General features: G+C 36.0%; 1 protein-coding gene and 1 long non-coding RNA gene across 5 annotated transcripts; both read right to left on the reverse strand.

Annotated features, from left to right (window-relative positions):
• Window positions 1-22131: 22131 nt before the first annotated feature.
• LOC149229883 (transcription factor bHLH118-like) lies at window positions 22132-54998 on the reverse strand. Of its 4 annotated transcripts, XR_016247332.1 has the most exons (4): window positions 54498-54998; window positions 54035-54300; window positions 53623-53940; window positions 22132-22713 (listed from the first exon to the last, which is right to left on the reverse strand). XR_016247332.1 is itself a non-coding variant. In XM_089375939.1 (3 exons), exons 1-3 carry the CDS (start codon window positions 34089-34091, stop codon window positions 22621-22623), a joined length of 837 nt encoding a protein of 278 aa, XP_089232065.1. In that variant the 5' UTR covers window positions 34092-34548; the 3' UTR covers window positions 22134-22620. The 4 variants fall into 4 exon arrangements, 3 of the variants coding, with proteins under 3 accessions (XP_089232065.1, XP_089232064.1, XP_089232063.1); XM_089375939.1 differs by lacking the exons at window positions 53623-53940; window positions 54035-54300; window positions 54498-54998 and adding exons at window positions 33254-33613; window positions 33708-34548 and having other exon boundaries at window positions 22134-22713; XM_089375938.1 differs by lacking the exons at window positions 53623-53940; window positions 54035-54300; window positions 54498-54998 and adding exons at window positions 33254-33613; window positions 33708-34547 and having other exon boundaries at window positions 22135-22719.
• A 3730-nt stretch (window positions 54999-58728) lies between these two features.
• LOC149229884 (uncharacterized) lies at window positions 58729-60892 on the reverse strand. The gene is made up of 2 exons (XR_016247333.1): window positions 60759-60892; window positions 58729-59170 (listed from the first exon to the last, which is right to left on the reverse strand). It is a non-coding gene; the product is annotated as an uncharacterized LOC149229884 (long non-coding RNA).
• Window positions 60893-72089: the final 11197 nt, after the last annotated feature.

The raw sequence follows: 72089 nt of genomic DNA on the forward strand, positions 1-72089 counted from the left end.
TTTTTATTTTTTTGGATCATGGGATCAACTTGTAGACATTTTTATAAAACCATTAGGAAAAACTTTGTGAATTTTAGAGAGAACACTAGGGCATTGTAAGTTCCAATAATAGTAATAATTGAGATTAGGAGGGGGTGTTGAGAGCATTAATCCACTATCTCATCCTTGTTTGCTAGTTGTCATAGTTACTTTCATTTTAGTTCATTTAGTTGAGTTCTAGTTGATTTCTCGTTTAGCTAAGTTAAGTTATTTATTGTTGATACTTCCTTGTCTCCTATGTAATCAATTTGGATGTTACTGAATATTTGTAAGAGTTAATTCACTCCACTTCTATTTTGATTTTATTCTTGTCTCTATTTCTACCTCTCAATTCTTATCAATAATGATTATCAACTTCGATCTATGACTGATAGAAGCTTCATTACCTAGCTCATTGAAGCAAAGCATACTTCAGTACACAAAGTAAGAACTTTTATTCATTTTCAAATAGTTGTTTATCATCATAAAATTATAAAAAGGATCTATTAAGTATGGGACAAATTAAAAAAAGAAAAAACCATTTTGCAAAAACAATTGGAATTTAAATAAATTACATTTATTTCTTATAATATTATGGTAATTTTTTTTTGGTAAGTCCAAAATTTTCTATTAAGTCATAGTGAAGATACATCGTGAGAAGCTTGATTGAAAAAAACCTTCCAGCCTCATGCCTACTGCACTTGTTGGCCAGAAGGTAATGGAAAAAAATCATGAAAACAACAAAAGTAAACTTAAAAACCACAAACATTATGCCCAAACTAACCAAAAAAGCCTGAGAATCAAAATGCAACCAATAGTATTCCTTAATCAGATCAATTACATGGAGAAGGGTCATCCAGACCATTTCCAAGTGGTAGAGGAGGGAAAAATATTCTATATGCACCATTCTACCCTCCAGATAGTTCAACCTCTCCTGTATCATCTTTTATCCTTGAAGAAGTGAGAGCAATCGATCGATGATATACCACTGACTGTGTAGGAGGCTGTTGAAAAAGGGGATAAGTTCGTTATGATAAATATGCCTATATTAAGAAAATTCTCCACCAACACTATAAGTTGATTAATCTACATTTATAAATAATCAAAGGGAGAGGAAAAGTCTGCACACCCAGGCGATTTGGCAGATTGTTGGTCCACCTCTTCCTCATCATCTCAATGTCCCATTCGGTGACCTATACCTTGACCCTAAGGACCCGCACCTCTATGAACGAGTCCTCATTGAGGTTGCATACAAACTCAGATAACCTCCACACTATGCACAGATGAAGTCTTCTGTGCAATGAACCAGTCGCTCGATGATGTTGAAAAGGCAACAAGAAAAATCATGATTTAATTTTCCCTTGAATTAAATTAGGAATAAAATTGTATTTCCACATCACAAGATAACTTTTATGAGTTAACTAAGTTAATTTGACTTAGTTGGCTCATCTTATTCGAGTTAAGGGTCTAACTTGAGTCATGTAGAGTGTCTTCTACTTTAAAGGAGCCCTAGTTGAGTTTATTTTGAGTTGTAATTAATTAATTCAGTTTAACTGAGTTAAAGTTAGTTAAAGTAGTTCCAACTGATGGAGGAACTAGTAGGAAGTTAGACAATGGAGTGTTACTTCATGTGTTCAACCATTTAACCAATGATTCACTCATAAATAACTCATGCGTGTCAGATCTGAGAGTTACCCAGTTGAGATTGGAGTTCAAGGGCAGTGTACTATCAGTTGTATAATCATCCAAAATGTACAGGTGGTGCATGCAGTCAAAGGAAGGCCCATGAGGATTTCACAATTCTAATTGAGGAACTTCCCTAATTAATACGGGGCTAATTCCCAAAGAAACAACACAAGGAAATAGGGACTTGGGAAAGCCAAAATTTGGTTAAGTATTGGCCTAGGATTGTTTAGGAAGTTGTGAGATAGATATAGATAGTGTAGAGGTTGCTCGAGCTTGAGCAAGGCATTGTAATCTTCTCATATTCTCTAACTAATGCAATATACATATAGCAGGGGATTTTAGTTGTGACTTTCTAAAGAAATAATTGTGTAATGTGTTGATTTGATTGTATGTTTCATGATTTCTCAATCAATTAATTGTTTGTTGATGAGTAGAGTAGATTCAAGTCTATTGCTTTAGTAAATTACAATTAGCAGTTTGAATATATAAGGAATTTCTACATGGTATCTGAGAAAAAATCACACTAGAAGAGGACAATATGAGTTTGTCTTTGTAGGTGAAATCAAATTTGCAAGATCATTCTTTAGAGCCAACAGGATTTCATTCTACAGATTGAGACTTGAATATACCATTGAGGGTAGTTCGAATTATATTAATTAGAAAGATAAGATGGAGGTAGTGTTAGAAGGCAATGGGTTGAAGGAATTTCGAGACAAAGATGTTCCTAAGCCTCCAACAACATATGCTCAAGATCTGGCAAAGTGGAAGAAATATGTTGTAAAGGCGAGAAGGATCATACTAGAAGGAGTTTGAGATCATATGGCCTCAAACCTCCACAGGAAGGATACACCATATGAAATGTGGCAAGAATTGATTGACTTGTTTTAGAACAACAATGACCACAAGAAGCTGCCATTGAAGGACAAGCTTAGAAAGATCAAGATTGAGAAGGACCACACAATACCACAATACTTGAGCAGGTTCACCTAATGTCAGGATGAGCTTGGGAGAATTAGTATTATAGTTGTTGAAGATGATCTAGTCAGCCTAGAACTTTTATGCCTTCCCGCAAAACTACCAGGATTCGATAAATGTGAGGGAACATCTACCAAAGTGGGAGCGCTTTTGGTCTGACTTAGTGCAAGAAGAGATAAGGCGGAGCACCAAAGATGGAACCTCATCTAAGCATGATGATAGGAGAATTGTGCCTTACCTGGAAAGAAAAAGAAAGGGAAAGGAAAGAAATTCCAATCTAAAGGAGATTCTAGTTAAGGCGACAAGAAGAAGGACTTGTCAAATATTAAATGATTTCATTGTCATGAGTTGGGACACTATGCCACAAAGTGTTCGCACAAGAAGGCCGAAAAGAAGCCCTTAAGCGGACCGATAGGTGAAGCTCTTTATTCATAATTCGAGTTGGACTTCACCCTCATCGCATGCATGGTGACATCGGTGATGGGTAGTGTGTGGTATCTGGTTAGTGGAGCCTCATTCCATATGACTAGCAACAAAGAATTTTTTACTAACTTGGAGGAGAAGGGCCTACAGATGCACATCGAGATGGGAGATGATGGAAGTTATAGTGCGACTGACATCAGTACTATTAATTTTTAGAGCAATTATGGTTCTCCTATCAAATTAAAAGATTTCATCTATGTTTCGGGTCTAAAGAAGAATTTAGTTTCAGTTGCTATGTTGGAGGACCATGGCTATGATGTGATATTTAGCAAAGGAAAGGATTTCCTCCATCACATAGCCATAGGACAAGTGAAGTAGATCGGGGTTTAGGTGAAGAACCTTTACAAATTGAATGTAGAATATTGTGCTACTTTGAGCATAAAAGCAGAGAAGGTGCAGAGCAAAAAAATCAATGAATTATGGCATAGAAGATTGGGCCACTTGCACCATGGAGCTTTGAAGATCATGCAGAATATTTCTACATGACTTCCCAAGGGTGCACTAGACGAGAGAGATACATGCAAAGGGTTTACATTAGGGAAGTACAACAAAACCACATTTCATGGTAAGGACAGTCGAGTACAAGTGATCATTAAAAGAGTTCTTTTAGATGTATCTGGTTCGTTCTCGATAGCCTCTATGGAAAAGCACAAGTATTATGTAATATTTGTAGATAAGTTCTCACGTAAGTGCAGAATTTTCTTCATGCATAAGAAAGATCAGACGTTCTCTAAATTTTGTGAATTTAAAGCACTTGTTCAGAAAGACACTAGTAGGAAAGTGAAGGCTCTCAGGAGTGATAACAGTGGAGAATATGTTTCGAATGAATTCAAGAAATTATGTGCATCAGAAGAAATTCGACGGGAGTTAGTAGTACCCCTTAACCCACAACAAAATTGGGTTGCTGAAAGGAAGAACAAAAGTTGCGTGGGAGCTGCATGGGTGATGTTACATGATCAGGGCCTACCATTGCACTTGTGGGATGAAGCATGCAACACAACTGTATATGTGTAGAACAGGGGTCCTCATCAAATTCTCAGGATTTGTACACCAGAAGAAGCTTTTCCAAGTAAGAAACCAGATGTGGCACACTTTAGATCTTTGGTTCATCAATTTATTGTCATGTTACCAAGGATGCAAGGAAAAATCTAGAGCCTACAACTGAATTGGGCATATTTATGGGGTACACTGATACACCTCACAACTATCGAGTGTACCTTCCATCTCACAGGATGAAAATGGTTCGTAGAGATGTGAAGTTCGATGAAGAGAGGCCATGAGATGTTCCCTTTAGAGGATCTTCAGTTGCATGAAGATGAGGATCTCTTAGCTCCAAAGGAAGAACCTCGGGATGATTTGGAGTAACCACATGCAGAGGAGAAGAGATTGGAAGCACCCACTCATGCAAAGACTTCCAGAGATGGAAGGAAGTGAATCAAAGAAGTTGACAAATTGAGGCATGATGCTAGAGAGAATGTGGGAGCACCCTCATCATAACACAGGAAGAGGAGGTCACCAGATCAGTACACTGGCTACTGGCTTTGATGAGTGAGAGTGAAGGGATTTGAGCCATCCTCATTCGAGGAAGAAGTGCAGAAACCAGTATGGGTTGATGCCATGCTAGAGGATTATGACTCCATTATCAGAAACAATGTTCGGGAAGTGGTCCCAAGACCATAAAACATGTTAGTGGTGAATTCCAGATGGATTTGCAAGGTAAAGCAAGCAGCAAATGGGAGTGTTGAGAAACACAAGACCAAATTTGTGTCTAGAGGGTTCCCTCAGTTGGAGGGAATTTATTACAAGGAGGCATTTGTTCCAGTAGCAAGGTACTCTTCAATTAGATCTATTCTAGCACTTCAACTACATATGGGATGGAAGTTTCATCAAATGGATGTTAATAAAACATTCCTCAACGGAATGATTAAGGAAGAGGTTTACATTAAGCAACCAAAAGGATTTGTGACCTTCAATAGAGAGTCACATGTGTGCAGACTCAAGTGAGTGTTGTATGGATTGAAGTAAAAACCTCGTTCGTGGTACACTAGGATCGACAACTATTTCGCCAGGTTGGGCTTCACCAAAATTGAAGCAGAGGCAAACCTTTACCATATTGTGGTTGAAGGTAAATTATTGATTATAGTATTATATGTCGATGATTTAATTCTAACATGATAAGGATCTGGTCAAATCTTGCAAAGAGGATCTTGCTAGAGAATTCGACATCAAGGACCTAGGGCTCATGCATTATTTCCTTGGAATGGAAATATGGCAAGGAGATGACGAATAGTTTGTCTCTTACGGAAATTATGCCAATGATATACTGAAAAAGTTCCACATGGAGAGAAGCAAACCCATGGAGACTCCTCTAGCAAGGAATTGGGAGAAGGAAGATTCTACTTCATGTGAAGTAATGGAGGCTATTTATAGGTAACTTGTGGGTTTAGTTATGTATTTGGTGAACACATGACCGAACATACATTTTGCAGTTAACCAGCTATAGGAATATACAGGGTAAGTTCCTCAGACAGAACACCAAAGGACACCGCTCACAAACAGATCACAGATCATTACACCAGTATTTTGACGTGGTTAAAACCCTCAAAGAGGGAAACAGTCCACGGCCTGAGCCAACGCGGCCACTTCAGGCAATTTATTAATAAAAGAATGAAAATTTACATATGCTTCTCTCATAGACAGATTACCCTACAAATGACCGTCCATGCGCTTTAAATACAAATCATGGACCAATCAGGTGTTAAGCCACGGATCAAGTGTCGGTAATACCGAGGAGAGAATGAACCGTCGGATCACTACATATCGTGACTGTCGGATTGTAAGTTACAAAATGTACAAGGTAAAGAAACACACTTTACCTAACTCTATACTAGACCAAGTTGTACTTAACTATTTCCTATCTGTCGGAATATCCTAACATCCCCCCTTAAGAACAACTTGGGATAGGATTGAAGGATTTACAAATATGACACAATAGGACAAGGAAGGAGGCACTAGAGCCTATCCCCCCTTAGTGACAACTTCCTGAAATCCAACCATAAATCGAAGTTTAGTGAACTTCGCCTCTGTGAGAGCCTTTGTAAAGATGTCTGCAACTTGATCATCTGTTGAACAATATTGCACTTCAAGAATATGGTCGTGAATGAGCTTTCTGATGAAGTGCATGTGCAGTTCAATGTGTTTGCTGCGCTAATGTTGGACTGGATCTTTGCATAGCTGAATGGCACTTTGATTATCACACCAAAGTGTAGTCGGATGCTGCTGCTGAAAGCCAAACTCTGACAAGATCTGATGAAGCCACAAGGCTTCCTTACTAGCTTCTACGGCACCCCGATACTCTGCTTCTGCTGAAGAAAGAGAAATGGCACCTTGTTTCTTGCAAGCCCATATAATAGGTCCTGAACCAAGAGTGAACACATAACCTGCAGTAGACTTCTGATCATCAAGGTCACCAACCCAATCGGAATCAGTGAAACCAACCAATAGAGGAGATGCTTCGGCACTGTAATGAATCCCAAACTGAACTGTACCTCGAACATAACGAAGTATTCTTTTAGCCTCTTTCCAATGACTTTCACATGGGTTTTGCATAAACCGAGCAACAATGCCAACAACAAAGGAAAGTTCAGGACGAGTATGGGTTAGATACAAAAGTTTTCCTACAAGTTGACGGTATAAGGTAGCATCAACTTCAGGAGAAGTACAAGTGACTAAAAGTTTGACTCCAGACTGAAAGGGAGAAGGGGCAGGCTTACAGTCTTCCATGTGAAAGTGGCGTAGAATATCACAGGCATACTTGGACTGAGAAAGGGAAATACCTTCCTTGGATTGCAAGACTTGAAGACCGAGAAAATAATGTAAGTGTCCTAAGTCTGTCATTTCAAACTTCCTTTTAAGGCTAGACTTCACATGGTTTATAAGGTTGGGATCACTACCAGTCAGGATAAGATCATCAACATAAAGAACAAGAATGATAAGAGACTTGCCCACTTTCTTGGTGTAGACAGTATTGTCAAAATGACACCTAGAAAAGCCATTTTCTAAAAGAAAGTTATCCATTTTGGCATACCAAGCTCGAGGAGCTTGCTTGAGACCATAAAGGGATTTCTTAAGCCGACATACAAGGCTGGAGTCTGTTTGTATAAATCCAATAGGTTGTTCCATATAGATTTCTTCATGCAAGTCCCCATGCAAGAAGGCGGATTTAACATCCATCTGATGGACTTCCCATTTGAAAGAGGCAGCAAGGGAAAGAACAAGGTGGATAGAGTTCATTTTGGCAACAGGGGAGAAGGTTTCAGTATAGTCAATGCCTTCAACTTGTGAAAAACCCTTAGCAACAAGACGAGCTTTATGTTTATCAACTTTCCCATCTGGTCCATACTTGGTTTTGTAAACCCATTTGCATCTAACAAGTTTTCGTCCCTTTGGTAGAGGAACAAGATCCCATGTATCATTTGCCAATAATGAATGATATTCTTCATTCATAGCTGCTTCCCAATCTGGATGGCCTAAAGCTTCTGCAAAGGTGTCAGGATCATAATTCACTGAAGCTTGAGCGAGTAAAGAAGAGGCTCTCTCCAACTGAGAACATGTACGTCGCTGATCTGTAGGATCCCCGGCAAGATCACCTGCTACATCCCGAGTAGCACGGACCCATTTTGGAAGCTGAGGACCGAGGGAGGATCCTGAGAAGGTGGGGGAGGAGTTTCATCCTCGCTTTCATCATCTGAAGAAGAAATATTTTCAGAGGTAGAAGAGATAGGGAGAGGTGGCACATCCACCGAACTAGGCTCGCAGGCCGATATATTTTCAGCAAACTTTACATCTCTTCTAATGATAACATTTTTGGACTTAAGTGGAATAAGTCTATATCCTTTGACATCTTCAGAATATCCAAAAAAAATACATTTTTCACTCTTAGGTTCTAAAGCTTTATGTTTCTCATCTGGAATATGGGCCCATGCTTCACTTCCAAAAACACGAAAGTGACTTACATCTGGTTTGATTGAGCTCCATGCTTCTTCTAGAGTGATATTCTTTAAAACCTTAGGAGTGCGATTTATTATGTAATTTGCACAGTTAATTGCTTCTGCCCAATAATTAAGACTAAGTCCTTTAGATTGAAGCATACAATTAGCCATTTCCTTTAAGGTGCGATTCTTCCTTTCAGCTACACCATTTTGTTGTGGAGTATATGGAACAGTATGTTGCATTTGAATTCCATTCTCAGTGCAAAAGTTGATGAATGTGTTTTTAACATATTCTCCGCCATTATCAGATCTTAGCGTAAGAATTTGATGTCCAGATTGTTTTTCAACAAAGGCCTTAAAGGCCAAGAACATGTTAAATACTTCACTCTTGAGTTTTAAGAAGTATACCCAAGTGTGTCTGGAGAAATCATCAATGAAAGTTAAGAAATACTTGTAGCCAGAGAATGAAGCAACTAGAAGTGGACCACATAAATCACTATGCATGAGCTGTAAAGGGGCTGAGGCATGCCAAGAGGCTCGTTTTTCAAAACTGTCCCAATGATGTTTTCCGAGTACACATCCGGAACAAACGCCATCTCTGCAAGATACCATTGGAAGTCCTGTCACCATATTTTCTTTACATAGATTCTGAAGAGAGCGATAGTTTAAGTGACCAAATCGCTCATGCCAAAGTTTGCTCACTTCATCATTATGAGCAACAAATACCGAGGGAAGATTTGATGACCCAAAGTTGTGAAACTTATACAACCTTGTAGAATCATCAGTAATGCCAGTAGCTAAAATCTGTCTAGGATCTCTTAAGTCCTTAATTACAACATCATGAGGTGAAAATTCAACGATTTTACCTTCACCTGAATGGGTTATCTGATATACAGATAGAAGGTTGCAGGATAAGGTTGGAACACATAATACATCATTAAGCTGACCATTGTCTAGATGAACAGTTCCAGTCCCTACAACACTAAGAGATCTATCATCACCAACATATATATTTTTGGTGTTACAATCATTTAAAGAAGAAAACATGGCTTTGTTTTTGGCCATGTGATAAGAAGCTCCAGAATCAATGAGCCACTCATGAGAATGAGAAGAAGAAGATACATTTAGTGCATAGCCAAACTGAGATGCTTGACAACCACATGCAGAAAGTGTCATTCCTGAAGATGAAGTTGAAGTTGAAGATTGCTCCAAATGGATGTTATGTTTCTTCATTGCTGCTTCCAAGGCTTCCATCTTCTTAAAGCATTTGGATTCTAAGTGGCCATCTCAATTACAAAAGTTGCAATGTCTATCAGTCTTCTTCCCTTTGTTTATATTTGTCTTATCATTTTGTTGAAATGATTTTTCATTTTGAGGCTGAAATTTCTTAGGACCCTTGTTTGGTTTAGGACCATTCTTTTTAGGATACAACTTCTTAGGATTATTTGGATTTGGTTGCTGCTGGGCGGCTAACACTTTCTTAGAAAAGTTTCCAAGATGAAGAAGACCAAGGTGTAAGAGTTTTTCTTGTTCTCTTATTAAAGAATCACAAAAGGAATCAAAGGAAGGGGACTTGTAGGTTTGTCCTTGAGAAATGAAGGCTTCTCTTGTAGAATGGAAGGTGGAAACAAACACAAAATAGGCTGTTCCCAACTTAGTAAGAATGGAGTAGATAAGGCTACTATCTTCTTTCTTAACCTTAACACCTTCCAAGAGAAGTCTAAGGGTCTTGAACTTGGACAAAAAATTTTCAATGCAAGAAAAATTATTGGGGTCCAATGTAAGCAATTCATTTTCAAGTTGATGGGCTTTAAGTTCATTTTTAATTCCAAAGACTTTAGTAATTTGTTGCAGTGCTTCATCAGGAGTATCAAGTTCTGCAATATGGAATCTAAGATCTGGAGAAATAGACATCCCTATCAACCCACGTGCTTGGTCTTGCCTATTTTCCCATTTAGCTGCCTTATCTTCATCTTTCGGTTTGGTCTCTTGGCCTGTGGCTATTCTGTAAAGACCTTTACTTCTAAGTAAATCCACAATATAGGACCACCATTGGAAGTAGTTAGTGCTACCAAGAATGACTTGGCATGGACTTTCCATTTTTTAACAGAAACTGAAGCTGTAGATGCTGAAACTAAGTGTACCAATGGAAAGATCTCGAAAAATTAGGCCGTTTCAAAAAAAATGGTTCTGAAAACGGCTTCCGGATGAAGAAGTTATGGCTTTTTGAAAAAAATTGATGAAGTCGCCGACGAAGTGCGGGAATGTGCGGAAATGAAAAAATCCGCCCCCAAAAAATGGAGACTTGAACCCAAGACCTCTACTCTCATAAATTAGCTTTGCACCAAGTGAGCTATACAAAAAGTTTGAGAGAGAGAGAGAGAGGCGGGGGAGTTGATGCTTTGGGTTGCGTGCTTGCTTTGAGAAGGCTCTTTTTTCCCTGCAAAACAAAAAACACAAAACCCAACACGGACATACAAAAAAAAACGAACCTTGCGGCTCGAAGTTAGCTTTAGCCGAAAAACTAAATATTTTCAAAAATGAACCTTGCGGCTCAAAGTTAGCTTTAGCCAGAAACTAAATATTTTCCTCAATGTTTCTGATTTTCCGAGATCACACTAAGGCGCAGCGGAAAAGAGCATACGCATGAGAAAAATCCTTCCTTTCTGTTTCTGATTTGCCCAAATCGCACAGTCACAGGGCAAAGAGCATACACAGAAATGAAAGGTATAGATCCGGTAATAAAAAAAGCTAAATAAACCGAAACTGAAATAAACAGAGAGAAAATAATTGTAAACTGCAAATAAACACTGTATACCTCCAAATCTTAAAAATGATGCAGCTAGGGCTACCGGAAACCTTTTCGCGTGAAACAAAAGGGGTTCCTCACTAGAACAGATGCTCCCAACACAACAGAGCAGTCCTCTCGGCTCGAAAGCAGTCAAAAACAGTAGATCTAGGAAACGGCAGTCAGATGCAGTTCTACCGGCTTCATATTTGGATCACCAACGGACGCGGCCCTCAAATAGCTCTGATACCATGTAGGAATATACAGGGTAAGTTCCTCAGACAGAACACGAAAGGACACCGCTGACAAACAAATCACAGATCAATACACCAGTATTTTTGACGTGGTTAAAACCCTCAAAGAGGGAAACAGTCCACGGCCTGAGCCAACGCGGCCACTTTAGGCAATTTATTAATAAAAGAATGAAAATTTACATATGCTTCTCTCATAGACGGATTACCCTACAAATGACCCTCCATGCGCTTTAAATAAAAATCATGGACCAATCGGGTGTTAGGCCACGGATCAAGTGTTGGTAATAGCGAGGAGAGAATGAACCGTCGGATCACTACATATCGTGACCGTCGGATTGTAAGTTACAAAATGTACAAGGTAAAGAAACACACTTTACCTAACTCTATACCTAACTCTATACTAGACCAAGTTGTACTTAACTATTTCCTATGTGTCGGAATATCCTAACACCAGCTTAGTCAAGAAAGGGTTAAGCTGACCAAATTCTATTGGAAGGAAGCTAAACATGTGTTGAGATACCTCAGAGGCACCACTCAGTTTGGTCTTTGGTACAGACGGACAGAGGAAGTGAAGCTACAAGGCTTCATAGATGCAGATTAGTTAGGGAGTCCATCAAACAGGAAGAGCACATAAGGGGGAATATTCAATATAGGGTCAGCAACATTTTCTTGGTAAAGCAAGAAGCAAATATCAGTTGCACTCAATTCAACAGAAGCAAAGTACATGGCTTCTAGTCAAGCAACTTGTGAGGCTATCTAGATGAGAAAGATCCTTGTGGATCCTGTAGTGATTTACTATGACAATTAGAGTTGTATCAAACTCTCTGAGAATCCAGTTTTTCATGATCAATCTAAGCAGATCGATATTTGGTATCACCATCTACGAGATTATGTGCAGAGGAGAATCATGTTACTGGAGTACATTCCTATAGAGGAATACGATGCAGACATCTTGACTAAGTTACTGTCAAGAGGAAAATTTGAGTTCTATAGAGTTAGGATTGGGGTATATGATAATCTCTTTCTTGTTGAGAGGGAGTGTTAAAAATGCAACAAAAAAAATCTTGATTTAATTTTTCCTTGAATTAAATTAAGAATAAAATTGTAATTCCACATCACAAGACAACTTGTACGAGTTAACTAAGTTAATTTGACTTAGTTGGCTTAGTTAATTTGAGTTAAGGGCTAACTTCAATCATGTAGAGTGTATCCTACTTTATAGGAGCCTTGGTTGAGTTTATTTTGAGTTGTAATTAATTGATTCAGCTTAACTGAGTTAAAGTAAGTTAAACTAGTTCCAACTAATGGAGGAACTAATAGGAGGTCATATAATGGGTGTTGCTTCATGTGTTCAACTAATTAACTGATGATTCACTCATATATAATTCATGCATGTCAAATATGAGAGTTACCCAGTTGAGATTGGAGTTCAAGAGCAGTGTACTATCAATTGTATAATCATCCAAATTGTACAGGTGGTGCATGCAGTTAGAGGAAGGCCTATGAGGATTGTGCAATTCCAATTGAGGAATTTCCCTAATTAATATGGGGTTCATTCCCAATTAAAAAATGCAAGGAAATAGGGACTTGGGAAAGCCAAAATTTGGTTAAGTACTGGCCTAGGCTCATCTAGGAAGTTGTGAGATAGATAGAGATAGGGCAGAGGTTGTTCGGTCTTAAGCAAAACATTGTAATCTTCTAATATTTTCTGACTAATGAAACATACAAACAGCAAGGGTTTTTAGTTGTGGCTTTCCCTAGAAATTAATTGTATAATGTGTTAATTGAATTCTTTCTCTTGTATGCTCTGTGGTTTCTCAATCAACTAATTGTTTCCGCTAATGAGTAGAGTAGATTCAAGTCTATTGTTTTAGTAAATTACACTTAGTAGTTTGAATCTATAAGGAATTTCTACATATAAAACCCAAGTATCCTGTTTATATAAAAATTAAATGCAAATGATAAATATGTGAAAGAAAACCCATTGATGATCCTATAGCTACCTTTCAATCCCTTCTTAGGCAATACTAATGACCATCCTCTCCAGTCACCTGCCATGACGAGAGACACCAACTTCTCCAGGCCCTCAAAAATGTCAAATGGCACCAAGACCCCCATGGGAAACTGAGAACCCTGGGTCTACAGGCCCACCACCCCACTCACCTGCCAAAGACGAAATATGACATAGGTGCTAAACAATAGCTACTAATCAACCTCTTCTTCCACACTCAGCTACACCTGTAAGCACCAAGAACATTCCAGGCACCCTTGAATTGTCCATTCTAAACTTACCAAAGAACACTTCTTGAATAGAAAATAAAATTAGACATGCAACCTCTATCCACAAAGAGTTGAGAATGGGACCCTCGCAAGCAAACACAGAGGAAACTTGCCCAATGTGGAGGTCGGTGCGCCCTAACTCCATAGCTTGAACCTTCTGTGACAAACTAGAGTCCCAAAATATTATGCTTAAAGACACCTCCTCCCCTGAATTGAAGCCATTAGCATTTGCATTACTAGTCATATTTTTTTCTTAGAGTAGAGGGAAAGAGATGGTTGTAACATATAGTCACCCTATGATCCATGAAAGCAAGTTCCCACCAGCATCTGACAACCAAAAAATTGCGGTTCGATGGGTAAAAATCGCGGGGCTGGCGGACAGTGAGTTTATAATAGGAAAAAATGATTTTTTTTTATTCATTTCGACAGTCAGGGGCAGCGGTGGATTGGGAGTGACATAGGATAAAAAAAGTTATCGATTGGGAGCTGATTCGAGGAGAAAAACGAGTCAAAAACCCTGGTAGATTTAGAGTTGAGGAGGAGAGGATCAATTTTCTCCAGCAAACTAGTATGGGCACCAAATTTATGTGTTTTGTTTTGGTTTTCTTTATGTTTTTGGTTGGGTTTGGATAACCCATTGTTTATAAAATATTTTTGAATTGATTTGATGGGGTTTTTGTTTATTAAATTAATAAATTGTCAAAAACTCCATGTGTTTTTTCATGTTACTCATATATGTAATTTTTTTTAGTTTTTGTAACTTGCAATCATTATTTTGCCATAGGTTCACCATTCAACTTCAAAGTTCAAAGTTCAAACTTCATCTTACAAATTTAAAACTCAAGAGTCAAGAGTTCAACCAAGTTACAAACATGCTAAGGAAATTGGATCCTCTATGTGAATTTGGTGAACCTAATGGAGGGTTTGATAGAATGAATTTGAGTTGCAAGTTGTGTGGGCATCATATGTTAGGGGGGTTTATAGATTGAAGTATCACCTTGCACAAATCCCTAGATTTGATGTATGGCATTGCACAAATACAAATCTGGAAATCATCTGAAGTGCCATGAGATCATTGGAAGAATTAGAGCACGACAGAGAGGCCAAAATAGAAATGAAGAGGAAACTAGCAAAGAGGGTGTTAAGCTCAGGTGAAGGAAGTGGCAATGGTTCTACTTCAACATCAATATCTACAACCAACCTGGTAGCTTCCTCATCATTTTTTGTTCCTAGAACCACGCCTGGTTCACAACCATCTATCACTTCAATGCTTAAACAAACTGAGAAAGAACAAGCTGACAAGTTGTTGGCCAAATTTCTCCTTTGGAGTGATTCCTTTCAGCGTTGCAAGGAATAATCCATTTTTCTAGCCTGTTGTTGAGGCTATTGCAACTGTTGGCCCAGGGTACAAAATCCCTTCTTATGATGACTTTAGAGGCTGGATTCTTCAAAATGAAAAGGTTGGCTGCACCAAAATATTAGAGGAGTTTAGGGCGTCATGGGCACAAACAGGATGCACTGTGATGTCAGATGGTTGGACCGACCAAAAGGGGAGAACCCTTATAAAATTCTTGGTTAGTTGTCCCAAGGGGACAATGTTCATGAAATCTATTGATGCATCTTCACATATCAAAGATGCAAAAACTTTATGTGATTTACTAGATGTGTTTATTTTGGAGGTGGGTGCAGAACATGTTGTCCAAGTCATAATGGAAAATGGTACAAATTATGTTGTTGTCGGAAAGATGCTTATGGAGAGGCATCCTACTTTATTTTGGACACCTTGTGCTGCACATTGTATTGATTTGATGTTGGGGGGCATAGGAAAAATTCATTTGTCAAAGATATTGTTGAGTCATCAAAAAGCATTACAAAATGTATATATAATCATACATCTATGCTTAGCTTGATGAGAAAATTCACCAACAATAAAGAGTTGGTGCAGCCCGCCATTACACGGTTTGCCACTAGTTTCATATCTCTTCAATCCCTCTTGAATTCTATGTGGAATTTCAAGAGAATGTTTCTTTCAGAGGAGTGGCATGCTTTGACAATGAGCTACAAACCAGAGGGAGAGGCCATATGTAGATTAGTTTCATACCAGGAAGACTTCTAGGTGGGAGTGCGGGAGGTGTGCACCGTTACTGAACCTTTGGTAAAGGTACTTCGATTAGTTGATGGTGATAAGCCCGCAATGGGCTATTTGTACAAGGCCATGGACAGGGCCAAAGAATCCATTTGGGCCTACTATAATGATAATATAGATGAGGGGTTTCAGAAACAGCTCCTCCTATGGGAAGTGATTGATGAACGATGGAAAAACACACTCCATCGTCCCATTCATGCTACAGGGATCTACCTGAACCCCACATTTTCTTACCCATGTGGGTTCGTATTTGACGCTGAGATCATGGATGGATTCTTAACTTGTCTTCAGAGGATGGTGCGATCTCCAACAGAACGTACATAAATCTCCAAAGAAATGGAGACATACAGGATGGCTGGTGGCACATTTGGCTTTGACATGGCTATGACTGATAGGATGACTAAAATGCCAAGTATTTTTTAGTTTGTTTCAAATTTCATTGTCTCTTCAAGTTCATAACTTCATACTTTGCTTCAACTTTCAAATTTCATTTTTTTTTCTTATGTTTTTTTTAAATTTTATTTGTAATTTTGTTGTAGATGCATGGTGGAGAATGTATGGTGCCAAGGTACCCCATCTGCAAAAGCTTTCCATTCGAATCCTCAACCAAACATGTAACTCCTCAGGATACGAGCGCAACTAGAATGTATTTGAAAAAATACACAACAAGAAGCACAACAGGTTAAACTTAAAACTTAAAATATTGCAAATTTCCAAATAATTTTTTGAATTCATTAAACAATATTTTCTTTTATAATTATTATTTCATGATCTTTGTACAGGTTGGAGTCCCAATTACTTAATGACATGATTTATGTCTACTACAATCTTCGATTGTGGTTGAGGCAACTTGAGAGGACACCTGATATGGAGGCCATCTCATTGGATGGGATTGACACCACTGTTGCATGGAGGGTTGAAGCCGAGATGCCTCTCATGGAGTCTGTCAATGATTGGTTAGAGCAGGAGGTAGTGGAAGGCGTAGAGGGGGAGGAGGAAGAGGAGGAGGAGCAACAGGAGGAGGAGGTGACACCACCTACTCGGGCTACCCCTACCGCTAGTAGATGACGTGGTATACCTCCTATAGCTCCTAGTTCTTCAACTTCTAGAGCATAGAAAATTCCACTACCAACTCCACCTGCATCTACATCTAGAGGGAACGAGAAAGCTATTGCATTTTCTCGCAAGAGGGGCGGAGGAAATCAGTAGTATTAGACTTTAGTCTATTAGAATTTAATTATTTTGTTCATTTCATTGTATATGACATTATGACTCATGATATGAGATACATTAGTTTGTTTTTTGTTGATGTTTTGAAGCTGAGTTGAGACTCAGGAGTGAGGACTTACTATTCACGACATGATTCATTGTTATGTGTGATGTATCACTAGAAATGATATTACACATTTTATATATTAGTTCTTTTATCATATTTATGTGTCAATATATTTATTTTAGTTGTAGATGCTTTAAATATTAAAAAAATGAATATTTTTGTATTTTATGATTTTTTTCCCAATTATTTCCCAATTTTTATGATTTTTTCCCTTTTTTTCCTGAGCCGATATTATCCTCATAAGATTACTGCAACATTGTTAAAATAATATGGTAATTAATTGAAAGTAAATAAATCTTTTTAAGTTATAATTTTTTAAATAAAAGATTAAATTATTATAAAAGTTATATTTGATTTTAGGTATTGAATTAAAATTAAATATTATCACAAAGTATATGAATTATTAACAAGTTATTTCAAATAAAATGGTCATAAGTCCACACATATTTAGGGTAATAATCAATAAAATCTATCGTAATTGTCATTTAGTGATCCACATTTAATATATCAATTAATAAAAAAGATCATAATTCTCCAATAACAAGTTATTAATTATTATCCATAAACAAAATAATTATAATAATTAAGATATTAATTATTCTGAATAAACCAAATAACAGTATTAACTATTTTCAATAAACAAAAACTAATTATAATAATTAAGATATTAGTTATTATCAATGAACAAAATGACTATAGTAAGGTAAGGTAATTTAATTATTTAAGACACTTTCAAAAGTGAAACATAATAGTTATTGACCCAAAAATAACCTTACATTGGTATTGAAAGGTTAGAAGGAAACTTCTCCCATGATTTTTCAATATAAATTGAGAATCTGATAAACAAACGGAATGATATTCTAACAAACACTCGTTTTCTCTGTGGCAGAAAAGTGCATGCTATAACCATAAGTTTCTCATTTGCACCGTTCAAAAACAAGTTACAGTTTGTTTTTCTAAAAAGAAGCCCCTTATGGAAACATTGAGATTTTTCTCAAAAGACTGAAAATGGAAAATAAAACCACGGAAATAAACAACGAGAACTATTGGACAATTAACCTCTTTGCAGAAATTCCATGCTCTACTACAGTCGGAGGGAGGGAGAATACCTGCATTATATTAGTGTGTTTTCAATTTTATATTTTATTTGTGTCATATGTGTGTTTTAACTTGTGTTTTGTTTTTTTAGGTTATATATTAGGTTGGCTAAATTAGTATAGCCTAATTCTAAGGTTTGTTTTCAAAAAGGGTTGTTTTCAATTTTGGATAGTATTTGGGTTATTTTGTGTGTTTTTAATTTTATATGGTTTTTGCGTTTTGTTTTTTTAAGTTATACATTACGTTGGTTAAATTAGCAAAGCTTAATCCCAAGGTGTAGGGGAGAATTGGTTAAATTAGCTTAACCCTAAGTTGTGGAGGAGAAGTGAACCTGTGACCTCCTAACTAACCCCAAGTATGTCAAGGAGAATTGACCCTATGAAATCCCAATGGAAACTTGGTTTAGCAATGAGAACTCGACCAATTGAACTAACCCATGGCAACTTACTTTAACAATGAGAACTCACCAATTGAACTAACTCACCCTCAGAACTTTATTTATCCTCCATAAATACTAAACCAACATAGATCCATCTTTAAGTACGGATCTAACATGAGCTAAGAGGAATCAAATTTCTTCATGTAAAAAGAAATTTAGAGTGCAGAATACAATGCTTTATTTTTAGTTGTTTAAATTGTATTTTTGATTGCTAAATAAAGTATATATAGGACCAAATAAAAAAAATTAACCATAAAAACTTTATTTTTTTCTAGATATATATGAAATTGATATCGACATAAATTAATTAACATAAATCTTCAAATAGTTTATTTCAATCTCTTGAAAAGTATAAGATTTAAACATCTGATTCACACATTTATAGTTTATTTAAATCTCTTGAAAATTGTAAGATTTAAACCTCTAATTCACACATTTTTTTACTTCTAATTACTTTACAACATATTTTTTTTAATTATAGTAGACATTATTTTTCTATTTAGAATATAATCTTTAATTTTTATTTTTATTTTAAAGGGGCACTGAGGATAGACAAACTTACACATCTTCTCATATTGGGCTGTAGAATAAACTTATGGCTAAAAAATCTGCTAAATTTATCTTTGATCATTTCAATATAACAAACATAATATAAAAAATGTGCAATATATTTGTTTTTATTCCCAAAATAATATTTAATAATAAAAAACTTAGACATATCTGTCATGACAAATTCAAAGATATAATTCTATTGTGAAAGACAGTCTTACCTTAATTGTGAAAAAAAAACCAAAAAGTTGGACAACCAAACACCACCTAAAACAATGAAACTCGATCATATTAAGCCCTTGAGTTCACAAGCTCAATAGTGAACGAGATCGAAATATTTGGCTAAGTACTTGCCTAATTTCATTAAAACATATTTAATTGGAGTTACAAACGTCTTAACACAATTCTAAGATATTAATATTTCCCTGGTAACTGGCTTCTTCTGAATTAACAGTGTTCTAAAGATGGAAGGAATGTATTCCAAGACCTATAATATATTAACAATCATTGATGGAGCTTATATTGTAGAGCCCACAGGCAGATCTTGCTGCCATTAAAGTGAAGTAATATACTTGCTTCAATGGTATGCTTGTAAACAGAACAAAATGCATTCACTTAAATAAATCTACAAATGACAGGATCTGCGAAGAGTGACAATGCCAATGATGCCAACTTGTATCTTCATTATGGATTTGACAGTGATCTCCATGAACTATTATGGATTTGACAGTGATCTACATAAAAGTATGGTGATTCATAGCAGAAGTTTGAGGATGAATTCACCTTGGTAAAACTCTGTTTGACAATGACCTATTATGGATTTGACAGTGATCTCCATAGACGTGTCTATATGATTGATTTTCAACAATGATATACTTGATAACAACATTAATTCTATATGGAAATGACAGTGACCTTTATCTATTGTGTGACCCATGCCTAGGTAATGAGAGACAGCCAGTAGTAGTAGCGTGCAAAAACTAGGGTGGTTGTATGATGCAGTAATATTTATGCATTACCGCGAAATGTATATTGCCGTAGGTTGTTGTCCACATTTTATGTTGGGTGCAGTGACCTTGAAATAACCTTTGATGGCAGTCTGGCAAAGTGTTCACATTATGATAGTGTGTACTGTAGTCCTTAAATAATAGATCGCTTGGATTCGTAAGTCCTAGCCTTGAGATTGAGAAGAATTGAGTTGGTATTAGAACACTAAAGATGGTGGTATTGTTATCTTTGTTTGATGACGACTAAGCTACAGAGACATGCATATGTTGACTTACTTTTTTGAGAAAGATAAGCTGGCATTCATTATTGCAGAGAATGAGAACATGGGACTGGAATTGTTTTCTTGCAAGGTATGCTTAGTTCCATTATTGCAGAGAATGAGAACATGGGACTGGAATTGTTTGCTTGCAAGGTATGCTTAGTTCCTCTTGTTGAGAAGTATGTTATGGCAGAGATAATCAAGATTTCAGAGGAGTCATCTTCAGCATTAGTATGAAGCAGCCTTAGAAGGAGCAGTCAGAAATATTTCATAGTCGGCATCGTTAAGACATAGGTATTGTGTGGCCTACAGTAGCGTAAGAAGGAAGCATTGAATATATCATCATCATCAGTTTGCATCAGCACATTTGTCAACTATCTCATATTCCAGCGAGCATTCTTTCAGCAAAGGTTGGAGCAGCATTGACAAGGGTTTATAGGAAAAATTCACTCCGCAAGATGGTTTGAACTTTGAAGATAGGGTTTTATAAGCAGCTTCACTGAGCATTCAAAAACTATAGCAGGCAGCGACATCAACATTTTGGAGACATAAGAGTGTGATATGACAAGAAAACCTCTTCTACAACAGTAACCTATATAGCAGTGAAGAAGATCACAAAAGATAGTTATGTTGCACTAATACCAGTGCCCACATTCTTGATGCATGACCAGGGCGATACATATAATAATGACAATATATATATTTTGGTTATAGAGTAACCCTGTTGGAAACTTGGCAGAACACTGTTAAGATGCTATGAGTCATATTGCAATGGTACAACAGTAATGCTTTGAGCATATGATAGTGTTGTATTGTAAAGAGTGATCTTGCATTTGCAAAGGACCCATGTAGATGTGCAGAGTTTGTGGCTGAGTCATTCATGACAGTGACACATTGTGTACAACAATGACCCTTGGTTTATGATAGCCACATGACAAAGCAATGACCTTGATGATAAGAGTAAACGGTGAAGTATAGTAAGTGTGAATAGTGGCAGGTGCAATAGCAACAATGAGTGTGCACAGGGATAGTAGTGGCAGTAGCAACGGTGAATGCGGACTATGGTGACAACAGCAGTGGGAATGGTAGCATTAGCAGTAGTGGTGGACAACGGTGGTGGTGGTGAACAACAGATGTAGTAGTAGCAGTGGACAACAGAAGCAATGAATTGCAGCACTAGAAGCTGAAGCTTTACTGTTGTTGCCCCCATTAGCCTTGGTACGAGAGCCCAAATTCTTTTTGGGACCATTTTCTTCCTTCCAGCTTTGCTGGTAAAACTCAGTCTTGTACTTCCTTTCAGATTTATTTGGTAAATTTGTATGTACATCATACATAACATAGAATTTGGTTGAGACAAATATTTGTGTACTGTACATTGATCTGATGATGACTTGTATATTCATTTTAATGCTATGAATGTTTAAAAAACTAACCTAATTATGAAAAATCAGGAAAATAGTAATTAACCCTTTTTTTTAGTATTTCCAAAAAAACAAAATATGTCAACAAAAAACTAAATAATAGTTATTCTAGTTGGATTAAATCTCTCTAATCCAATTAACCAACAATTAGAATAAATTTCTTAAATGTTACTAACAAATAATTACAATAACCAATACATTTTATTATTAGTAATATCAATTAAAATGTACAAGACAAGTAGAAGTTAATATCCTTACAGCCTTCCTTAATGAGTAAGTATCTCGATTTTCTTATCTAGCAAAGTCTTCATTGGTATCTCCAATCATTTTTTAAATCTTGTAGAGAGAACTCCATCAAGCTATCTCTATAAAAGTATAGTTGGAAAATTAAATTGTTGAGTTACACTTCCACACTTTCAATTACTAGATATCCCAAATTTAATTACTCAACATCATCCATAAATTGTTGCATAACCTAACTAGCAAACTACAATCCATATACAAATTTCTACAACTAATGAAAGATCTTTCCCTGGATTCACAATTTCCAAACTAATTAAACAACCATCCATAATAAGCCTTACTTCCACTTAATATCTTAAAAATACAATTGTTCCAAACCACCCTCAATTCCCTATTGAACTAGGGGTCAATATTGGCTGATTATAATTCCCTGTTGAACTAGGGATCAATATTCGCCGATTATATAGAAAATAGGGAACTAGGGGTCAATATTGGCCTATTATATAGAAAAAACAGTTTAGAATGTACCAAAAACAGTTACTGTAAAGAGGATGGACATCGCCAGCACTTGCATTGGAAGCCACCATGAAAATCATCAAACTTGGCAGGTCTCGATCTGTCATCGTTGATGCTTTCAAATGTATTATCAGAAGAAACGGGATTCTCCATCGATGCTTTCAAATCTATGAGCCGAAGAAACGTGATTCTCCAAACATTGCGAGCAAGAACTCATGCGACTCTGTTCCTTGAATATATGCACCAACATATGACACACGAATCAGTTCTTTTCTTCTTCAGTTTTTAATTCGGAAGACCTCCTAATAATCCACTCTGGTGCAAAAATATATTCCCAAGCCAATGGTTTGTGGTCTTCACAAATCCAGCCTATAGTATGTCTGAACAGAAGTTACTGGTGGTCAAAAATATTTAATTCTCTTCTAAACTATTTGAGGTGTGTTAACTTGGAATTGAAAACCCATGCATTCTCGCCGAAGGAAAGAACGAAAAGGAAAACACACACACAGTATCCAAGTTTGCTGTTGGTGACTTAGTCTGGACTCTTCCGGTATATCTCTCACAAACAATTTGCACAAAAAAGTATCTACTTCTCACACATTTATGGTGATTTAATGTATTTACTTTATGGTAATTTAATTATACATATTTAATTATTCGTATTTATATAATAATAAAAAAACAACATTTCTCAATTGTTTCGGAGTTATAGCTGGAGTTAACTTTAATATCAATTTAGAAAGAAACAATTACACAAATATATTTTGTTTTATATAAATATTAATAATTCCATATAGATAATGTTTTATAAAAACATTAATAATTCCATATATAATTATTATATATATTGTTGTAAAATATAAATATTATATTAATTATATAATTAATTAATTAAAAAATATCTCAACCAAACATTAACTAAAAATTATTTTATTTTAACCAGATTAGATCTCTCCAATCCAAATAACTACCAATTCAATAACTCATATAACAATTATAATAACCAATACAATTTATAATAAAGAATATCATTCAAAATACACCGCACAAAAAAACAAATAAAAATTAATGTCTCCCACACTTAAAACTACCCACAGTATAAGACTTCCATTTGTCTAGTGGAAAGAATGCTGCAAGAACTAATTCAATCATCATTTTAAAGTGCGCTTTTTGGTTTATCTATCTCAAATGTCTGGCTGTAATAGATTTCTGATTTGTTGGCAACCAAGTGTTGTCTGTGATTGTCCTCTGATTTGTTGGTGCCCTTTGATTTGCTGGTGTTACATGAATATATTATTTTGCTGTCTGACCTACTGAAATTCAATGGCTGCCTCTCATTGTTTAGCATAGCATCTGAGGTTCACATTCCACAAATAATTGCCTGTCGGGAGGATACAGTTTCGGACTATTAATTTGGACTTTGCATGGAATGTGTAAATAATTCCTCTTCCGATATCAAGATGAGATTCAAAGCTGGGATTTCGAGTTTTGCTCACACCCATTCTAATTTGGCATTGTTACCCCCGGCTTCCTCTTCTAACAGTCTCTGATTCTCTATTCATCTATTAACATCCTAATATCTGGTGAACAATTATTCTTATATGTCTTGATCCGAGCTTTTACTAATTGAATGAATCGTGCACTTAGCAATAGTTTTCATTACCATTTGGATTCCACAAAATGTTCATAACGCACTGTTCGTATCTGGGTGTAATTTTAAGCTTATGATGGGTATTGACATTTCCTTGCATCCTCACCATATCATTAAAAACTATACAACTTAAATTAGGAAATCTACGTATGCTTCATTATCATAAGTGTACTTTTACTATGCAAGCATCTATGCATGTAACTCACAAACCATAACCAAATCATACAGCTATTGATACAACCCAGAAATCCTCACTCGTAAAAAGCTATTGACTCAACCCGGAAACCATCACCTGTAAACAGCTATTGAATCAATCCAAAAACATTGAACCGTCGACTGTATTTAGAATTAATAAAATTTCCCATTATTATCAGAATCGCACAGATTTCCCATTATTATCAGAATCGCACGATAATTTTATCTGTCCAACCATCCAATAGAAGGCTTGAACACTTAAATCCAAGGCCACTAAAAACTAAGAAACATTAAATGTAGTATTCAACTACACAGCCATCCTTAACTCGATTGCAGATCCTTCGGATTCTCAACTTTTTGGGGAATTTGCAGTTGACTTAAGCTCACCCCAACTATACTGGTTTAAATAGTTTATAATGAAGTATTATATAAATCGATCAATCAATTTAATATAAGATGCATCATTACTATATATATATATAAATATATAATTTTTAATATTAATATGCTTTTTTCGTTACTAAAAAATCCATAAGAAAAAGAAAGAAAGAAATCATAATAAGAAATCATCATAATAAGAGGATTTGAATTATGATGATTATTGAAAAAATATAGGAAAAAGAAAAATTTTAATATGAGTATTTTAGTTGTTGTTCAAGATCTTATGGAAAAAAACTTTTTGGATATGTTTTGAAGGTTGGTGTACAAAGACTGATGAATTTGGAGAGAGTTTTTGAGATGGTTATGATAATTTTAAAAAAAAGTGTTAGATGATATATTATTATTGCTTATAACGGTTGTTATATTAATGATATTGTTGTTGAGATAGAGTGAAATTCATCTAAGTAGAAAAAAGTAGACCACATTTCTTTTTGTGGGGTTATAATATTATCTAGTTAATCATTTATATGTTCATTTTCTTATTTGTGCAATGACATGATCTTTTTCTTAGTGGTACAATTAGTTATGGTTTAAAAGCTTTGGGTTGTGTGAGAATTTTTCTTCTTTATTGGATGGAGTGAATGTTTTTTTTTCTCCGTAAAGCTAATTCTATTAAAAAAACCAAAAATATTTACAATGAGGCCCTGCCTCAACAGTTGTTACTGAAATTCATCATAAAGGTCTAAACTGCCCCAGATTCGAGGAAACCAGTTTGACATGGTGAGAGACCAAACATATAACCTGAAACCATCACCAAAGGGAAAACCGTACATAAGACCAGTATTCATGATTAAGGCAAAAACCAGAGGAGGATTCAACACAGCACCACCTGAAGCTACAACAAAATGACAAAACCGCTTATCGTTCATATAGACAGCAAAAACAATACCAGACCCGTCAACAAAAAACTTCTGAGTTGTCGCTTAGGTCGCCTCCTATGCCACGCGGCGTCAATTGTGGTCAACCTGGTCCCGTGGCTCCTCGATGATGGGGCAGGCATACTGGTCCCAATCTTCTTCCTCCTTCTCCACATCGCCCTTCTCCACACCACCTAGAGGCTCCCTTCCATGCTGGGTACCGCTTGAACTGCCAACAAACTCCATCTTGATTGAAGCTCCTAATGCTCTGCCACCTTCATGCTAAATGTCGCTAGCTTGAACACCTTCCCCATGCAAACGGCCATGACTAATGCCCCTGCAACCACGACCCTCTCCTTGAATTCTCTCCTCCTGTGAAGGCGCTTCCGAATTTCTTGCCTGAGCACTGTTCTGCTCATTGTCCTCGGAGAAAACTATGGTTACATTCGCAGTAATGATGGGCCTGTTCAGGCTACTCTGGAACTTGAACTGGGTCGAGTGAGGGACAGAGCTAGAAAGCAAAGGAGAAATAGCAGTGTGGACCCTGATGTCACTGTGCGCGGCCATGGAGGCTTGCTCGTGACCCCGACCACTGCGCGTATGGGGGTAGTATCTAGGCGAAGACCTGGGAGGAGGTGAGATCTCATGAGAATGAGAGGAAGAGTCCAAAACGGGGCTCGGTGTAGCTGTAGGGCGAGTGTTGCCACTGCAGGTGCCTCCACTGCGACTCCTCATGCGGTGCCGGACCATATCAGCAAGATTTTCATGCAAAGCAGTAGGACACGAGGTAGGGGAGGAGAATAGGTTGTGGATAGAGGGTTCCTATGCCGAATTTATAGGACAATGCCTAGAGTGGGAATAATGGTGCCCATCTCCGAGGTCAATGCAACAAAGGAGCCAACATCGGCTACCAGTGACAGTTCTGCAACAAGAATTCTCAGCCTGAGGCGGACAGATGCAAAGAGAGGGAGGATAAACAGAGGGTTCGAGAGGCTCCATACTGTTTCCAACAACTTCCAGGTCTCGGCCAGATGAGCCATTTAATGCAGCTCACAGGCTTACCTACATTCATCTTAGGTAGTCGCTAAACAGTGCATTGCCTACCATCTAGCAGGTCCTATCGCTAGCAGTCATTAATGTTCTTGGAGATCACCCGCATCCAGGTTGGATGGAGTGAATGTTAATTGAATGGTGTGTTTGAAATATACCAAGTATAGATCCATCTTAAATTCGGATCTATAAAGTGCCAAGAGGGATCAAATCTCTCAAGGTGCAAACCTCTTTTTTTAGTGCAAAACTTAAGGAAAGGTTTGCACCTTGAGAGATTTGATCCCTTTGGGAGCTTAAGATCAAGAGTTAAGATGGAATCAACCTAAGTGCAACAAGAGATAGGAAGGAGAATCACAAAAACTCCTTGCTACTTGGAATTTATAGCAAGAAAGAATTTTCAAGAAAATGTATCTTGGAGAGAAAGAGAAGGGAAAGAACACATGCATTAGTGAGAAAACTAAGCCAACATGTATTTCTTATAATATGTTAAAGAACATAACCAAATTTATAAAGGAAGAACCAGGAGAGATGGTAAAATATAGTGTTATATATTTTTGGGTCCATACATAGTACCTGACACTATGTTTTATGCTAGGAAATATCTTCCAGGAATTCAACATAACTCTATTTATCTTAGAGAATTTAGATTTCATGGAAGATATAGGACATAACTTTTTGAAGTTTGTTCTTCTATGCTTTAAAATAGCCTCAAAGATTGTAACCAATTGCATATTGAAAAGGAAGGAATGGATATTCATATTCTTAAAACATAGAGAAGGTTTGCTAGCTACCATAAGCACCTAACTAGTAGGTTATGTAGAGAAGAATGTAAGAAAACTGCCTCTACATATCTCCATAGTAGGATCAAGCTTGAAGAAAAGAAGCATAAACAATTTTTATGTTCCCACATGTCTATGGACAATAAAGGAACCAACTTAGAGTTTTAAGTAGTTTTGTAGAGACGAAAAAATAAGCCTTGTAGCAACAGGAATAAAGAGATAGTTTATAGATAAATTTCCATATAGTATCTGGGAATAGGTGGCATGTTTTGGTTCAAGGGATACATTTTTAAATTGATTAATCCATAGAAAATAGGAAGGAATAGCCTTAAGTAGTTTTGTAGAGATGAAAAATAGCCCTTGTAGCCACTGGGAATGAAGAGGCACTTTATAAATAGATTTCAATATAGTATCCTGGAATAGATGGAATGTTTGGGTTCAAGGGATACATTTTTAAATTGATTGATCCATAGAAAATAGGAAGGAATGAAATTATTCATGGGCATTATGTTTTATTATGTAAGCTATTAGAAGATAAGACGGTGTTTAAAAAAAAAATGTGTATAAAGAAAAAACATCTTATGAGTAACAAATGGAAGTTAAATGGAAATGATTTGAAAGGAAAAATAAAATAAGGGTTGAAGTAACATGAAAGAAAACAAAGCAAGAGCCATAAAACATTATAGAGCAATTTGTAGAAGTATTTGCAAAATTTTTATTTCAAAAATTCTTGAAAATGTATTATAAATATATAGATCATCTATTTAAATCCCTTTTCATTAAACAAAGAAAATATTTTAACTCTTAAAAAGACCTCCAACCTTATAATCTAAATCTAAAACCAAAAACAAATATATTATAGAGTTGTATAATCTAAATCTAAAACTAATATTACATTATTACAAATTGTGTTTTTTTAATGTAAATATCATGAAACATTCTTATAATAGTATTTTTGACATCAGTATTCATTCTTCCTAAAGGCAATGGATTTTATTAATTAGAAAACTAGTAAAATGAAATCATATTAGACAGAAAGAAGAGAAATTATAATGGGCTTCCATGTTATATTATGGTACATAATGGAAAATAAATAAAAGTGTATATAACAAAAGCATTTCATATAATGTAGAATAAAAATGAATAAGACTAATTTAAGAGTCATTACAAAAACTAATAAAAAAAATAATAATAATAAATTTCATAACATTTAAAATAAAAATTTTATTTTATTTTCATAAAGTATTAATAAATTACTATAAATACTAATTAACATTGACAACATTATGAAAACATTAAATTATAAAAATTAATTAAAAAACCCTACGACCCAAGATTTTATGTTTCAATATGTTTTCACATACATGAGTTTAACCACTATACCTCTTAATACTGTATTTGGTTTTGAGTCCTGCTTAAAAAATTTATACGAAATTTTAAATATAACACATAAATAAACCTTGACTCTATGTAGTGTTTAGAAAAATTTGTAAACTGTAAAAGGTATGGGATACCCTTCTTTCAAACACATTTATATAACCCTAAATCTATCTCTTTGAAGAATGCTTTGAATGAATCAAATACTCAAACAAATTAATTACTCAAGAATGATTTACCTTTTATATAGTAAGAGGTTATTGATGGGTTCAAATTATAATAGTACGTCTCTTTTCTAATCAATGATAAAGAAGTTAATATTATTGGTTCAATATTTAATGATGGCAACCAGATTTGAAGTTCGAGATTGCCTAAGTTTCTATGAATAGAAGGCGTTGACCTAACTTCTATTGTTTTCTGAATAATAATAGTAGTGTTAAAAGATATGAACAATGAAATACTATTTAATTTTAAATATAATTTTTTTTAATATTAAAATGATAAATATAACATAAAATTATTTTTTAAGAAATTTTGAAAATAATTGAAAATAAATACAAAGGGAAAAATATATTGTAATAAGTTTATATATAAACCATGTTAATAATGATATGAACTTTAAACATTAATTATTTTAAAAAGTGAATAATAGAAATATTTATTTTTAAAATATAATATTATAATAAATAAATTTATTAAAACCTTTAAATTTAATTATAAATTTAATTTTAGTTATAAATTTAAAATTGTATATTTTAGATAGTAATTTAATTGGCAATTAAAGTAATATAAATTTTGAGAAAATTAAAAAGTAATATAAATTTTGAGAAAATTAAAAAATCCAATATCCAAGTTTCAAATATATATTTTTGCCACTCTGTTTACTAAAACACAAATCATAAACATTAGAGATTTATAAAATTATTTACCATTATAACCTAACTGCATGTCAAATAGGCTCAATTTCTCTAAAATATAAAAAGAAAACTAAAACTTTATAAAAATACTTATTACTAAAATTTTGATAAAAACTTAAATTAAATTATCAAAAGCTTAAATTAAATTATAATTCACATTACTTAAATTAAAATTATAATTCACAGTATTATAACATATAAATTTATCTACCCGGATGCGGGTGTAATAACTGCGTGTTAATCGCAATGCATGCGACAGAGGCAACTGTCCACCCACTTGGACGGATCCGACGGTTTACGGTAAGTGATATCAAGGCTCTGGTCATTGCATTTATGGTTCATTCGGCTCGAGATCTGCAGGCAAGGGATTTAATCATGGCGGGCTTTAATCACGGCTCATTCGATACGAGTTTTTCAGGCATTGGTAATCTGGTTTTCCTCTGTCTGTTATGCCTTCAGCACCCCTGCGCAGCTCAGGGTGTATGGAAGCCCCTCTGGCTTCTTAACCGGTCTCACTTTGCCTGTGTCTGGTATATTGATTTGGTCTTCTCCGCCTGTGTCTGGTTTATTGATTTGGTCTTCTCCGCCTGTGTCTGGTTTATTGATTTGGTCTTCTCCGCCTGTGTCTGGTTTACTGATTTGGTCTTCTCAGCCAGTGTCTGGTCCACTCATTGGGTTCATTCTGCCTGTGCCTGGTTTCTTAACCTGGTCTACTCCATCTGTGGCGAGTCTAGCAATTGGGTTTATCACGCAGGTGTCTGGTCCTTTAACTGGGTCCATTCAGCTTGTGTCTGGTCACCTTACTCCCAGCTTCAGTCTCCCTGTTCACCCAAGCTGCATGCGCACCTTGTTATGGCTCGTCGACGCAGCGTCCCCCGGCGTGGAAGTAATTCAGGCTCTCGTGGAGGTTCTCAGGGTCGTGGTGGCTCTGTCCCTCAACGCATCACTCCTTTAGCCTCTGCCTCTCCATCCTCTCCGCCCTCTGATCATTCTCGGCCCTTTCTGAATAGCTCCTTTCAAACTACCCGGTTCAAGTTCAGAAGTAGGCTCAATAAGCCTCTAATTTCAGCCACTATTACTGTTATCTTCTCGGAGGAGGAAGATGAGCTTACAAGCTCAGATGAAACCTCCAGGGCTCAGTCTCCGTCTCAGAATTCAAGTGACTTTCAGGGTGACATGGCAGGAGTTGTCCTCAATGATACTTCCGTGCAGCACGAGGAGGGCCTTCAGGAAGACCCTCAACCCTAGCCAGCTTCACCACAAGAGCAAATTCTTGCTTGTGAACTAGCGCGCCTCTTTGGAAGCGTTCTGAATCTTGTTCTTCCTCCAGAAGGCAGTATGATGGAAGCTGAAGACAATGTAATGGTAACCTGGATTGGCTCCCCCAACCAGGCAAACGTGGATGCGACAGGCTCTCCTCTGCAGGTTTAAAGACTTCTGGCTCTAGTGTCATGACAGCAATCCCTCTTCTGATTTCTGGTACTCGTGTGAAGTTCCCATGGTTCATTATGTGCATGTCTTCGGCTTCTTTTGATATCAGCATGAAATACTACAGTCTTCAGGTCAATAGTCTGGTTTTGAATCTTTTTGTAATAGCAGTTTTAAAGGATAGCATTTTTGTAAGTGATCAGCTACCTCTGAAGCTTCGATCACCTATAGAACAGTTTAGTTTTTGGTCTCTCAAGCTCACTACAATTCTCGCTTCTACAACTCTCATTTTTGTAAAAGGAATGCAGCTTGCTACCTGCAATAGTCTTTTTGGCGAAGGGCAGGCTACGGCCCCCTCAGAGGTTTAATCCTCTCTGTAAATATTTTTTCTTTTTATCTTTTTAATAGAATAGTCTTTATCCAGAAAAAAAAAAACATATAAATTTATCTGGTTTATTTACTTATTCTTATTGGTGGGCGGAGGATTACGAAATCAAATTTAAATGGAAGTAATGTTAACTTGGCATTTTATAAATATAAAAAACCAAATTTTTTAATATGGTTTTTAGAAATTAAATTAAAATATAATTAACATTATTATAACATACTAATTTATTTTAATTATTTAATTAATTATAATTAGATAGAAAGTTAAGAAATCAAATTTAGTTTCATTACCATAATATAAATGGAAAATTAAATTATTTAATATAATTACATTTTATTGGTTTTTTAAAAATGATATCTAATGAGAAATTTAACTTCCCTCCTTTCTATTAAAATTCGGAAATATTCTGTGATCCTCTCCCGTATTAAATTTCAGAAATATTCTACGACCATTTCTAGAATTTCCATAAAGTTTGCCAAAAATTATATTAATCTATTGATGTAGTGAAGTCAATGGAGTGCAAGTTGCTGACGAAATACTTTAACATATACTGAAAACTTTTGAACCTAAATGAGTATTTCAACAAAAGTCTACCTTGTTATGTGGCAGCGGAGAAACGTAAAGAGAGGGAAGACTCGCCCTCCCGAGTGGCTGTATGTGACTTTCTTCGCAAGGCAGTTGTTCAAAGATAATGTCATATGTAACCGTTTTAAAGGCTTTTATTCACGGTAAATAGTGCATTTGTTTCCATTTCTCAACCGATAGTAGTTGCTTAGTTCATTTAACATAATCATGCGCATCTTCGTTTCTCCAAAAATGTCCTGAAGGTTTTTAATGTACCAATCTTGTTCAAAAAGCTTCTGCTCCAGAATGCTAATTTCTCTGATCCTACGTTGTCTTCTTCTAACATGGTAAATAAACATACTCTATCTATTTAAATTCAAACATGAATGCGTTTCTCCGTAAAATTCCTTTCTATCTATCAGCTATTCGAGTGACCAAATTTATTCTATTTATTTAGAACCTTCAACAACTCAATCACTGGATATGCATTTCTAACCAATATGCGATTCAGTTCATTAACCAAATATTTCTGACAACCTTGAACGAGTTGATTCCTCGATATGCATTTCTGACAAAACTGTGATTCGCCATATCAACCAAGCACTTGCGACAGATAGGTATTTAGATTAAGCTAGATGCATAATATAAGCTTGACCGGCCTTTGAAAACATTCATTAATGCCTTACAAAACACTGTGGACGAGCTTCAGTGGTCCTTAAATCCTCATTCTTGGTTTGGTGAGTGCTTATCAAACGCCAAAGTTTCTGGTAAAGGGTGTGCATGTTAAAAGTATTCAGATCAAGCACCTGCATCGTTAAAAAAACATATAAACATATGTGCTTATTGCTTGCAGAGGAGAAATTTGCTTTTAATCATGGATGAAAGAGATGTCCATGTAGAATGTGTGAACCTAATAAAAAAGAAGGCATCCTAATAAAAATCAAAGAGTTTCTCTTAACCTTGTTTTCAAGCAAACGAAAGGTCCACATAAAAACTATGAATTTGAATTTTTAGCAGCGTAAATGTTTTCCTGTGGTTTTTCGTGAGAGTTAAGATTATCTTATTCGTTGAAGAAGAATGTTATGTTACCCAGTGACAATGAGTATAAGAAACTACCTTGGCATGTATGGTATGATAAACTCTGTTGTTAATGGCAGATGAAGCAGCACTCACAACTTCAAGCCCATCTTCTTCCAAAGCCAAAAGAATATCAGAGTACACGATATCACGTTCCAGAATATTCGTCCAGATCTGGACACCCGAACCCACGGAGTTTATTTTCACTGCAGGGTCTTCCCGATCCGATCCTACGAACGACACAGTTTTATTGCAAAATTTTTCCAACGAAACTTTTGCATTTTGGTCAGATTTAACCTTCATTTTCTCTCTTTGGGCTGAAAGTTCTTTGACTTGTTGCTGTAGATGGCAAACGTAATTCACAGTTTCCAGTACTTGTTCTGCCGCGGTTCGTTTTCCCTGCACATTAGAACATTCAACCTTCATTGGATAAAACTATACAGAATATTGTTCGTGTCTCAAAACCCTAGATATTGAGCAGAAGAAAACATACCCGGAGATCATGTTCCGGGAGTAATGATCTAAGCTGTGAAAAAAGCACTTTCATTTCTTTACGACGTTGCCTTTCAATCATTTTGTGATTTCTTTTGTCTTCCGTGACGGAGCCTGCTAATCTATTCCGACACAGACTATCAGTTGGAGAACTTGAATTGCAGAATGTTTGCATTAGGGGATTGGAAAAGCCGGCTAGGGTTTCTAGGGTTTCCGAGTCGTGGGTACCAAATAAATTAGATCTGTGGGCAAAATGATCAATATTATAACTCGATGGAAATGGATCTTGCGCTGGTATACATGGATTGGGATCACTCGATACGCTTCCGACATCAAACTTGTTCGCAACATCGCTATAAGAGAAACATGATGAAGGAATGCTCATCTTTGACTTTAACTAAAACTTAATTAACCTAATTTCAAAATTAAGAACTTCTCCAGAAATTTACAGACAACCGTGTGAGTCCGCGATCAACTGCAACCTGCTTTAATACTCTATCAGTTCCGGCTTTCAGTAAAGTACAAAATCCCGAATCGATTCGTGATAAACAACCGAACATCACATAAAGAAATAAGGAAAATACGGATCTCTTCTCAAACAGGAAAATGCCCTCCAAACAAAACAAGAGCGTGTCTCAGATCATGTGTGAACATCATAATTTAACTATATGAAAATACGGCTCACAACTCAATCTGATGCGACAACTATGAATATTATAAGCTACATGTTAAATTGTTAATTTGAACAGCGCGGCGGTGGTTTTTGAAAACCAGGCCGGTCTCCCCGCACCGCCATTCTCCAAGACTGTACGAGCAGGAGGAGGCTTCGAACACCTTCACTCTCCGCCACGCGTCCCATGTACGAACGCCCCAAAACCACTTTCCCCATACGGTAAAAGTCGTTTGTTTTGCTGGAGGTTGGCGTGCGAACCACGTTGGATTGGCTCAGCGATTTGATCGCGTAATCTCAGCCGTTGACTTTCCAAAGTTTCCTTCCGCCCACGTCAAATCAATTTTTACGTGGAGTGAAAGTTTATCCGTTGACCGCCGTGGGAGGAATTAAATAGAGTTTAATGTGTTCCGTAGTTTTTAGGTGGAGGCTTTAAGTTTGGTAATGGGCATACGTCCCATATATCTTTTATATATGTTTTATATAGATTTAAGTGAGGCTTTAATATTGTTACGGGCATGTATTTAAAATAGTTATGGGCATACGTTTTTTTATATTTTTATAACACGTTGTCATATGTTGAATATAGCCCGTGTGCTGTAGTTTGGTGTGAAGTTTTTTTTATGGTGTGAGTGGAGTGGCAACGCACGAGCGTGTGTGATTTTTTTTTGTATATGCACAGCAGTGCTGTAGTGTTTGTCTGCAAATGAAAAACACAGGAATGTTTTGAAACTGTTTTATGTAACATCCACAGCAGTGGAAAATCTGTGAGAGCAGCAGAGTTTTTTTTTTTTTTATTCCCTCTTTGCACAGAGGAAGAAATATGTAACAGAGTTTCAGTTTTAAATTAATAGAAATGTGTTTGTGACTGTGTAATGCTGTGTTCTGAGTGAGTTTGCTTTTAAGAGGTTGTCTGCAAAAGATCCTGGACAGAGTAAACAGAGCATTGTCTCTGTGGTGAATTTTATTTTGATTTTGGTATTTCTCCATTTAAAAATACCCAACAGTGGTATCAGAGCAGGCTTAGGCTCTTTAAAGAAGACAAAGAAGCTGAAGGGAGAAGGTTGTTGCTGCAGCAAAACCTCTCAGGCAGACAGAAGACTCAGACAGCGAAGGATTCAGGTATTCCCCAAAAGCATTTCTCTTGTTATTGCTAAAGACAGTCAGTTTTTTTAAAAAAATCACAGTCAAGGATTTAAAACCATAGTTCAAGATGCAAGGAATGGCAAGCACAAGCATGGGTATGTTCAACACCCAGCTCCCACACTTTAATGGGAAGAACTATGACTACTGGTCTATAACCATGAGAGCTTTGTTCATCGCTCAAGATATATGGGAACTAGTAGAATATGGGTTTGAGGAACCAGCAGATGAAACTGAGTTCAATGCATTAACTCAGGGAGAGAAGGATCAGCTGAAGCTCAATAGGAAGAAGGATGCAAAGGCCATTGTCTTGTTGTATCAAGCAGTGGACCAGAGTATATTCCCAAGGATAGCAGCAGCTACAACATCACACAATGCATGGCAAACCCTCAAGACAGCCTATCAAGGCATGGAGAGAGTGAAGACAGCAAAATTGCAAATGCTGAGAAAGGATTTTGAAAACTTGAACATGAAGGAGTCAGACAACATTGACTCATTCTTCACTCATGTGATTGGTGTAATCACACAAATGAGAACTCATGGAGAAACAATTGAAGATAGAAGAATAGTGGAGAAAATATTGAGGGTCTTACCCTCAAGGTTTGATGCCATAGTCACCACCATTGAAGAGACAAAGGATCTCTCAAAGTACTCAGTTGATGAGCTACATGCATCACTGATAACACATGAGCAGAGGTTGAGTAGGAATGAAAACTCATCCCTTGAGCAAGCCTTTAAGACCCAAATGTCCTTTGGAAGAGGAAGAGGTCAAGGAAGAGGAAACAGAAGAGGAAGAGGCAGAAGCCAGAACAGAGGTGGAAGGAACAGCCCATCAAATGCACAAGGAAGAGGCAGCAATCCAAATCAGAACCAAGGTCAAGGCAGCAACCAACAAAGAGAACAGTATCAGGCTCAAGGACAAAGGTATGATAAATCTAATGTTCAATGCTATTATTGCAAAAAGTATGGACATTATGCTAGTGATTGTAGAAAGAAACAACATGATATGAACAGCAGACAAAATGCAAATGTTACAAGAGAAAACAGCAGTCAAGAAAATGTCCTGTTAGCTTGTAACATGGCTGAAACACATAGTGAGGACATATGGTTTTTAGACTCAGGTTGCAGCAACCATATGACAGGGAATGTAGCCCTCTTTTCAGCCTTAAATCAGAATTTGAAATCAGAGGTCACACTAGGAACTGATTGTAAAGTGTCTGTTATGGGAAAAGGGGAGGGAAAAATATTTACAAAACAAGGAGAAAGGAAAACCATAGCAGATGTATACTATGTCCCCGGAATGAGATGTAACCTATTGAGTGTTGGACAGCTTATCCAAAAGGGTTACAATGTTTACTTTGTAAATGATGTGTGCACCATCATGGACATACCACCCAGCAAAAGATGCATTGCTGAAGTGAAGATGACAAGGAACAGGATGTTCCCTCTTAGAATAAGAGCAGACTTGAAGAACAAAAAGGAAATGGCAGCAGTCACCCAAGAGGCCTTCCAAAGTGTGCCAAAGGATGAGAACTGGTTATGGCACTTGAGATTCGGGCATCTAAATTTTGGAGGTCTAAATCTATTGAGCAGAAAAGGAATGGTAAGAGGATTACCATTGATAGAGAAACCGGACAGCCTATGTGAAGGCTGCATTTTGGGAAAACAACACAGAGAAAGTTTTCCATCAGGGAAAAGCATAAGGGCAAAGACACCCTTAGAGATTATCCATTCAGATTTGTGTGGACCAATGCAAGCTCCATCATTAGCTGGCAGCCTATATTTCTTGACATTCATTGATGATTTTACAAGAAAGACTTGGATATATTTCCTCAAGAACAAAAGTGAAGTCTTTGAAAAATTCCAAAACTTCAAAGCACTTGTGGAGAACCAAAGCGGACTGCACATAAAAGTATCGAGAACTGATAGAGGAGGTGAGTATATCTCAAATGAATTCCTAAAGTTTTGTAGAGAAAATGGAATACATAAACAGTTCACAACTCGGTACACCCCACAGCAAAATGGAGTTGCTGAAAGGAAGAACAGAACCATCATGGAGATGGCAAGGAGCATGTTGAAGGCAAAGCATTTGCCAAATGAGTATTGGGCTGAAGCTGTACATTGTGCAGTTTATATTTTGAACAGGTGTCCTACAAAGGCAGTCATGAACAAAGTGCCAGAAGAGGCACGGAGTGGGAGAAAGCAAGTAGTCACCCACATGAGAGTTTTTGGGTGTGTGGCCTATGCACACATTCCAGATAAACTAAGGAGGAAGTTGGACAGCAAAGGGGAGAAATGCATCTTCATTGGATACAGTGATGAATCCAAAGCCTACAGGCTGTACATTCCATCTACCAAGAAGTTCTTTGTCAGCAGGGATGTTCAATTCATTGAGGAGGAAGCTTGGGATGGAAGCATAGAGAAAACAGTGAACATTAAAGGCTGTTTGTCTCATGATGAAGATGAAGAGGAGGTGGCTTAAATGAATCCCCAAACAGCGGCACCAACACAAGCACAGCAAGGTACACCATTGAGGATCAATGAGAGTGCTTCTCCAAGCACACCACAAGGAGGAAACTCAAGTGCATCTTCAAGCACTTGCACACCAAGTGAAAGAGGTAAGAAGTTTAGAAATCTAAGTGAAATTTATGAAGAATGAATGAATTCCTTATTTGCCTTGTTTTGTCATGTTGATGATCCTATCCATTTTGAAGAAGCTATTAAAGATAGGAAATGGATAGAAGCTATGGATGAGGAAATCAATGCCATAGAAAGAAACAAAACATGGGATTTGGTTGAATTACCAAAAGGCAAAGAAGTCATTGGTGTGAAATGGGTCTACAAGACCAAGAGCAATGCTGAAGGAAAGATTGAAAGGCATAAAGCAAGGCTGGTTGTCAAAGGCTACAAGCAGCAGTATGGAAGAGATTATGAGGAGACTTTCGCCCCGGTTGCAAGAATGGAAACCGTGAGAGCAGTGCTGTCCATAGCAGCTCAAAACAAATGGAAAGTCTACCAAATGGATGTGAAATCAGCATTCCTAAATGGAGTGTTAATGGAAGAGGTCTATGTGGAACAGCCTCTCGGATATGAGAAGAAAGGAGAAGAGCACAAAGTGTGCAAATTGAAGAAAGCTCTTTATGGGCTGAAGCAAGCGCCAAGAGCATGGTACAGCAGGATAGATTCATATCTATTGGAGAATGAATTTGACAAATGTGAAGGAGAACCCACAGTCTACATCAAGGAAAAAGATGGTAAAATTTTAATTGTTGTCTTGTATGTAGATGATGTTATTTTCACTGGAAATGATATTTATCTTATTGAGAATTTTAAATCAGTCATGAAGAATGAATTTGAAATGACTGACATGGGTTTCTTGAGATACTTCTTAGGCATAGAAGTAGATCAAAATGAAAAAGGAATTTTTATATCTCAAACAAGATATGTAAATCAAGTTTTGGGCAGATTTAAGATGCAAGAATGCAAGGCAGCCATCACTCCCACAGTGATGGGATTAAAACTCAGCAGAGAGGACAGCAGCAAGGATTTTGATCCTAGCCTGTACAAAAGCATTGTGGGCAGCCTTATGTATTTAACAGCAACTAGGCCTGATTTAATGTATGTTGTTAGTTTGATTTCCAGGTTCATGGAGAGGCCGAAGGAGGCACATTGGCAGGCAGCAAAGAGAATTTTGAGGTATGTCAAAGGTACCAAAATGTTTGGAATTCTATATCATACCTCAGAACATTCAGATTTGGTTGGGTACACAGATAGCGATTGGGCTGGAAGTGTAGATGATCGGAAGAGCACTTCCGGTTATGTTTTCAATATGGGTTCAGGAGCCATCTCATGGGCTTCTAAGAAGCAGTCCATTGTAGCATTGTCTATAGCAGAGGCTGAATATGTGGCAGCGACAGCAGCAGCATGCCAGGCAGTATGGATGAGAAGAATGTTGAGAAGCTTAGGCCAAGAGCAGGCAAAAGCAACAGTGGTCTTTTGTGACAACAGCTCAGCTATTGCCTTGTCAAAGAATTCAGTGTTTCATAAGAGAACGAAACACATCGACACAAGGTTTCACTACATCAGAGAGTTAGTGAACAATGGAGAAATTGTCCTAGAACATTGCAGGACCCAGGAACAGGTTGCAGACATCTTGACAAAGCCACTGGTTCAGAAGAGTTTCGAATTTTTGAGAAAATGTTTGGGAATGACCGAACGTGCGGCTGTTAAAATTAAAGGGGAGTGTTAAATTGTTAATTTGAACAGCGCGGCGGTGGTTTTTGAAAACCAGGCCGGTCTCCCCGCACCGCCATTCTCCAAGACTGTACGAGCAGGAGGAGGCTCCGAACACCTTCACTCTCCGCCACGCGTCCCATGTACGAACGCCCCAAAACCACTTTCCCCGGACGGTAAAAGTCGTTTGTTTTGCTGGAGGTTGGCGTGCGAACCACGTTGGATTGGCTCAGCGATTTGATCGCGTAATCTCAGCCGTTGACTTTCCAAAGTTTCCTTCCGCCCACGTCAAATCAATTTTTACGTGGAGTGAAAGTTTATCCGTTGACCGCCGTGGGAGGAATTAAATAGAGTTTAATGTGTTCCGTAGTTTTTAGGTGGAGGCTTCAAGTTTGGTAATGGGCATACGTCCCATATATCTTTTATATATGTTTTATATAGATTTAAGTGAGGCTTTAATATTGTTACGGGCATGTATTTAAAATAGTTATGGGCATACGTTTTTTTATATTTTTATAACACGTTGTCATATGTTGAATATAGCCCGTGTGCTGTAGTTTGGTGTGAAGTTTTTTTTATGGTGTGAGTGGAGTGGCAACGCACGAGCGTGTGTGATTTTTTTTTGTATATGCACAGCAGTGCTGTAGTGTTTGTCTGCAAATGAAAAACACAGGAATGTTTTGAAACTGTTTTATGTAACATCCACAGCAGTGGAAAATCTGTGAGAGCAGCAGAGTTTTTTTTTTTTTTATTCCCTCTTTGCACAGAGGAAGAAATATGTAACAGAGTTTCAGTTTTAAATTAATAGAAATGTGTTGTGACTGTGTAATGCTGTGTTCTGAGTGAGTTTGTTTTTAAAAGGTTGTCTGCAAAAGATCCTGGACAGAGTAAACAGAGCATTGTCTCTGTGGTGAATTTTATTTTGGTTTTGGTATTTCTCCATTAAAAATACCCAACACTACATGGAAACTATTGACGGTACGTATTTATATTCTTCTTATTTTTGACATAGGGTAATGTAAAGCAAGCTAAATCGATGGCAAAAGCAGCTTAGAGTTAAGAAATTTGGCATCGCGAGAAACGTGGTATTTCTTTATGGGACCATTTTAGCGGAAGAACGAGGATCAATCCTCGTTATGTGTAGAGAGAATATCATAATCATCGATATTTCAACGTGTGTTCAAAGTCACGTAGTTGATGAGTTGTATACCATGTTCGTCGATGCCATATCCTTTTGTTTAAAGAGTATTTTCATGTGCATCATATAATTTAATATTGATACCAGAAACGCGTTTCTGAACTATCTGTACGTGGGTAAAGTGGTTTTAAGTTTTTCTTTTCTTCATGTAATAAGTGTTTAGACCATCCATTTTTTGGGATGTAAATATTTTCAAGTGTAAAATTTTAAAAAATGGTTTAATTCAGAAAGATTTGAATGCTATTCACATTTAATGGATGTTTACTTATTAAGTATTTATATTGTTATTTAGTAATATTATTTATATTTATATAAATTTCACAAAATATTATTACTTTTAATTTTATTAAAATCTATATAATTAGATATATTTATAAGAAATACACACTGTGGAGTAGAGGATTGTTTTTCTCAATATTACTAATTAGTTAAATAAGATTATGTTGGAGATATTGACAATAAATGACTGCAATGAGACTGAAATAAACTAGACTAACTGACACTGAACTAGGACACTTCGATGGATGGTTTTGACACCTATCAAGTGGTTGGAATTAGATTCTCCAACACTCCTCCTTAATTACAACCACATAAAAAATTAATTAAGATGTATTCTTCTTGTTGTATTCTTCAAAGTTTAGTTTCTTCATTTGTTGGTGCAAGTCTTAAACTGTGTAAGCATGTCTTGGACTTCTTAAAAAAACCGCTTGTATGTGGGTTGTTGCCACATATTATCTTATGTAGTGCATTTCTTATCATCAATGTTTTGCAACATAGGATGAGAATAAAAACTTATCTTTTCAAAACTCCAATACCTAAAAATTTCATTGATGTGTTCATCATGCGTGTTGTCTTCAACACTCTTTTTTACAACTTCTATGCAGACCTTATCTAGAGATGGTGTTACAAGTCATGCTTCAAAGAAATTTAATTATTCTTCATAATCATCTCGTTTACCTGCACATTAGAAATCAATGGTAAGTCTAAAAACATCTGCAGAACCACATATGTTCTTCTTCTCTGCCTCTGTCTCTGTCTCTGTCTCTATTGCTTTCTCTTTGTGGGCTTCCTTCTTTTCCTCTGCTCATGTCTTTGTCTTTATTGCTTTCTCTTTGCGGGCTTCCTTCTCTGCCTCTATTTTTGTCTCTGTCTTTATTGCTTTCTCTTTGTGGGTTTCCTTCTTTGCATCTGTTTCTTAAACTACTTCAAGGAGGTTTTCTTCCACTTGGTTTGCATACTCAAGTGGGATTCTTTCACCAAATATCAACATGTCGATATCATGTTTTTGTTGCATCCTCTACAACCATTCATGATTAGGTGACAATTTTTCATCAAATCTAACATTCGCAAATTGAATTGTTGGATTAACCATAACATTGACTTCTCCAATGGCAGCGTCATTGTCATCAGCAAGTTCTATTGTTGGACTCACAAAATTTTCATCAACAAGCTCTATTGTTGGATTCACCAAATTGTCATCAACAAGCTTAGTTACTAGATTCACCAAATTGCCATCTACTTGTGGCTGTGCACAGTGGGGTTCATGAGCATCTATGTGCTCCTTCTCTGCTTCTTCTGCAAATTCTTCACTCATCATTCACTTGTCGCTGAGCACAATGAGATTCACCAAATTCTTTATATTCAACTGGATTACTCCCCTTTACACGAATACTCTTCTTAATGGTATCTCAAACCTCCTTAGATGTCTTTGCATTTGCAATGAGAGGAAGACTACTATCATTTTCCCATATGTTGTTGCTCAACAAACAAATTGAACCGCAAACATAGCTATTTCTTTACTTTAACTCTAGCTCTAACAACAATGATTGTGATTGTGATCCACAATGACACACTTTACTTCATCCTCTTACCCAATCATTCTCAGATTGACCATAATCTCATAAATATTTTCACAAAATCCTCTTAAACCCTTTTAATTAAAACAAATTTCTTTAAAAAAAATTCTCCAAAAGAATGAAACACCCTCTTCCTTTCAAAAAAAATTCATAAAAACCTTTTTTTGGGTTTCAATAACAAATTCCTTCTCTTCGATAATAAAAACTTTATATAATAATAGTTCCTCTTTATTTTACGTATAACACAAAAAAAAATTAAGTATAACGTTAAAAAAAAAAAAAATGAATTTTTTTAATAAATCACATGAGTTCTTTAACAATATCACCGCATTTCAAATATTATATTAAGCCCATTTTTCTATAAAACCTTGTGCTTTCCTTTGAATAAAGCCTTTTCAATGAAGACATGAAAAAATAATATGCCACCTTCTAAAAATAAATTTGAAATAACTATTTTAAAAGGATGCTCTGGAGCTCTTTAAAAATCAAAAGATTATCAGCATATAACGTGGATAAAGATTGAATAACATGGGCTCTTTAAAAATTATCAGCATTTAACGTGGATAAAGATTGAATAACATGGACCTTTTAAAATTTGTGGAGGCGATGGACCTATTGGCGTTGAAGACTTCGAACGACTTGGTGGAGTCTTCGAATTTTTATGAACGAAGTTGCATTGTGGTTTCTCCGGACACACAGCTTCCGCGGTAAAGGATCAACACACTGGCAAGTACATTTGGATCACATTTGGATCGATAGTTTTATTGAATCAGTTAAATAAGATTACATTAGAGAAATTGACAATAAAAGAATGCAGTGAGACTGAATTGGACTAATTGAAATTGAACTAGGACACTTGGATAGATAGTTTTAATATTTAGCAGGTGGCTGGAATTAGATTCTCCAACATACATATGAGTTGATATGTTTCTTTGACATGTTTCATAAGAGTATTTTCACATGCATCATACACTCTATTATTGGTACAACAAACACTTTAAGTGGGCCTAATGGTTTTAAGATTTTTTTCTTGTATCTATTAGTGTAGTATCTAGAGGATTAAATCTTTCAAAATGTAAACTCTTTTTAGTGTAAAATTTCAGGAAATGTTTAAACATAAAGAGATTTGATTCCTCTTTACTTTTGAAAGATGCAAAGTTAAGATGAATTTATGTTGGTTTTTAGCAATATTTTTTATATTTGTATAAATTTCACATCTCTATGGAAATTCTTACTGTTAATTTTATTAAAACCCATATAGTTACATATATATGAGCTTGGTATTTTTCTTAGACATGTTTTATAAATTTTTTATTTTTATTTTTTTGATGTGATATGCATGTCATGGATTTTTCTTTGGCATGTTGTACAATTTTTTTAGTTTCATTTTTTTTTTTGTGGTATTCATGGCATTGATTTTAGAGAGAGATAATGGGCTTAGAGAACGATTTTATTGTAAATATTAGATTTTCATATGTTTATTAACTATATCTTTTGAAATATCTCAGGGAGAAATTTCTTGATGATGAATACTATGAGCAGGAGACTAGTCTGTAGTGCAGGATCCTCCAAATTCATCGACCCTTGGCTAGTGAAATGGTTGTTGATTTGGGGTTATGCAGATCAATCTTCCAACTCAGAGTTAGAAATGGTTTTAATCGCTCCTCTATCCCTTGTTTGTAATCTATAGATGGTGGATTACACAGAGAAAGGTGAACAAGCATATATTGACATGGACAATGGAGTTACTGATGCAGATTATCTATGATTTCCCTATTGTTGAGCTTTGTGCGATCCTTAAGCTGGCGGAGGTACTTGGATATAGCATTTGAAAAGTGTTTGACAAAAGTTTCCAACTAGTGTTGGTTCTTAGGGTGGTTTTGACACTTTCATAATGCCTACCTCCTGAACTAGAACATTGATTTCTAATGTGATCTTGGATCTAGCAATGAAAAGTGTTAGGGACTTAGATCTACTAAAATTTCCATTTTTTCTTAGGTCCATGTTTGGATAATCCCTTTACTTAATGTGCATATAATTAGATGTTGTGGTTGAGCTAGCTAACAACATTTAGCATTGGAAGGGAATCCCTGTGGGAGAGATGAAGCTCCTTTACGAAAGGAGGAAACTGAAAATGGAAAAAGGTCTCAAATATTATGAAATCAAGAGGGATGCCACTATCTCTATAGTTACATGCTTGAAAGGCAGTGCTAGGAGTGTTAAGGCATCTTTGGCATCAAAACCTTTGTCTCTCAAGGATGCCCTAAGGCTAGGACCATGCTCTCAAACACCCAAGGACCTCTGAGGTCGAGCTTTTGTAGTGGAATACTCTATGGAGACCCAAACATTTAAGGTGAATTATACCATTAACAATATAGGGACGAAGGAATAAAAACAATGGACGATTATATGTTAGTTCAATGCCTTCTTTCCCTAGACATCTTCCCTCTAGGAGTGGGTTTACTAGAATTGGTTCCATAATATAGATTTGTAATTTTTTTTAAGGGTTATTTTTTGGTTTTCTTTAAAAATATTGAAGACCGATAGAAGATTTTTTACCAAGGGCCTATTGTATTGTTCAACAACTTCCATTTTAATATATTATAAATTTCCTATGAAATTTATTATATTAAAATAAATACGCTTTAGTTTTAAAAAAACCCTTTGATTTTGTTTCTTTAAAAAAAATTATTATCAACATAAAAATTGTTAATAAAGTCCTATAACCAAAGTTTAATACCTAGACTTTTTAACCAAAACCCAAGTATTAAACATTGATTATCCAAAAAAATAGACATAAAGCAAAGACCACGGACCCGACAACAAAACTAATGCATTTCTAAAAAACCCCGTGTCCATCACAATCGCATAATCCACTATCATATAAGTCCATGCCCCATTACCTTTGTTGATTTTTTATCTACGATCAGGCCCAGACCCAACGGGAAAATCAGCTGCAATTTATAAAATCCCACATCTGCAGGCTATCGCAAATTTCATTAGGCCAAGAACTCTGCCCCTTCCCGATTGCGATATGCAATATAACTGGACCCACCGTCATTATAAAACACATTAAATTAATATCATGTTTGTGCAATCGCAAAGTTCCAAGAGTCATGCCTCATTTGAATTACGATTGTGATATCCTTCCTCATGTCTATTGCAATATGACATCATCCTCCATGTCATCCGACACACCACCATTCCACATAGATCTGCCACGTCATAGTGAGTTGCCATCACATCATCCCGCATATCGAAAATCACAAGACTTTCGGCCACCTATTAAAGTCTCCCACTCCTTAACTCCGATTGCAATATTCTCAAGTATTGCGATCTGCGATCAAGCTCCAAACACTGATTGTGATATAAAAGCTCGACTTGTCTTGATTTAATAAATGGATCAGATTTTCGCGGATCAATAGGGGATAAGACTTCAGATCCCCTTGTGCTCATTTTAATTTTCTCAACTGGGGGGGTCCAAAAAGTGGTTTTTCGTCCAAGCCATATATCCACGTATCACTTCTTTGTTCTTTTGGACCCCCCTCTTCACAAAGCACTTACCACTTTCGATCCCCTCCGAAAAAATCATTAGCCATCCACCTTTTCGCTATTGCGATTGCGATTTTATTTGCATTCTACCCCCAGTCTAAAAGTGATATCTGATAGGACCGTAAATTCTGCCACTCTTACAAACAGACCTCACTCCACATTCCTCTCCATGATGGTTTTGTTCAGGATTTATTACACTACACTTTTTCATGATTTCTTGCAAAACGTGATTTGCTTCAAATAAAACTCACTTATTAGTCTCATTTAATTTTTACTTATTGATTCTTGTTTTCCATGTTCAGGTTCATGACAAAAGAGGACAATTGTGCTGATAAGTGGAAGTTCAATTCAAACAGACAGACCAACATCTAGATAATACGATGGAACAAACAAAGTCGATGAAGACAGCAAATCACATTCAGAAATTTCTACCAAAAAACTGTTTTTCTTTAAGCATTAGTTAAGGGATCTGTTTAAATGCCCTAAATGCACTACACAATACATTCAGTTATTTTTCTGCTATTTAAGCTTGTTGTATGAAATTAAGGTCCAGAATTTTATGAAGAAAGGCTTACAAAATATTGCACTACTGTACTTTCATACTTTTCTCAATAGAACGATTGGAACATTGTTTTAGGAATTTTCATAAAGAATTTTGAGAAGTTGCACTTATGTACTCCCTGAGTCATCTTTGTGAGAAGGAATTGTTGACGTGGCGAATTTTCGCTATGCCAACAAGGGGAACTAACCCGATCGCAGGCCCCGATTAGATCTACTTTTGTTTGGAGTGGCTAGTTCCAACGGGTTTTAAAGGATCCCATAAACTATTATAGGTGTTGAAAGATTTCTCCCCGGAGGAAGACTTCAGTTAAATCAACAAAAGAAACATCTAACCTATATGTATTAAGTCCTATCTATATTAGTTCTACCTACTTATACTAATCTTAACTATTCCAATCTATCCTACAGGAGCATAATAAAAGAGATTAAACATCATATATAGATTCCAAGTCCAAATGAATCAATTACTGACTTCATAGATGAACAAGGTTGTATTAAAGCTTAATTGCAATCTAATTATTCATACAAGAATGCACATTCCCATTACTACAAATAAACTTGCAATTGATGTTTAATATAGTTTCAAATCAGGGAGCGCTCATGAGTTAACCATGATAAAGAATTACATTCAAATAACAAAGACTATTCATAAGCTTTATCGTTATCAATCTGCACAAAAACACATTTATATTTATGCCAGCAACAACACCCTGATTCTAAACACATGAAAGAAGAGGAAAATAAATCTGAAAAAGGCTTCTTCTTGACCCAAATAGTCTTCTTTATTATCACAATAAATCAAAAGTTGTTCTACCCAAAAAAAAGTCCTCTACCCATCTCCGAAGGTAATACATATGCATAAAAGACTAACCCACCATCTTCCCCACCCCCGACTTTCCACCTTCCTGCTCTTTTCCATATACACATTAAAATATACAGACATAGAATCGATTGGTGAAATGACTGACACATAGAGGGCATATCTACTGGAGCACTTCATTTCCTAGGGAAATGAATAGATGTTGATTAAAAGAGAATGATTGCATGTCATCTCTTCACACCTGTATTGAGCGAACGTTATTCCCTATTATTTCCTGAAGGAAACTGAAGACATTGCGCTTATCATCCCACATCTGGCATGATTAAAGGTGTGTTTGGAGGTAACAACATCTTGATGTATCAGGGCTATCATGAGTGCTTCCTCTTGACGTAGAGCATGCCTCCATTATGCACTATGGTAGTTCGTATCCCTTTCTTGCAGAGTATGTCTTTGCAATATCGACGTCGGTGGTGTAGAGGTGTCGTCTTGATATAAATCGCATTTATCCATTACCGGGTCCACTCGAACTTGCTTTTCTTCTCTTGGTCCTCGCTTGCAGAAATAGTTCATATTATCTATGATTATGATAAATATGACAAACATGCCCACAAACTAACCTTGCATTCAGTCACAATTTCTATTTAATCTCGCAACACAGAGAAACTATAATTATTGAACCACTAAACCTGTTGTAACATGTATTCTCGTTGCCCATAATATTCATTTTTATTCAAGAACCATTTGACAATGCTTTAGAAGCGGACCATTCACTCTATCGTATTTTCTTTTAAAAGCCCAGACCACAACACTTTATCGAAACACATGGGAATACACAAGAAAACCCGCACCCGACCCATAAGGCCAGACTTCAAATACCATACACCTGGATCTATAATTATCATCAGGTCTGCTCATCGCCCCTTCGCATATTGCATGTCGCTTCACTTTCTCTGACTGCCGATTGTGATTTGCGATTAGCCAGACCTGAAAATATATAAGTTGCATTTAATAGTCCCAGCGGGTCTACCATATCGCATCGCGCCTTATGTATAAGCCTTGGGCTCCGCCGATTGCGATTTGCGATAGGCCAGACCCGAAAAATATATGGACTACAATTAATAATTCTGGTGGGTCCGCCATATTGCATCGTGCCTTATGTATAAGCCTTGGGCTCCTCCGATTGCGATTTATGATAGGCCGGACCAGATAAATATATGTACTGCGATTAATTATTCTGGCAAGTCCACCATATCGCATCGCGCTTTATGTATAAGCCTTGGGCTCCATCAATTGCAATTTGCGATAGGCCGAACCCAAAAAATATATGTAATGTGGTTAATAATTCTGGTGTGTCCACCATCACAGTGCGCCTTATCTATCAACGTTGAAAGTGCTAATTGCAATATACGATGCGATTGGAGACTTGATAGCATCATAGTAACTCATGGGAGATAGACCTTAGCCCTTTACCAATGCGAAAAGCAATATATGATGAAGGAGTGCTCAAGCGATCGATGAAGGCATGCATCGAGAGATGCGTAAATACGGAGGGAGTGCGAAAAGGGTAAGTTATGCATATTTTTATAGTATTTCTATTATCAAATCCTTGATATAAAAATAAGGACATGATAGATGGTTTTGAGGGTTGAGTCCATATACACCCATAGTAAAGAGTGGGGGTTGGTTATATGTGTGGGCATAGAGCACCATGAAGGTTTATGAGGATTGAAAGGTCCCGATGAAGGATATGAATGAAAGGGCTAGACTTGGTTATAAATGAATCATGCCACAGAGACTTATTCAGGGGGTCTTAACCATTAAGAATTGAAGATTTAACTCGGCAGAGAGTTAAAATCCCTGGGATAAAAACATATCATTCGAAGAGTTATCATACGGAGAAATGAAAGATCAAACTTCTAGGTTACCCATTCAAATTTTCTTCCAGAGCGGGTTTTAATAGTGTGGTGGTTGTGGCCACAACAAATGGCGAACTGCTGGGCAAACTTGTTATCTATGTTACCAAATAAACTTTGGATTAGTAGAACATCAAGGTGTTAAGATAAACTTGAAATGCAAACTATATAGACAGATAGGCATGGGTTCCACTTCAGCATTAATAGCTTTAGGCGGGATAAAGACAAATAGCTTCTACTTACTGATAGGGTTTTGACAGGCATTCTCCAATGGTCGTATTATGGGATTTATTGACCTTTCTTTACCTGTTTTCTACTTTCAAAATCCTTTCGGGGCCATCACCACTCTATCAATACCTATTTAGGTGTGTACCTCAGCTCATCAAACTTGATGTAGATATGTTTATCTGCACTTTATGTAAGAATTTTAGTGCTATACTTTCGTGTGATTGAATGGGACACAGTCATGGATCATGCCATATTTTTAAACTACTTAAGCAAGGTTGGGCTTGCTATGTCAACCGGTACTCTGAGTCCAGCAACAATCCCTACTCCAACCGGCTTCCCAAACAACCTGTCCTTCCAAATTGGCACAAGGACTCAACATTTCATTTTCTTTTACATAAGTCCTTCTAGTTTTAGGCACAAGGACTAGAGCACAATTAAATTTGCCACAAGATATACCACAGCGAGCTTAGCCCATGAGATGAGGTTTACTTGTAGATGACATATATTGGAAATTTTAGTGTGGTGGACGGAACCAATGGAGAATGACTGCCCACCTCATAGACAAGTATAGACTAGGTTTGGATGGGATTTTTAAAATGCAGCATTCTGCCATGTCATTCCAGCTATGGTTACACATTTTTCGTTTTATAAAGATGCTCCTACATGCTCCAGGTATCCAGGTTATCAACAGGTCCTACCTAGTTCCCAACAGATGCCAATGAGTGGCTTTGATTTGAATTTCACCGTTGATTTTCCAGTTTTCATAGGCTCATTGAAAGTTTGCTTGATTTGTAAGGTAACAATTAATTTAGGATTGGCGGACTCATCGGTAGGTTACTAAGGGAGGAAAAAAGCTGAAGATGGGGAATGAGGGCAATCTGAAGAGAGTTATAAAGGTGAAAACGAGATTGAAGGACTGAAATCAATTGGCTGAAAAGGACTGAAATTCAAAACAAAAGGAAAATAAACTTTGCGAAAAAAACAAGAACAAACGAGACGAAAATATAACTTAAGCTAACAGCAAAAAATAAAATGAATCCTAACCTACTCAGGAGGTAACCACCATGTGGTGGCTACTGGAAGTATCTCTTAAGATGTTGGCCATTAACAGGGAGTTTTTCAATCTGTAAATTCTCTGACCAATTTTTTCCTCAACTTGGAATGGGCCCGGCCGTAAGTGTTGGAATTTCGTGTGCTTACCTTTTGGCTCACTCAACTTGTCCGATTTCAAGATTAGCTCTCCTACTTGGTAATATTTATCCAACAAGCTCATGACCATGTTGTAAAATGATTCACACATTGAAGTTATAGCATTTTTATATGATATTTTTGAATTGGTGGGATAGCCCTTGAAGTAGTTTGTACGTTGTATCACCATGAGTTGGATAATGTATTATAGCTATATCTATGTAACTTGTAAAGGGCATATTGTTGTAAGACCTAGAGAAGAATGAACACCCCTTTATCATGTGTCCCTGGTAATGACTTTTCCTATTTTAGTTTAGTAAAACATCAACAGTTTGGTGATGTTTGCATGATTGAGGTATAGAGTAAATACGAAAGGTTGGACCAGAGGTAGAGTTTGCTAATCAGGAGGCTTTTCAGTTTGCGGTGGAGCATGTACCATGGTAAAGATGTAGATGAAGACCTCAATTGATGTAGATTAAGAAAAGTAATTTTTAAGGGGAAGTGTTAGACTATATAACTCCCACTTGTCTTATGGATGTGATCATATATTTAATTATTCAATTACTTTTCAACTAAAGGTATAGTCTCTATGAGAAGGACTATGTTCCTATTAGTTAGGAGGTTATTGAGGTCTAGCTGGTTTGATCTATTCTCTCCAACTAGTTAGCTTCCTAGATTGGTGTTTGGTTGAGATATTTGTCAACCAAATAAATGTTTCTAAGAAGAATTTCCTAATTTGACACAAAATTTTATCTATTTATATTTGTAAAATTACATTGTTGAATGGAGTGCTACAGAGATTTATGTGCAATAATATCTACTCTCCCATATTAACACTCAAAGCATGTATTGATGTCATATTGTAAATATATAGAGCATGTAACTAACCACCTCCACACCTAGATTGCTTTGACAACTCATTAGTGGATAATGACAATGCCTCATTAATAGATAATAATGATAACTTAGAAGAATATGATCTTCAAGTTTGTTATTGTCTTAGACTCATTATCTAACAATTTTGATGATTTTGTCTTTATTAGAGATAGTCATGATTTAGTTCCATGTTTAAAAATAGTTAGAAAATATATTAGAAATGACCAATCTTCATTTGTTGCATTCCATTCTAAGTATCTAGGACTTTGAAAAAGATAATGGTAGTTTCCTTTCTCAACTAAATAAATAATAAACATATTACAAAAATTCAAAATAAAAAATGTAAACTATATGATTCTCCAAAAATACGAAGCTTCTTTGTATCTTTATTTATCTAATTCATATTCAACCTCATATTTCCCTTTTGGTTAGTGTGTCTAGCCAGATCCACTTGAAGATTACAAAAAAGATTGGTTCAATAAATCAAGCGTACTTATCATTTTAATATAAATATTGTGATAAAAATTTGAACGATTTAAGTTTTTACACTAATTCAAAATCGAAAGGAGGTGAATATGATCAAAAATTCAATAATGACTATATTTTATCACCTTAATTCTAGACCCAAAATCTCATCCTCTTAAAAAAGAGAGTAGTTTCACTTTTAAAAAAGATCTTCTGAATTTTTAACACAATGCTAAAGTAGCTGTGACTATAAGCCAGATGATGGAATAGAGAGTGGGTGAATATCCCGTGTCCGAAAAATAGCAGTTCGCCGATACTTCCAAAACCACGCCTAGAGAAATCCGTGTAAGAACGTCCTTAAAACCGCTTAATTCAGAGTATGGTAAAGTAGCTCCTGGATGGGAAACTACTCCTTTTATGGGTTTTGCAATGGCTTTATCATTCAACGATAAACTCTATATTAAAGAAAGAGGGAGTATGTAGATATGACACGATCGAATCCGAACGAATCAAAATATTGAATTGAATCGTACCAGTCTCTACTAAGGTTGCTACTAATTTTTGTACTTTCTGTTTCATTCTCTAATTATTCAAACACTTCTGACAACCTTGAATGATCTATCACTAGATATTCACTTCCAACGACTCTTATTCGGATTATCAAGAAATCATTCCGACAAATCTGTTATTTAGTATAGACGCATTATGCTCGAGCTTTTGTAGTCCTTGGATCTTGATTCTTGGTGTGGTATGTACTTATCTAAAGGCTAAACATCCTGTTAAAATTATACATATGAAACACCTACATCGTTAAAAAAAACACTCAGGAAGAGAAGCACGTGCTTTTATACTTCGGGGAAAGAGATGTCGATGTAAAATTTGTATAACCTTAATATAAAGCAGGCCTCCTACTATTTATCTACAAAAAAAACTGGAATTCTTACGGACTTTCGATTTTTAGCAATGCAAAAAGTGTGCATAAAAGGCATCCTCCTATTTATCTACAAAAATACGCTGGAATTCTTCCAAAACTTTTGATTTTTAGCCACGCAAAAGGTGTGAATAAACCCTGACTTTTCTTAGCCTCGGATTTTTAGCAGAATAAATGGTTTTCATTTAAAAAAAAAATTAATAGTTAAGACTCACTTTCTTATTGCTTGTATCCACACAAGAAAGAAGAATGTTATCACTGACAACGAGTATAAGAGATTACCTTGGCATTTACGGTGTGGTAAAGTCTGTTGTTAAAGGCAGATGAAGCAGCACTCGCAACTTGAAGGCCACCTTCTTCTAACGCAAATAGAATATACAGAGACTCATCTTCCGAAGAGTTCGTCTAGATCTGAACACCCAAACCCACAGTTTATTTTATCTACAAGGCGTTCCCGATTCGACCCTCCATACAGCGGAGTTCTATTGCAAAATTTCTTGGAAGAAACATTTGCATTTCGATCAGAGTTAACCTCCATTTTCTCTCTTTGGGCTGAAATGTCTCACAGCTTCCAGTACTTGTTCTGACTATTGGTTTTCCCTGCACAACAGAACATCAAATTTCCAGTCAATAAAACCCTAGAGAATGCTGTGGATATCTCGAAACCCTAGATATTGAGCATGAAAAGACATACCCGAAGATTTTCCGTTGGTAGAAATGGACTAGAATTACACGATACACATTGGACATCAAATTTGTTCGTCTAGATCTGAACACCTGAACCCACATAGTTTATTTTATCTTCAGGGCGTTCCCGATTCGACCCTCCATACAGCGGATTCCTATTGCAAAATTTCTTGGAAGAAACATTTGCATTTCGATCAGAGTTAGCCTTCATTTTCTCTCTTTGGGCTGAAATGTCTCACAGCTTCCTGTACTTGTTCTGACTATTGGTTTTCCCTGCACAACAGAACATCAAATTTCCAGTCAATAAAACCCTAGAGAATACTGTGGATATCTCGAAACCCTAGATATTTAGCATGAAAAAACATACCCGAAGATTTTCCTTTGGATTACAATTACACGATACACATTGGACATCAAATTTGTTGGTGATGTCGTTATTACAAGAAATGGTGAATGCAATGAACAAGCACCTTTAATTAAACATTAATCAGCAGATGAAAATTACGAAAACTTTGCCAACAATTTGCAGACCAGCGAGTGGGTCCGCGATATTCTGCAACAAGATTAGTATTAGATCACTCCCCCCTTTCCAGCTATGTACAAAATCCCGAACCATATCCTGATCAACAACCGAGGATCACATTAACACCTAAAGAAATGAGTTGGATCTATTATCAGACTGAAAAATGTCTTCCACCAAACGAAACAAAAGCCTGTGAAAGATCATATAAGAAGATCCCAAGCCATTTTTAATAAGGAATATTATAAGCAATAATGAAATTATGGAGGGCAAACATCCAATCGCAATATATTTTTTATTTTGGAAGTACGAAAAATGTCAAGCAACCAAGCCTACAGGAAACGCAACATCCAGTTAAAGAAATCGTGCGTAAAGATAATTCTCCTCTTTGCTTAAAATCCAGCGGGCATAAAAATAAGTTTGGTGGGTTCTTTGCGGGACCATTTTAGCGGCAGCACGATAACTGGGTATGGGTTTCCCAAGACACATATAAAATGTTCTATATTCTTCAATTATTTTTAACGTGTTTAAGGTTAGGTAGTGTTGTCTTCCATGTGCACCGATGCAATATTTTATTTTTCCATAATATTTTATTTACATAATATTTTCACGTGCATAATGCAACCGATTAGTTCAAACACGTTTCAATCTGAAGTATAAATATATAATGATTCACATTTTCAATTATTTTTCTACACATTTAAATTTACGAAGTTTCCGAATTGTATTCCAGTTGACCCCTGCCTTTTCATTTCCTCGTTAAAAAGGGTATTTTCATTTTTACTATAGGGTGAATTAGTAGTCAGATATACTAAATATCTTATGATTTAGTAAGAGTCTAGGTTAAATGATAGAAAAGAATCTATTTTTTGAGTTGAGATCATATCAGGATATTATACTCAATAAGATTTGAACAGCGATCTGATTTAGCAAGCGCTGAGCACAGATCATAAGAGAACACTATACTCAATGAAATTTGATCCGCGATCTCGTAGACTTCACTCAGTGAGTATACTCAATGAGATCCCAATAAGATTTGATTTGCGATCTGGTAGACTTCGCCTAGCGAGACTTACACTTAAACCACACAACATCGTTAAAAAAGTATTTTCACCTGCATAATATGATTAACAATTGGTACTCCACACGTTTCTGGGTTATGTTTGGGCTAGCTATTGAGAGGTTTGTTATCATTTAGCATGCATTTCAATATTTTGAGTTTATTTTAATTTTAATTAAATTTTGCATAATTTATTTAGTGAGGATGTTTTATTTTTGGTATTTGTTAGTGTTTGATAAATAATTTTAAAATTCGAAAAAAAAAAGTAATTTTGTGAGTCGTCATTCTCTCGATAAATGTTCTAACAATTACACTGTTATGCTATTGCACTGTCCATACCGGTTGCAAGTTTTTTAAATAGGGGCTTAAAAAATCTCCAAGTCACTGTGCGGAGTGCAGGGCGAGGGGAGGGCGCGAAGATGGTGGGTGGTGTTAATTGAAAATGAGTTATATTTCTTTGTGCCTAAGAAGCTTCTATTCTCTATACAATGTATTCCTCCAGGCCATCATTGTGATGATGATTTATTGTTCTCTTTATTTCTTCACACATTCATCATAATTATGACAATTCTACAAAATCCATTGCAATTAAAGCAATGCCAAACTGATGAGCTATTCTCCCGGCTTAGATTCTTTAATTTACAATTCTTCTTGCTTACATTCTTTGACTAAAAGAAACATTTTGGTGCCTATAGAAACCATACACTTTGGTTTTCACCAAAGCAAAATTTTGAATTTGCATGGAACAATAGCAAAACGGAACAACCTACAAACAAAGAAACGATTTAGATATTTATTTATTAAAAACTTTTACATCAAAGTTAAAAATGAATTACTTTTACATAAAAGTTAAAAATTAGTTTTACACCTACTAAGTTCCATAAATATGTGGATGCGGTCAAGCACAGAAACTTATTTCACTTGATCCATTTACAGTAATAGGAACTTAACAAATCTAATTCGATTCACATTGCAATTTGTTACATGGTGTCCTCAAAAAATGTTATGCGAGCTTCTTGGAGCTCTCGATGAAGGGATCCCAGGCTTCTCCACTTGGAGCACCACCTCTAAGTTTGAAAGCTTATGTTGTTCAAAGATTCTCACAAGAGGCTCCATTGTACTAATGACAATATACAAATTATAGTCAAGTGGTTTAAATTTTAGCATTAGAATGTTCAAACCACTATCCTTGTCAAAAAGCTCTTGGTCACTTTCGCTTTGGTGTCTTCCAAGTTATTTCGATGAGTCCCTGCGTTTTATAGAACATAAAATTATTATAACTTATCATAATACAGTGGTGTGTAAAAGTTGTGAAGTTTCTTTAAATTGGAGAGCTCCACACTCATTCTTGTACAGTTCAAGCACACTACAACAAAACCAGTGATTTGCGTCAGATTTAGCACCAGATTTTAGTGCATTTTTTTTGTAATTGTGATGAGAAACCTGGCGCTAAATCTGGCTCTATTGTACAATTTTTAAAGCGTCCTTTTTTGCACCTGATTTTGCATCTTTTTTCACGCTAGATTTTGCATCATTTTTTACACCAAACTATGCATCATTTTTTGCGTCAAATTTTGAACCAAAATTTGCATCTTATTTTATGACAGGTTTTGCTTCTAGTTTTGTGTCATTTTTAGCATCTATTTTTCATTCTCTTTTGCTTCTTATTTTGTGTCATTCTTTGCTTCCATTTTTGCACCATCATTTGCATCAAGTTTACACTGTATTTTGAATCCAATTTAACGTCTTTTTGTGCATCCATTTTGTGTCAGTTTTTGCATCTAGTCTTACGCCAGGTTTTGTATCTAGTCTTACACTAGTTTTTGCTTCTATTTTTGCACCAGCTTTGGTGCCTATCTTTGCACCATGTGTTGAATTTGATTTAGCACCAAATTTTGCATCCATTTTTGTGTCCATTTTTGCATCTTTTTTTGGACCATTTTTTACATCAACATTTACGTTTGATTTGTCTCCATTTTTCCCATCTCATTTTGCACCATATTTTGCGTCATTTGTTTCATCCAATTTTGCATCATTTTTAACACCATCTCTTGCATCTAATGTTACATCATTTTGAGCATCCAAATTTGCATTTATATTTGCATCTTATGTTGAGTCATGTGTTGTGTCCACCTTTGCATCTTATTTTGTGTCTAATGGTACATTCAATTTAGAGCCATTTTTTACGTCTACTTTTGTATTTGTTTTTGCACCAAGTTTTGCATCCAATTTTAAGCTATTGTATGCCCCTTTTTGCACCATTTTTTTGTGTCTACTTGTGTCCAATGTTGCACCATTATTTACATCGACTTTTTCATCCAATTTTGTATTTTTTTGGTGTCTAGTTTTACATCGTTTTCACCATCCAAATTTGCATCTTTTTTTGCCTCATTTTGTGTCCACATTTGCATATAATTTTTTGTCTGAGTTCGAGCCTAAATTTGCATATGATTAGGAATCATTTTTTACATCCAATATGGCATCCTTGGTTTCACCTTTTTTCAGCCCCATTTTGCATCTTGTTTTATGTCTTTTCTCACATCTTTTTTTTTCCTTTTTTGCACCCAAGTTTGCATCCCAAATTTACACCATTATTTGCATCATCATTTGGCATATTAATTTGTAACGTTTTTTGCTTCTTTTTAACGCTCAACTTTGCATCTTATTTTACATCTAGTTGTTGTCTTTTTTTGCATCTAATTTGGTGCCCATTTATGTGTCCTTGTTTTTGCCCAATTTGATATCCTTTTGTATGCCATGTTTTGTTCCCTTCTTTGTGTCGACTATTGCACAATTTTTCACTTCTAATTTAAAACACTTTGTATGTCAATTGTTTGCATTTTGTATTAATTCCTAGTTTAACATCCAATTTTACTTTCAATTTTGCATCCATGGTTACATCCGCATTTGACTTCTTATATAGAGTATATTTTTCTTTACATATATGACCCCCTTTATAGATTCATAGTGAAATATATGATAGTTTCTAAATATCATTAAAGCAGATATCACAATTCAAAATCATTTGTAAAGAAATTTAAGAGAAATTGACAACATCCATCCAAAAAAATAACAATGTGTCATTAACAATTTTCAAAACATGTATAAAATAGCAACATAATACTAATAAAATCAGTATTATTTTTAATCAAAACAAGTAAAATTCAAATATGATTAACAAATCAAAATATTTCATGAATATCGTTATTCTACGATAAATTAACAACATACATAAATCAAACTCATCGTATGATTACAAAATCAAAATGTCTCATTGATATAGGGTAAATTCACAACACCCATCTAAACATAACAATGTCATTCTACACAATAATTTCTTCATAAAAAACAATGCATGTGCATGCCTAGCTACCACCACCAAGATCATCCTCATGATCATCTTGACCATCCTCATTACTCTGATCCACATCATCACCAACACCGCAACTATCATCATCATCTCCTCCTTCACCACCATCATCCTCATCCTCATCCTCATCATCTCCTGATATATGTTGAACATAATTTGGATCATCGTCTTGGCAATCATTACCTATAGCATTCTGACAAAAAAAATCAATATTACATGTTAGTATTAATTACATAACACAATGCATGTTTTTGTTATACAATGTTAACCATAAAATGAGGTAAGATATACTAGCATTTGCACCAGATGTTGCAAAGGAAACGTCGTAAGGCATAAATTGAAAAATACAAATACAACAAAAGAATACTTTGATAAAGAATAAAAATATATTGAATGCTCAAATCAATGCCCCATTAACTGGAAGCATTTAGTAGACATATCTATCAACATTAGGATTATACACAATGATCAAGAAATTTTCCATATACAAACAACAACTTCCACAACAACCTTTTGTCACATCCACATTTTAAGAAATGCCTTGGAACATGATCGGAATCTTCCATATTGCCTTTTTCATTATGCAGATAAATCTTCCATATTGCTATTTTCATCATGAATATTGTTAGTTCATTGTTGTAAAGTGTTAGTGTGTTAAATTCAATACTATAAGTTCGACAAGTGAAAAACATTCCTCAATTAGCATAATATACATTTTTCTCTCACCGTGTATTTTTCAGTCAAAGAGCACAAGTAACATATTAACATGTATTTTCCCTTCATTATTTTCATCATAGAGCCAAGAAATCTATGCCTTATCTATAAAGTAACAAAAACATTTTGAAATAAGTTTAATATTTCAAGCCAGTGTCTAACCTATAAAGTAACAAAAACTTTTTGAAATAAATTTAATATTTTAAGCAATTGACTAACCTACTTTAATAATTGAAAAATTCTCAAAGATGAATTATACTCCATAATAAGAGAGCCAACATTGGAGCCCATACTTTCACTAAAACCAAAAGAAACACCACTTGTTAAGAAGAAATTCAAGTAATAATAATAAAACAAAAATAATAAACATTAAAGTATAAAATGGTATTTCCAACACACAAGTATAAATATACATGCTCTATGTCCATTGTTAGATTAAATGGGTGTGGAGAAAATTAGTAGAGAACCCAAAATTGTATTTCTAATTAGGATGGGTGGAGAAATGCTTTAAATGCGGGTTGTTGTCATTCTAATGAAACCCTTTGCAAAGGGGATGTTAAGATTCTGAGAGAAAAGCTAGGCTTGGTAGAGAACGCCTTCCTTGTTAAACATTCCCCTACTGTAACCAAAAGGAAAGGGCAAGAGAAACAATAATTAGGTTTTTGTTCACAAGTTGTACAAAATATATAGGTGCTATTGATGTTTGAGTGAATAATGGGAGAGATTATTTATGAAATTGTGATAAGGCGCACCTAGTTTTGTCAGAAAGAGGCATATTAATGACAAGTACATCACATTTAGGTAGCATTTCGTCAAGATTTGTCTCCAATGTTGCTCCAGTTTCCTTTTCCAATTCGAGTCCAATAGAAAGACGGTCGTGGTAAAGAAGCTTACAATTGAAGGGTTGTACAAAGGAACGCAATTCAATTCAACATCATGTAATGTTTATTATTATTAGATTGAAATTTTGAAACAAACAGCATGCATGCGTAAGAATTATGGAGCACTGATTTTTGAAAAGAAGTTTGCAACATCATGAAGTAGTACTAGATCCTAAGAATGAATACCTTCAAACGCTTAAGTAGTTCTTTGCCAATACGCCCTGCACCAATAGAACCAATAGTTTTCCCTTCTAGATCATATGACCTGTAAGAAATTGCTGCCACTTTCCAATCACCCTCAACAATTTGCTTATATGCAGGCACAAAGTTTCGCATCAATATGAGAATGCGCATTAGCTCATCTTTTGCCACGAACACCACATTACTTTCACTGATCTTCAACCAACGATGATACAAACAAATCAATGGAATTAAAAAATATATCCAATATAAATAAAATGCATTTTTTTAAAAGTAACTCCTAAAGTGAGAAAAATAAAGTTAAAAAATATAACAATGACAATTGTGTAGTTAAAGTGTAACCAAAACAAAAATATATATACAACAATAGAATAAATAAAATGTGTTGTTTTAAAAGTAACTCCTAAAGTGAGAAAAAATAAAGTTAAAAAAATACAACAATGACAATTGTGTAGTTTAAGTGTAACCAAATATATATATATATATATATATATATATATATATATATATAATAAACCTATCAAGTGTGGATCAAGCAGTTTGTGTTGGATTTAGCCCATAAAATGTCATTTTCAAATTTAACAATAGAATAAACCTATCTAGTGTGGATCAAGTAGTTTGTGTTGGATTTAACTCATGAAATGTCATGTTCAAATTTAATGGAGAGGGGTCGATTTAATGGAGAGGGGTTGAGAGTGGGAGCCACTTGTGAAGGGTAAAAATTATTACGTAAGGCACTTAGTGAGACAGAGCCTTGCACAAACCTATTGACAACATCCTACAATTAGACAAATCATTCTTCCATCAACCATTGGAGCTGATCTCAACCTAAACACAGTTTAACTGATATATATATATATATATATATATATATATATATATATATATATATATATATATATATATATATATATATATAATGCACTGGAAATCTAAAAGTAGCATAAACATAGAGATACAATTGGAGAGTCTATACTGGTAATCTGGAAAGCTTGGTGCTAAGCAAAAGAGAGTGATGGGATGATGTCAATGTCCTCTAACCCTGATGAGGAGGGGCGGGGGGGGCAAGCTATTGGCTCATTGTTGGAATTGTCAAGCTCATGAAAGGATCCAATTGTATGATATACTATGTGAGGCACCCGAATGAGGATGCTCTACTTTCTTATCTAATGAACTTTTGATAATATCATCTCTACTCTGCTGAATGTGGGGGCAAAAGTCAATTGCGAGATACACCTAGCTAATCCAAGCCGTGCATAATCCTAGTGACAACATCCTGCAATTGGATAAACCATTCTTCCATCGAACATTGAAAGTGACCCTGACTTGAACTCAACCTAACTGATATTTTATATATATATATCACACACAATGATAGTCTGCACAAAGCAGAAAAAAAAACTATCAAACTATCTAATAGTAGCATAAATGTAGGGATACAACAGAGTGTCTACACTAAAATTCTAGAGAGAGGGATGGGATGATGTCAATGGTGGTGGGAACCAGGCTATTGGATCACTGTTGGAATTGCCAAAAGCTTAAGAAAGGATCCAGTTGTGTGATCCTACGGGAGGCATAGGAATGATGATGCTCGGCTCTCCTATCATCTAATGTCCAAGCAAGGAAACTCTTGAAAATATTATCTCTGCTCTGCTGAATGTAGGGCTAGTCTAATAGGTGGAAGGTGCCATACTCTGGATCAGTCTGGAGCTGGTTTACCCCTAATGGGTGGAAGGTGCCATACTCTGGATCAGTCTGGAGCTGGTTTACCCCTAATGGGTGGAAGGTGCCATACTCTGGATCTATCTGAGCTGGTTTACCCCTAATGGGTGGAAGGTACCATACTTTGGATCTGCAAAGTATCTGTCTGGAGTTGGTCCATAACTTGCTCTGATTATGTATGGCCTAGTCTAATAGGTGGAAGGTGTCATACTCTGGATCAGTCTGGAGCTAATTTACCCCTAATGGGTGGAAGGCGCCATACTCTGGATCTGTCTGGAGCTGGTCCATAACTCGGTCTGATTATGTATGATCTATAACCTAATATGGCACAACCCCGAACAGGCGTCAAAGATGTTGATTGACCACCAAGGCAAAAGGTTGAGGTGAGATCCCATCTAAAGTTGGAAGGAAAGAAACTATGGATAAAATCCTGGCTACTCCTCTAAATCCTGGCTACATTAAAATATGAGTAGTTCAACTATATTATTATATTTAGTCATACATCAACAGACACAGAAGACAGTTAAAACAAAAAAGATAACATATAAATTATCTTGGTACTCTGAGAAGTGTGGCAGGGGATTGTAAACTGAACCGTATAAAGCTGCCAAAAGAATTGCTAACTTGTTTTCAAGACAATTGTTGCTTGAGAGAGTGAGACTGAAATATAGCAGAAATTTCAAGCAAATCAAATACTTCCCAGACCTTCAGAGTCGATACAACTGAGATAGGTACAATTTTTAGGAGACACCATTATACCAAATACAACGCAACGTAGGTCACCACGGTTAAAGAGAGGACATCATAACGAAACAACGAATTAAACATGGAACCGTCATTTCTAAAGGAAACAATGGTACCTAAAGCTGTTCGAAACGTTCGAAGGAAGGAGCAAAATGTCATTTATAAGAAAATAGTAAACTTTGTCCACAACAACGCTACTTAGGGTGGAAATTATTGGGAAAACCACCACAAGAAAGGAACAAAAAATGGGAAGGCTAGAAATGCAATTATCTTTGCCCTTGAAATGTCTGCTAAAAGGAGAGGAGAGTTCGAAGGAAATTAAAGAACTCAAAAGGCAGTCCTTGGAGTCATCCTTGCCCGATTTGAGAGAGCTTCCATTTTTTGAAAGAGTTGTTTTACTTGCACCTCCCCTCTCCATTTTGTTAAAGAGTTGTTTCACTTGTTATGCTAGAGTTGTTTGGTTGTTATGGAGGAAAGGCATTCAACAATTTTCAAATTTGAACCTCTTTAGCATTATAGTGTTCCACCCCTGATTCAAGCACCTGAAACTCTCTGTTTTATTTACAGGAAAATAAAGAGAGTGTTAGTCTATCTGTGTTTCTCGAGATATAATGCCCCATATCCAAAATACGAAAGCTACAGGAGAACAATTATTACACAGTACAATCTCACCATTACAAAGGAGTCGATAAAAGACCAAATGCATTAAAGCTTTCCAAGAAATTGCAAAAACATACAATAACACAAGTGAAGATCAAGGTAAATCTGCAGTACATGTTGGATTGGGGATAAAGCCAATATCATAGCATGAGATTGACAATTAAATGAGTTGTAAATAATAATGGAATGATATGGAATTGAATAGCCTACAGGCTGAATATAAACAAGAGAGTTATTATTTCATTGTTATTAATTTATTATAAAATCACATTTTTTAAAACAATAACTATTTTTATTTCAATACCAACCATTAACTAATTTCTAAGAATAATTCTAATTATTGTTGTCCACTTCATCTTCTTTCCATTTCTGTACCATGAGGGAAAAACCCAATACCATTTCTATATCTTAAAATTAACATTAAATATGTCAAAATAGCTCAAGCATATTTTGGAAAACAATCATTACAGACGGATTAAACAAAGAAGAGCGCTTTGAGATCTTCCGCAAATCTTTCAGGAATGTAATAAGAGCAAAATAAAACCCATAGGTAAGTACAGCCAAAAGGATAATGAATCAATCTAGTCACAGTAAATATCAATATGATAATCCAGGTAAGATGTATTGTCACTTTTCCTAATTTCAGCCCTCTTGGCACCGGTAGGTTACCTATATCCTTGGGAGAGAGATAAGGTGGTTCCTGTAGAAAGGAGACAGTGGACAACAAAATATTCAATTTAATCAATTGGATTATGGTTCGAGCCCCATTTGAGAGTAGTGGGGCTTGGCAATAAGAGATCCAATGATATCTAACCAATCCATGGAAGCCAAACTGTTGTTGAAATATTTGTCCGACAAAGTGGCCTGGTGGAAAGATGGACTTCGCCATAACTATTTCAAACAAAGTCAGTGATAAAAGGATCCCCTGTCTTGCCATTCTGCGAGTCCTTGGCCCGTTTCCTTTGGAAACACCTATCATGTATCCCACGCAATGGCAAGTGCATTAAGCTTGGGAAGATAGTATGGACCATCCACCTATTTCTCAAGATGTGTCTCTCTAAGACGTGAAACCCTGGATGCTGGATCAAGGTATAACAACCCTTTTCCTTGATGGCACCTTTAAAAGAAACCTGGAATGGCAGGGGCAGGGAGCCTTCATTGACTTCAGATGAAATCAAGAGAGTCGATATTACAGCAGGTTGGTATTTTCGTGAACAAACAAGTGAAGGCTCAAGCCCTCTTCAAAGGCCTCCAGCTTCCTGAAGCTCAAGGGGCCTGCTAGGCAACAGTGGTGGGTGATTCAATGATTATTCTAAGAGCTACTGTGCACGTCTCTTCCAAACAGTGATACACAGCCCATTGGCACAAAAGAATTAAAAATGCGAAGCTTCAGCCTTCAACAAGATCAAATTCCTTCATGTCTCAAGGCATCAAAACGATCAAATTTCTTGAATCTCCACGTCTCAAGGCATCAAAACGGGAAAAAAAAACCATCAAACTATCTAATAGTAGCATAAATGTAGGGATACAACAGAGTGTCTACACTAAAATTCTGGAGAGAGGGATGGGATGATGTCAATGGTGGTGGGAACCAGGCTATTGGATCACTGTTGGAATTGCCAAAAGCTTAAGAAAGGATCCAGTTGTGTGATCCTACGGGAGGCATAGGAATGATGATACTTGGCTCTCCTATCATCTAATGTCCAAGCAAGGAAACTCTTGAAAATATTATCTCTGCTCTGCTGAATGTAGGGCTAGTCTAATAGGTGGAAGGTACCATACTCTGGATCAGTCTGGAGCTGGTTTACCCCTAATGGGTGGAAGGTGCCATACTCTGGATCAGTCTGGAGTTGGTTTACCCCTAATGGGTGGAAGGTGCCATACTCTGGATCAGTCTGGAGCTGGTTTACCCCTAATGGGTGGAAGGTGCCATACTCTGGATCTGTCTGGAGCTGGTTTACCCCTAATGGGTGGAAGGTGCCATACTTTGGATCTACAAAGTATCTGTCTGGAGCTAGTCCATAACTCGCTCTGATTATGTATGGCCTAGTCTAATAGGTGGAAGGTGTCATACTCTGGATCAGTCTGGAGCTGATTTACCCCTAATGGGTGGAAGGCGCCATACTCTGGATCTGTCTGGAGCTGGTCCATAACTCGGTCTGATTATGTATGATCTATAACCTAATATGGCACAACCCCGAACAAGCGTCAAAGATGTTGATTGACCACCAAGGCAGAAGGTTGAGGTGAGATCCCATCTAAAGTTGGAAGGAAAGAAACTATGGATAAAATCTTGGCTGCTCCTCTGAATCCGGGGTAGAATAACAGTTAGGAGGTACCCTGCTCTGGTTTCCTCTTCAGCTAGTCCACATGTCACTTTGATCATGTGTGGTTTGTAACATGATTTGGTTGGAACCTATGAACAGACCTCAAAGATGTCGGTAGACTACCAAGGGTAAGATTACGGGGAAACCCGAGAGACCTCAACTCTATCGTGTAGTAAAAACTACATGAGAACATTAAAATATGAGTAGTTCAACTATATTATTATATTTAGTCATACATCAACAGACACAGAAGACAGTTAAAACAAAAAAGAGAACATATAAATTATCTTGGTACTCTGAGAAGTGTGGCAGGGGATTGTAAACTGAACCGTATAAAGCTGCCAAAAGAATTGCTAACTTGTTTTCAAGACAATTGTTGCTTGAGAGAGTGAGACTGAAATATAGCAGAAATTTCAAGCAAATCAAATACTTCCCAGACCTTCAGAGTCGATACAACTGAGATAGGTACAATTTTTAGGAGACACCATTATACCAAATACAACGCAACGTAGGTCACCACGGTTAAAGAGAGGACATCATAACGAAACAACGAATTAAACATGGAACCGTCATTTCTAAAGGAAACAATGGTACCTAAAGTTGTTCGAAACGTTCGAAGGAAGGAGCAAAATGTCATTTATATGAAAATAGTAAACTTCGTCCACAACAACGCTACTTAGGGTGGAAATTGTTGGGAAAACCACCACAAGAAAGGAACAAAAAATGGGAAGGCTAGAAATGCAATTATCTTTTCCCTTGAAATGTCTGCTAAAAGGAGAGGAGAGTTCGAAGGAAATTAAAGAACTCAAAAGGCAGTCCTTGGAGTCATCATTGCCCGATTTGAGAGAGCTTCCATTTTTTGAAAGAGTTGTTTTACTTGCACCTCCCCTCTCCATTTTGTTAAAGATTTGTTTCACTTGTTATGCTAGAGTTGTTCGGTTGTTATGGAGGAAAGGCATTCAACAATTTTACAGGTGTGAAGGAAAATGAAATTTACAGGTTTGTGGTTGAAATTTATTGGTGTATCTATACGTGTGGCCCCAAATCATTTGTAGGTATCATACCTGTAATTATGGGTAAGGCCATATTTAATTTGATTTATTTGAAACTAGGTTTGTGGTTAATTCCAACCTAGGAAAACTTGATATATAGGTTCAATAACCTTCTTGTGTTGTATGCCCTCATTGTGTAGGCTCAATAACCCTCTTGCTGTGTGTGCCTTTGTTATGTGGGCCAATAACCCCTCTTGAGAGGATGCCTCATTCGAGTTCAACACAGTGAACATAATTGCTTGTGAGGGAGAAGAAAGGATTGAGAGGTATGAAGTTACAGGAAAATGGAGAGCTAGAGTGACTATGGCAGGATTTAGTGTATATCATCTCAGTGCTAATGTTAAGGACACGGTTAAATCTTTGCTCTGTTAATCATATTGCAATAGCTATAAGACTAAGGAAGAAGGAGGAGCTATGTATTTACTATTTTGGATGGTTGGACAAAATTCTCATTGCAACATCTGCTTGGCATTGAGAGGCAACGACTATAAGAATGTTCGTGTACAAGAATTTGTTATAATTTATCAATACCATTGTTGAAACTACATGTGACTTTCATGTGTGTCAGGGAAGAGTTCAGAAACCTGACACAATAACTTATTATAGGGGTAAAAGATGAAACTAATTTATGGAAACAATGGTTTTTACCTGTCCTGTTCAACCAGGGATAAGATAGCTATTCGTTTGTATTTTGCTTCCTTATCCAAGTAGACAGGAAAATGCTAAGGCTTGCTAAAATCAATGATATGCCTTCCTACACAGTGGGTAATTGGATAGAGATAGTTACTATTTAACTTTCAGGAACTTATACTTCACTAGCTAAAAAGTTTTGGATTTTTTTTCTTATGACCTTGAGTACAGAGTCTCATAATCAACTAGAAGAAAAATCAAGTCTATCTTTCAATTGCTTGAACCAGGACTATATCACGGATATTGCAGCAATAAAAGAAATAATTCCAGTCTATAGAAAGGTAGCATATTAATAACATACTTGAGTTTTCGGGGTGCTTCAAACAATCTCGTCCTAAAGATAGGATTCCAGGTTGTTTGCAGATTTTAATTGGTGAGGTTGGCTCTAATTTTGGAACTTTGTTGGCTCTGCTGCAGGTATCATTTTGCCCCAAATCTTCGCCAAGCCTTTTTCATGGACTCACTAAAGGACTCTCATTTTCTGCATCCTTCATATGAGTAAACCTGCGACCCAGCACTGGTTTTCAATACAAACTTTCAAAGAGAGAAACTGGCAGTTTGGAGCAGGTTACAAGACCTCCTTCTATAATGAAGAGAGATGACCCCGGAATGTGGCAAAAGTTCTCCCCTTCAGTCGGTGCTAAAGAAAACAAAGAGCTTCTCTCTGAAATCTCTAACGGCATGCTTGGATGGCCTAATCTGACCAAAACTACAAAAATGTACCATGAGTTTTCCTCTACGTTGTTATATTGTGAAGGATAGTGTTTCCCTCAATTACTAACCGTTCCAATAGCCCCTGCTTCCTGATCCATTAGTTTTGACTTCTCCAGACACTAAAGAGCATTAACGATTCTATTCCATTACACAAAGATGAGCTGGAAGGGAAAACCCTTCGGAGCACAGTATTTCATGTTGAGGTATCAAATTCTTGGTTCCATGGAAATAGAAACCGCATGAAGATATCTACGAACCACTTGAACATCAAAAATGTTCAGTCTCAAAACTCTGAAGTAAATTTTTAAAGAATGTAGCATTAGCTTTCTTGGCTTAGTGAAATCCCTAATTTTCTATCCTATTTGCCTGTCTTAAAAATCTCACGAAAACCTGTAAAGATTGTGCCATTGTGTACGCTTAGCCTCTAAAAGCCCTAGCTTTCTATCTTCTTCTGTGTAATTTGAATATAACACCATCAAATACCAGAATTATCAATTCCCATTCTCCAAAACTTTTAAATGTGTGGAACTGAGACAGAAATCATTCAATCAAACCACTCGAAATGCATCTGAATGTTGATCCATTAACTTAAAGAACTTCTTCCCAAACTCTGCCATTTTTTAAACAAAATTTTGAGCACAACCTTGTCTAGTCCATTTATAGAGAGCGTTAGTTTATGAAATCTTGCCTATAAGCCAAAATAGAGTCAAAAATTTCCATTGAAAGCTCAGAATAACTGAACCAGAAATAACCCTTGTGAAATTTGCTACTTAAAACATTGTTTTGAGCACGGCCTCTTTCTTCAGATTTATTTTAGATAATACGGTAGCTTATTTAATGAAATATTTCCAGAAAGTTGAAATATGGCAAATTTTTCCAATCAAGAACTCTAAATAATTTCATTAGGACAAGGCGTAGAGGATTCATGACGGCGACAAGAAAATAATGGCGCTTTGCAATTTTAGCACTCTCTTGCAGAAAAATACCTTTTCTAAAATCGTTTTGACCACGAAGAAACGCAGATGAACTGTTGGAAGTCGTGCAGAGAGAGATCTGGTGGCTCGTGGATCGATTCTGGGGCAATGTTTATGCGATTGCAAACCATGATTGTTCATATGCGAGCTACTGAGCTCGTTGAGAGGGATACGCGCAATGGCGCCAAACTACCAAGAGGATTTGAATTTAAAAGCGGGATAGAATATCTACCGTCCGATCATGTCATCGACGGCCATATATTTGTGTTTCAGTAAAACGGATTTTCGAAGAATTTGAAATATTATACATTTTATAGAATTTGAAATATTATACATTCTATTATTTAAGCTGAATAATAGTTTTACTTTGGAAAAATAATTGGGCACATCAAATAAAATATTGATGTGACGGACATAGAACTCCGAAACAATAATGCACCCTTCTCTTACTCTCTAGCTGATGTGTCAATGCTTTCTTTGAAGTGGAACTTAAAGAATAAAGTAATTATTCATTATTAAATTGGGATTTTATATAAATTAATTGATTATTTATTAATGTTAATTTCATTTTATAATTTTTTAGTAATTTTTAATAGATTTTTGTTAAAGATAATTATTTGAGCTATTATTGTATCAAGATTTTTGTTGTGTCTTTTATTATTATATTTTAATCCACTTTAAACATGCTCAAAATATGTTTTCATCTTCATTTGTGGAGATTATCTACTTGCATATTCAAAAAGTTTTGATGTAGTTTTTGCCTTGAAAAATGATTATTGTGATTGTAATGGTGAGAAATTATTCTATAAACAGTGTTAAGTGTTATTTAGAATAAATGAGAAATTCTTTTTGAATATATAAGACTAATCTTTGAGAGAATAGATATATATTCCCTAATTATCACATAAACAAGGGGTTAATCTTGCATTTAGTGCTTTATCTTTGTAGAGTTTCGCTAAACAAAGGGAATACCTCCTCCTGCGTGACTTCGATTGTCCCTCCCTCTTACAGGATTGCAAAGCATTAAGAATTGAATCTTCTTTATTTTAAAGATGTAGTCTTGTCGAATATACCAAAAACATAGTAGGATGCTTTCATTATTGACAAAATCAAGCACATGTGCAAGGGAAGTATTCATCTATGGATGGTTAACAAGTTCATTAATAACTACAAGCAAATGCTTCAAACTATGTATTTAATGATCTCTAGTCATCATCTAAAGAGTTCAAGAATCAAATCAATTCCAACCTAAGTTCTAAGTATATGGTAAACCTCTACTCTAGAGGTTCTATTATTGTAAAATTTCACAACTATTGAAGTTGTGGCAAGGTCTCAAAGGAGGGACTTTCTTTTTGGGGCAAAACTAACCTTTTTTCAAAAGATAGTTTCTATAATTGAATCCATCTTCAATATCCATTTCTTCAACCCCACTCTGCCGGATTTGAATATTGAATCCCCCCTACTTATTTTGGGATGAGATGATCTTTCAAAAGCCAACATAAATATATTGGGGACTTACAACAATATACAAACTAAGCAAGGAAGGGTATACACACATGTGTTAGAATTTGAATTGAAGTTGACTTGAGAAAAGGTATAACAATGCATATTTAATTAAATATTGGTGATTTTAACAACCACGTCCATTAGATTAAAATAATGATACTTTATGTGTATCTATATGCAAAGACAAAATACTTGAAAGGCACCTTCCCAACAACAAAGGTCATTATAAGAAAAATGGAAAAATAACAAGTTGATGGGTGGTATGATTGAATGAAGAATCAAAGGGCAAGAAAGAAGAGACATCCAAGTTTAGTCCTAATAAAAGATTTTATGGCCCCTTCCAAGGAGTGCGTTATTAAGAGGGACACAAACATGATCATGGAGTCTGTGCTAAAGTCTTATGGGAGAAATAGGAAGCATGTGAATGAGATATTATGGATTTCAAAAGAGAAATCATGTTATTCAATCCAATAGAAGCAAGGGGATTGGTGCTACTTGAGACTCCATAAGCTCTAAATCAATTGGTGAAAGCAAGAAGTCTAAAAGATAAATGCAAAAAAAGGAATATCCATCTATGTACAAATCTACAATAACTAAATTCAAAATTATACAGTGTTTCCATATAGACAATGTTAGGTCCCTATAACACTAGTGATTCCCCCATTACTAGTGTCATTGTGGCCCTTACTGTTATTGTTGTGCCCTTATTGTCCCCATATTGTTATTATTGTGCCCCATAGAAGCCCACTATTGTTATTTTTGTGCCCTTATATTATTATTGTTATGTTGACTTTGATTATATTGTGACCCCTTAGACTCCTATATATAAAAATGAGGCTTTGTCATTTGTATCATCCAATAATTGTTCTTTTGTGTAATGTAAAGGAGGTTGCCCCCTCGAAGAGGCTGATTTCTAAGTTGTTGATC

This window comes from Pinus tabuliformis, chromosome J (genome assembly GCF_031772625.1).
Source record: "Pinus tabuliformis cultivar Carrire ecotype Pingquan chromosome J, CPIR1, whole genome shotgun sequence".
NCBI lineage: Eukaryota > Viridiplantae > Streptophyta > Pinopsida > Pinales > Pinaceae > Pinus > Pinus tabuliformis.

Bases quoted from the DNA above. Each gene is read 5' to 3' on its own strand.
- LOC149229883 (XM_089375937.1), bottom strand. From the start codon at position 34,091: ATGAGCATTCCTTCATCATGTTTCTCTTATAGCGATGTTGCGAACAAG. The intron at 33,614-33,707 runs GTATGTTTTCTT...TCTAATGTGCAG, and splicing joins TCCCGGAACATGATCTCCGG to GGAAAACGAACCGCGGCAGA. The intron at 32,944-33,253 runs GTAGTTTCTTAT...TTAACGATGCAG, and splicing joins ATCATACCATACATGCCAAG to GTGCTTGATCTGAATACTTT.